This window comes from Gorilla gorilla, chromosome 14, assembly GCF_029281585.2.
Source record: "Gorilla gorilla gorilla isolate KB3781 chromosome 14, NHGRI_mGorGor1-v2.1_pri, whole genome shotgun sequence".
Taxonomy (NCBI): domain Eukaryota; kingdom Metazoa; phylum Chordata; class Mammalia; order Primates; family Hominidae; genus Gorilla; species Gorilla gorilla.
Window position 1 is genome coordinate 76,849,478 of NC_073238.2, and position 72,089 is coordinate 76,921,566.

Below are 72,089 nucleotides of genomic sequence, written 5' to 3' on the forward strand. Positions count from 1 at the left end.
TGGGGTGATCTCTAGGGTCTGGTTAAAACCCCATACTTAACATTTAACACCCCTAGTTATGATAGTCTATGTGAATGAATGGGAAAACCGTTAAGAAAATATTTCAAACCAAAGATCTAGGTTTCTTTTCTTTCACTATCCCATCACTTGCAGTCCAAAAGTAATTACTGTTGACTCTATGTTTGAATTATATTTATAATCTGTTTGCCTCGCTCCCCCAACTGTGCTCTCATTTGAATTCAAACCACCATTATTTCTCACTTGGAAAACTGTAATAGTTTCGGACTGCCCTTTCTACATACAGCCTTGCCTTGCTACAATCCATCCTCTTTTTTGTTCTTGTTATTTGTTGGATTTAGCTTTTAATTTCCTGATAGACTAATCTTTACAAAAATCTTGGGCCGGGCGCAGTGGCTCACGCCTGTAATCCTGGCACTTTGAGAGGTCAAGGTGGGCGGACCACCTGAGGTCAGGCGTTCAATACCAGCCTGGCCAACATGGTGAAACCCCGTCTCTACTAAAATACAAAAATCAGCCAGGCACGACGGCGGGTGCCTATAATCCCAGCTACTCGGGAGGCTGAGGCGGGAGAATCACTTGAACCCGGGACATGGTGGTTGCAGTGAGCTGAGATCGCACCACTGCACTCCAGCCTGGGCGGCAGAGCCAGATTCCATCTCAAAAAAAAAAAAAAAAAAACTGCTGGGAGTGGATTGATGTGTGCCTGTAGTCCCAGGTACTTGGGAAGCTGAGGCAGGAGAATCCTTGAACTTGGGAGGTGGAGGTTGCAGTGTGCGGAGATCATGCCACTGCACTCCAGCCTGGGCAACAGAGCAAGACTCCATCTAAAAAAACAAAACAAAACAAAACTTAGGTAAAATTAGGCCATTCTGCTTCTTAAAGCTCTGCAATGACTTTTCTTTATTCTTAGAGTACAACTAGGCTCTTTACCATGCACTACAAGCCTCTACATCTGACAGCGTCTATATGCTTCTCTGACTTCATTCCAAATAGCATTCCCCCAACTCCTAATACTTAGCCACAGTAAATTTCCATTTATTGCATAGAAAGTAAAATTTGAACTTGACATGAGACTTAAACCCATCCTTTGCACTTGAAAACTTTTCTTTCAGATGTTCATTGGGAAACTTCTTGAAATCATTAAAAAATTCCAACATCTAATTCTGAAAGGATATTTCATAACACAATCAAAAATACCCCTCAACCAATCTCTCCCACATGTAATTGTTTATCATATCACCAATTGAGTTAGTTTTCTTCCTGGAAGTCATCATTATCTGAAATTATCTTGCCTGTGTATTTGTGTATTAACTGAATATCCCATTACATTATAAATTCCATGATAGCAAGAACTTTATATATATTAATCCAGTTAGAGATTAAAAATAAGCATACTAGGTTTATGGAATCTCGTTACATGATTGATAATAGTTGAAGTGATGAGTTCAAGTATGATATTACATATAGACAGTAAGCTGATTATGAGTTTTCTGAAAAATTAGATAAGATAATTTAGATTAAATTTTATAGACAATAGAAAAGTGGTTTACATTTTGCTTTAAATTCACAATAAAAACCTTTTTTTAAATAATTTACACAACTTTACTTTCCATGGCCTGAGAATCTAATTATTGAGTCTTAAACATGACAAGTAAGCCTATTTCAAAAGATATGTAGGATAAGAAGTATTTGCGTATCTATAAATGTACTATATTTTAATCTCACGTAAACAATGAAAAAATATTTTAAAAAGTAAAAATATTTTCTTCATGCCACTATGAGGTATCAGTTTAAAAATCGCTTTCACATTTTTTTCTATTGAGAGTTTCTATTGTGTTTTTGCCTCAGAGTGATAAAAGGCAATTTGGCCTTTACTCTAGGGATTTGTAAAAGATATTTGCAATAAAGCAATTCAACCATAAAATATACCTGCCAAAAAAGATGGGTAAATGACTGTGGTATAAGCTCCTTGAATTTTTTTGTAAGTTATCGTAACATTTTCAACTTTACCAATATAATCACAATTGTGCAATTACTTAGTCTCCTTTTTGTGGCTGTTTTTAAGAAAGACAAAATTATTCTGCTTGGCAATCAGAAGGAAGCTATTCCACACATGCTTAGAGTAGACATTTAAAGCGATAATGTTCAAGAAAAAGTGGCAATAGAATGACTTAGAACAATTTGAATAGAAAACGAAGAATGAACCAATAACTTAACATATTTTCCAACTGAAGATTTTTGTCCTTATATCCAGCTATAGGCAGCAAGATTAATTCTTCCTAAGATGTATTTACTAATGATAGATGACAAATAGATAAGTAGATAGATAGGTATTATGGCTAAATGAAACAGTCACATCTACTATTTGTTGAATTCGCACTTTACATTAAAATTTATCATTCAATTTTGAACACAAATCACATAGACACATGAAGGACAAGTTTTTAAAAATCAATACAGCATGACATTAACGAAGGTGTCAAAGACAAACAAAATGTAAACTTGTGTAACATATATCCTTATCACAAAATAATTGTATTCCAGAACTAAAGGTCACATGGTGATGCTCCAGCTCAACCACCTAATTTTACAGCAAAACTTAACAGAGACACAAAGATACTTACATGTTGAACTTAACAGGCAGGTGGAAGCTAAAATAAAAACCATGCAATTTATAGAAAAGCACTAATAAAATAAGAGATTTTCAATGTAATTGTAAACTATTAACATTTACTCTACAATAAGAGTATAGCTAGTTAAGGTATCTTGTGTGCTTATTTTTCTTTTTTAGCAATGGAACACACGTTTGTATGTCTATATTTCTGGAAATGTTTTATATAATATTTAAATCTTTACTTACATTAGCTACTGGCTTAACTTTATGAATATCAAGATAGATTGGTAGAAGACATAGCATTTGGGTAAACCACAAAACCTGGTGGTGGTTTTATGGTGTGCTTTCAATTCTGATGTACTTAAATATAAAGAAAATACAAGCATGTGTAAGTAGTACTTAAAGTGGCTGTTAACAACACTAATTGTTTGCTCTCAATAAAACTGTATTACTATCGTACTCGTAAGAACCCCCTTGGGAAGATAGAAGTGTGCGTGTGTGCATGTGTGTGTGTGTGTGTGTGATTGGTATTTTCAATTATTAGAAATTCTTACAGGTTATTGCTGTAGGTTATTAGAGAATAATCACTGAACGTCTAAAGAGAAAGAAGTTTGAGGGTAGTAGAGAGTTGGGGATTTATATTATCCACTGTCCATCTCTGCCGCCCCTGCAAACCAATAGAGTTGTTTGGTGATGTATTGAAAGAGTGGGTGTGGAGTGCAGATGATAGAAATAGAATAAATTGAACATTTTTTTCAATTATTCTTTCAATTTTTTTGTTGACTATAATTTATATCTCAGTAAGTGGGATTTTGATAAGTGATACTCTGCTTGAAATGATGTAATTAAAATGGCTATTTTAATCCAGAAATAAAATCCAAATGTAGCAACAATCTGATGTTTCTTATAATATCGGTTATGAATATTACTGGAAGTCTTTTTAATAAAAAAAATACATTATTTTAAATAATACACACTTCAACAATAACAGAGACCAAAGCCCATAATAATTAAGACTTCATTGTGTAAACAAAACTAAAGGTGAGAAAATTACATTTATTTACCAAGAAAACAGATAAAAATAAATTATGATAACTAGATACTATAATGCATGCCAAAAATTTCCATAAAAATAGATACTATGAATATCTTCTCTTGTTTTCCTTTATGGTGTGCAGGTGAATAATTGATTCTACTGAATAAAACTATATTCAGTAACATATTTTATGTTGTTGTTTGGGGTAGAAATAAATAAACAACATATTTACGTTGTTGTTTTGGGTAGAAATCCAATAATAAGCATGTATACGTGCTTATTATTGGATTTCTACCCAAAACAACAACGTAAATATGTTATTGTGACTGAATCTGTTGGGAAATAAGAGCACAAATGTTAAGAGTAGAAATGTTCTTGTATTGGTTCAGAGAACTTAGAAAGCCCATCTTTTTAGAAAAGTATAATACGAGAAGTATATCTCAGTATGTTTTCAGAAATTTGTATTCATAGGTGAGTCATAAGAAAAACGAATTCTTTTATTGTCAGTAAAAGAAATTTCAAATGAAGGAGCTAAACCTTACCTCAGTACTCATTTTGCTAAATAGTACTGTACTATTTACATACGGTCTATTTATATATATAGTACTGTGACGAAGAAACCAGAGGAAGCTGGTGGATAACAAAAATAATTATTTATATTATCTTTTACGCAAACTTTGAGAATGTTTCCGAAATTGGTAAATGGATTGCAAGGGGAGGGAAGAATAAAAAGAAACAGATTCTTTGAAAGAAATAATTTCAACAAGATCTTGAGAGAGAAGATGAAAAAGAAAAGAAAGGACATGCTCTTATTGAATAAAAGACCAATTACAGAAAAGATGAAAGTGTTTTTCAATCCAGAATGGATTCCTGAAGTCAATAACATTTGAGATTATTTTACAAACTATATTTATTTCTTTTCCAACTTCTTATTTCTGTATTTTCTCCTTTCCCATACTTCCGAAGTCTCAAAATTTTTCTCATGATGGTTTCTCTATCTTGCAGCACATAGGAAAAAAACAAAAGCTGACTTGAAGGACAAATAGTGTTCATGCTATTTAAAATTAGATGAAGCCTTATTAATTTCCTCAATTCCATCATGTCTTGAGAAGATACATAATCTCATTAAATCAAGAATTCATTGTTTACATTATAATCTGATATTATTTGATGTACTTAATAATGCATGTCTTATATATTTGATCTATATTAAATCCAAATATATTGTTTAAAGATCCACTGTTACTTATCATTTTGAATAAAAAATACAAGAAAAGTGAGTATAAATACATATGTGTGTGTATTTATTCCAGAAGGAATGTCAGTATAAAGAGTATATAAATAAATCCATACATATATACCTGCATATTCCAAAATATACTATTTTCCCTTACTTACTCAGGCAAAATTTTACATGTCAATAGAATCTAAATTATAAGCACACAATGTAATTGATATGTTACTGAAATACCAGGAGTTTTATCTAGGTCCTGTTGCTCACCACAAAGAAAGTCAGTCACTGAGACAATGAGTATTACCAAGGAAAAAGGCTCTATTTGGATGCTGCAGCTGAGGAGATGGGAGGTAAATCTTAAATCTTTCTCCCCAACTGATTAAAACTGGGGCCTTTTCTAGTGCAGAAGGAATGTAGCTACCTGAGGGAAAACAGGAATTGGAGAGGAGTAAGGAAGAAGAGTTTGTCAACAGGAAGCAAGCAGTCAGTTAGGAAAACAGGAATTACGGAGGGTAAGGAAAAGTAACTTCAGTTACTGGATACTATCTAGGAGGCTTGAGGGTCGGTTTCCTGAGAAAGGAACTCAGATAAGACAAATGTAAGTTTAAGCTTTAAGACCAGGAGGGTCGATTTCTATGTTTGTCCAAAAAAACCATCTATGGTATAATTGGTCTGGTTTCAGATACAGATCAGAGAGTAGACAAAAATACGTTATTATGCATTATGTTGCATTTAGAGATAGTGCCTATGTTAAGGTTTGAAAGTGGATTTGGTCTCTTTTTGCTCAGTGACCATTCAACCAAGAAACATGCTGGCAAGTTTCAAAAATAAGAACTAAAACTGAAAAAGTATTGTAAGAACAGAACAGAGTGGTGCTTAACAAATGTGAATTTAAATCTCAGATAATTTTACTGTGGATATTTGTGGAATATTGGAATATTAGCATCTATTTGTCAAGTATCTACTTCAGAGCAGGGCCTTTGATTTAATGATTTAATGATTTGTGATTTAATTGATTTTTATGTGGCACACTGCCTTTATAAAAAGGGAGACTCAAGTTGGGGCTCAAGCGTTTTTCTTTCTTGGATGAAGTTATTTCAACATTTCACTTTTTGAATGGGAAAACTGATTGATCTAAAGGTACCCTAGGTAATATCAGGAACTATCTTGAAGACAAGCATCACTTTCATAATGTAAGAAAACTCTGTTCTGTTTTTGTGTTGTAACTGATACACTTTTATGCATTTAATTTCCATCTTGAAGGCCACCCAGGGCCCATGCTTACACCTGAGTATTTTAAAACTGCTATCATGGATTCTGCTGAAGATAATGCTTCTAAGGCTAGTTAAGTTAGAAATAAATCATACACCTTTGTAGTAAAGGTGAAATATGCCAGTAATTCTGTTGGTAGTCATTTTTGTAATTACCTCCAAAGGGAATTATGCAAACCACAAAAGGAAATAAATATGTGCAAACTCAATAATCAGATGTATTGTATTCACAGGCTGTAGTGTGAATTAATCATAGCTATATATTGTTGCATTTAATGAATTATTCTGAACAAATTTCACAATGAGTCAATATTGAGATAGCCCTAGCACATTAAAATGTATGATTCTGAAATAATATAGTGGGTGGAATTTTATTTTTATTAGTTAAAGTTTCCTAGGAAAGTGTGAGACAAGAAGAAAAAAATTGGGGAAAAGGAGATGGAAGAAATTAGAAGAAGCCACATACTCAAACACAAATATTACTATATATGGACTTACTATTATAGGAGGTTAATTATGAATTTCCTTATCAATTAGGAAGGAAAATTTATGTTTATATATATTCAATAATTCAGCATATACAGAAAATTTAATCAAGAACCAAATTCTTTTAAGAGTATATGATTAAAATAGTCATTCTTATCAATGCTCAAATGTGGAAAGAAAGAAAGGATGTCTCTTATGCTAAACAAATTAACCTCTCTTTTACATAGATAAGACACAGGATTTCCCTGTGAATGATTCTTTTTATTGTTGTTGTTCTAAGGTAACTCTCAAATGAACAATCTTCTAGGTGTCAAAAATTTTCTAAGTAACCACTGCAATTTGAAATGGTCAAGTCAGTGTTAGGCCATTTAAAAAGATAAATACAATAATAATAATAATAACAACAACAATAATAAAAGAACCCAGCATTCTTCCAGAGGTAGCACAAGCTTATTAGTGGACGAGCCAAAGCAATACTACCCAATGGGCTTATTTTGGGTCAGATAGCAGTCCCTTAGCCAGCAAATGTGTGGCCGGGAGATTGATCTCAAAGCAAATTTCACAGATCCAAAACTGAAGAAATTCCTATTAAATTTTGAAAAACAAAGCAAAGGAAGCAGCTGTGATAGAACTTCTGAACACATTAGGGTTTGGTACTGGCTTAGAATACAGGCTCATACAACCCATATATATACATGTATATATATATATATATATATATATATATATATTCTACTCTCTATAAACCTATCCTTATATACAGACAATTGTTCAGATAATAACTAGACAAACAGAAAGACTGGGAACAAATTCATGCTTTGTCAAACTGAAACTGTCCCAGTTGTCCCATAGAATTGATGTTTGTGGTTTCTTTTGAATAAACATCGAAATTGACCTTCCCAGTCTTAAAACTTGAAAAAGTTACATCTGTCTTACCTGAGTTCCTTTCTCGGAAAACAAACCATCAGGCCTTCCAGATAGTGTAAAGGAACTGAAACTTACCAAATCACCACATGTGGACAATGAATACCAGATCCCTCATTCATCATGTCTGCCTAACCAACCACCTACTTCCTATTGACCAGCTCTCTTCCTTACCCCTCCCTTATTCCTGTTTTCCCACACATGGTTACATTTCTTTCTTGCTATATAAACCTCTGATTTTAGTCAGTTGAGGAGATGGAGTTGAAACTAATTGCCCATCTCCTGGGCTACATCACCTGAATAAAGCCTCCATCCCTGGCAATACTCATTGTCTCAGTGATTGGCTTTCTGTGTGGCAAGCTAACAGGACATAGACTAAAGCCCTAGAATTTCAGTAACAAAATTGTCATTAAAAAAATAAGCACAAATTTGACAATATAACCAAAAATTCCTTAAAGATTTTATTCTTACGACAAATAAAATAGCACTAATACCGAAGGACTCAAGAAAGTATTCAGAGTTCAGATTCAGTGCAAGAATTGCCTCACCATTTTAAGCAAGGTGGTCTTGAGCAAGTAGAGACTCAATGAATCTCATTCTGTAACTGAGTCCTAGTCTGCGTCAGCAAGGATATCAATCAAGTCATAATGAAATTCTCACTAATAAACACCAACATGCCAGATCTACCAGGAGCGTACTTGTATTCAAACAGAATAGCTTAATGCAGCAAAGAAGAATGCACACTAGAGCAACCATGGTATATTTCAGAAAGGCTGAGTGGGGAGGTATTCTCACAGAGTTTGGACTTGTGGCGAGTGATTCCAATCAAGGATCAGAGAAGCAAAGTCCATTTTATTTTTGTACCCAAAAATAATTTTTTGCAGTTTTTTAATTGCAAAAATCGCAATTACTTTTGCTCCAACCTAATACACTTGATGTTGTTCCAAAAGAAGGGCAGTTCAGGAGTTTAGTATTTCAGTAATCTCGGTTCAAAATATAGAAGGGAAGAAGTAAGGCTGGGGATACTACCTGTAGGACATCAACACTGTTCTCAAAAATGGTTTCTTTGTTATTTTCAGCTTTAGTGTGGGTTTTGCCATGTTCTATTCGAGACATTATTTTCTGTTGCCCTGCTTATTTCTCTTTGAAAAATGCTGTTAATGCTCTTTAGGAACATCTCATTCTGATTTTCAGGAGGAGGGGATTTCAAACTCAGGCCAGACCACTTCTGCAGCAAAGGTGGCAATGACTGTGAATTTGAGAAATACAAACCTGACCTGATGGCTCTCTTTCCCTCTAAGCTTTAGAATGGGTTTGTTGGGGTATTAAAATGCATTTTTATTTACAATATATTTTATCTATAATGGCTTTATTGTATATAATCTCATCTTAACTCAAGGATTATCTGTATATTGAGAAGTTTGATTCTCCTAAATGACAAAGATTAAAGTTATTTATTTGCCACCTATGAGATTGGTATGAATTTTGGTAATTCAAAAATGTAGAACTGACTATTCCACTTACCAAATTCCACAGGGGGTTCCTGATCTTCTTCCCAACTTGTAAAGCTTTTTCTACTACTCTTCAAGCCAAGCATTAAAACCACCATGAGGTAAAAGCAGACCCAGTTTATTTTCTATAATATAGTGAATTAAAAAAATCATTAAAAGCATTTTAGCAACCACATCTCTATTCTGAGTCTGTAAAATTATTTCCTTCAGAAAACTGACATCTCATTCACGTTTCAGTGATGCTTGAATCCTTGCAGGATGTTGGAAATATTTTTTTTCCATGTCTAAAACACTTGAGTTTTAAGCTTCCTCTGACCTGTTTACAAATAACGAAAACTAGGGCCCTGCAGTCTGCTCTCTTTTTTCTTTATCAACATTTAATGGAAAGGGGGTAGGGAAAGGAGAATGCTTGCTGTTAGCTATTATCTTTACAAATGACTTGTTAGCCTTTTATTTGTCTGCTCATGCTTCAAACACTCAAAGGACATTTTCAGAATCTCAGTAGATGAAGGTTCAGTCTTTAAATGACGTGACAGGCTGTATCTTCCTTAAGAGATTTTGACACGATATTAAGCCATAGTTACAAGCCAATACTTGAATGGGAAGCCCTGGGGAAATCTTTTAGAGCTGGAACACGGCGTTTACAGCAGGAGGCAGGTGTCTGCACCAGTAAAGCAAACATATTTAGTATCGAAAATGGAAGCGAAACTACTGATTCTTTACACTGGGGACAATGGAAGAAGTTGAATGAGGGAAAAAAATCATCTTTTGGGGCCCTAGAAAATGTTAATTTACTGACAGTATGAAATATACTCTCATCACGACACGTGCACTCAGAACCAGGTGCTGCTCTCAATATTGTCTTTGAATTTATGTGTTTCTTTTCAGTGATAGGATGTGAAGCAGCTGTACTGGCCATGTGGAGAGAAAGCAAAGAGCTTTTAATTAGCAATTAGGGGGCTGTTAATTTCTTTGGGGATCTCTCTCTATCTTCTCTTTGTACTTTTACTATATTCTTAGGAGTTTCTATATGTCTCCTAAAATACAAAGAAAATCAAGGGAACAACATGGTAGATTCAGAGCATGGGTTGTGTAAAGTTAAAGAGTAAATTTAGAAGCCTAAGTAAAATTTTTATGGAAATCAAATTCACATCCAAGTTATTTACTACCTTGAATATTCTTTTACTGATAATATTGCATCATTAAATTAAGAAATAAAATGTATTCATTGACATTGGGACATTTTTTCTCATGATGTAATTTTAGCATATATTTCTTTGTTTTTCATGTAAATGATCTACACACATCAGTTCTTAATTAGTAGTCATTAATCATTATACCTAAGTGATAGTAATATATAATTATAAATATATTTGTCACTATATATAGTACAGCTATGTACATATAAATACGTGTGTAATCTAATAATACCTTTTATTTTATAGATACGGGGAAATAAAATTAAAACTGCCATCTGGAAATTACTCAGATTTTTCATTTTCCTCTAACCACTAATAATAATATATTTATCTTCCCAATTTCCATTTCTAGAATTCTATGATTGTTAAGAACTTGTAAAATATATTCTAATATAGTTAATGCTTTATATTTTTATATTTAAAGCATACAACTCCTCTTTATTTTGATGTCTTTCCCAGATCAGCTTTCTCTTTCTTGCAATACTTAGCCAATCCAAACTTATACTACAAAATAGCAATCAACAAAAACAATTTATGTCTCACTGGTAAATAAATTGTTTTAAATGAGTGTAATGGTGTGGTCATGTTTCAACAATGTTTAAAATTTTCTTTTACCTTTCTTTCAAAGCCTAGCTTGTTAATACTATAGTTACATTACGTGGAAAAGAACAAGTCATGTTAAGCTCTGTTGTGTTGGGAAACCTAGCTTGAGCTGAATCTTAAAATTGTATACCTTCAAAATAGGCAGACAAGAAGTGACAAATTGCTATTAGAGAAAGAACCAGCCCAGGCAAACTTAAAAACAGGAATACGGAAGATATATCATGGGGTAACCAGAAGTCTGGCCTTGCTGAAAAGTATATATAAACGTTAGAAACTACTTTGAAGCGCATTTTAGCTAACATGACTTGACACTAATGAAAGATCTGGAAAATTTATCTGAGCTTGCACTTGATATGGTAAAAACTAAATAAAATTAAAATGATGAGCTATAAAATTCTTAAAGGAACCATAAAATGACTAGTAAAATATAGCAAAGGCTTTAAAGACTTAAACAAGTTTTAAGTCTTGGTAAACCCCCTACAGTTATGTTTCATGATTTGAAAATGAGGACACTCATACCTCTCGCCACATATATAATGAGCTATATCTGATAAACTAATCAGAAAACAGTATTTTCTCCCACTACTACAATCAACACAGTGTTGTAACAATATCAGTAATCTTTAACCGTCTTTGCACCTTCATGACATCACAATCAATTTATTTATTTGTTTTTTTGAGACGGAGTTTTGCTCGTTTCCCAGGCTGGAGTGCAATGGCACAATCTCGGCTCACTGAAACCTCTGCCTCCTGGGTTCAAGCAATTCTCCTACATCAGCCTCCAGAATAGCTGGATTACAGGCATGTGCCACCTCGCTCAGCTAATTTTGTATTTTTAGTAGAGACGGGGTTTCTCCATGTTGATCAGGTTGGTCTCAAACTCCTGATCTCAGGTGTTCTGCCTGCCTTGGTCTCCCAACTTGCTGGTGTGTCCAGAATTGGTAGGTTCGTGGTTTCACTGACTTTAAGAATGAAGCCACACACCCTTGCAGTTAGGATTACAACTCTTAAAGATGGTGTGTCCAGAATTTGTTCTTTCAGATGTTCAGATGGGTCTGGAGTTCAGATAGGTCTGGAGTTTCTTCCTTAAGGTGGGTTCCTGGTCTCACTGGCTTCAGTAGTGAAACTACAGACCTTTGCGGTGAGTGTTATAGCTCATAAATGCAGCGCAGACCCAAACAGTGAGCAGTTTTAAAATTTACTGTGAAGAGCAAAATAACAAACACTGACCAGCCCGGACGCGGACCTGAATTGGTTGCCACTCGTGGCTAGGGTGGCCTGCTTTTATTCCCTTATCTGGCCCCACCCACATCCTGCTGATTGGTCCATTTTACAGAGAGCTGATTGGTCCATTTTAGAGAGAGCCAATTGGTCCGTTTTGACAGAGAGCTGATTGGTGCATTTACAAACCTTTAGCTAGACACAGACTGCTGATTGGTGCGTTTACAATCCTTTAAGTAGACACAAAAGTTCTGCAAGTCCCCACCCCACCCCTCCCAGAAGTCCAGCCAGCTTCACCTCCCATTGGTATTTGCCCCTGGACTTTGCACCTAGCCAGGGCAGTCCCACCGCCTGGGGCTTGGCAAGTCCGTGCCCACCAGGAACCCTCGCCGGCCCAGGAGCGCCCGTGCCTCCCTGTCCACACCTCACAGCCAGCAGAGGGAGCTGGCTCCGGCCTCGGCGGCCAGCCCCAGAGAGGGGCCCCACAGCGCTGTGGCGGGCTGAAGAGCTATTTGAGCAGGGCCAGAGCAGACGCTGAGGCCAAGGAGGCGCTGAGAGGGAGCCAGGGCTGCTAGCACATTGTCACCTCTCACTGGGATTACAGTGGTAAGCCACCGTGCCCAGCCCATCTCAAGCAAACCTTAAAGGTTCTTATTAACATATAGCTATCAGAATAGATTCTTTCTTTCTTTTCTTTCTTTTTCCTTTCTTTTTCCCTTCCCTTCCCCTCCCCTCCCCTCCTCTCCTCTTCCCTTCCGTTCCCTTCCCTTCCCTTTCCTGTGTCTCGCTCTGTCCCCCAGGCTGGAATAAGTTGGTGTGATCTTAGCTCACTGCAACCTCCACTTCCCGGGTTCAAGTGATTCTCTTGCCTCAGTTTCCGGAGTACCTGGGATTACAGACATCTGCCACCATACCTCGCTGATTTTTGTATTTGTAGTAGAGTTGAGGTTTCACCATGTTGGCCAGGCTGGTCTCAAACTCCTGGCCCCAAGTGATCCACCTGCCTTGGCCTCCCAAGTTAGAATAGACTTATTTAAGAACAGACTACATCAAAACTTAAAACTCATGTTCACTTTGAGTTTCCTTTCAGTCTCTCAGTAGAGGCCTGACCAGTGGCCTAGAGACTAGCAGTTGCAGAGGTGGATGTGGGGAGTTGCAGAAATGTGGATTCTTTCAAATTTTGTTCTCTCTCTCCCCCACAGTGGACATTTGTGGTTACTCCAGGTTTAAAGAAGACAGAAGGGGGATAAGTAAAAGTGCAATTTTCCTTTTACTTGGCTGATGTGATAGGTGTACAGTCTTTTAAACCCATTGCTCAATTCCTGCTTCTAGGACTTCAATCATAGCTTCTTTCAGTAGAAATTTCCTCACTCTAGCTGGCTGCCAACTTAGGTAGATTTCTTTTATCACAACTTCAGTTTCCTCATCTTCCTCTGTCTTTTCCTCAATAAAATAAAATGTACCCTCGACGTTAGTAAATAGTGAAAACGCAGCTTGGCTAATGGCTCCCCTCTCATAGTGCCTTGTTATCATCGAGTCACCTACTGTCTTCAGACTTTCCCATTTGAGAAATAAATACCAGATCTTGCCTCCTCACCCAATGAATGTGTATATAGGTATCAGCAGTGTTGCACATATATGGGAAGAGTGTGAGATAAAATGTCCTCTTATATGACAACCCCAATGTCTATGGGAGGCTTCCCAGGAATGCCCACCTTAGGTTGAGGAAAAGAATGGGGAGAAATATCCAGTCTTTTCCTAATAAAATGCCAGATCTCTTTGCATCTATAATTTCCTTAAAGAATCTCCTCAGAAATCTAATCTACCCTTATTTGAACAGTAGATGTGTGATAGAGCTAATAGAGGAATGGCAATGGCAATCTTTTACATTTTTTGACTCACCAAATTTTGTTTAGCACCATTACTTAAAACCTGATCGCAGTAGTGTGCTTTATCCTCCGTTTTGAAGGTCTAGTAAAATTTTGAAGCAACAAGAAAAGTTCCCCAGTATATTCTGATATACATATAAAACACCTATGAATGTTTTACTCAATGAACCACCAAAGTCTTTATTCTACTATATGTAGAATTAAGGGTCTCAAATTCTAATGAGACAGCAACTTATGTTTTTGCTATTCATACCAATAAGGGATGTAAACAATCAAAATTCACTTTATACTCATATGTTATAATTTCTTTTGTATCATAATGCATGGTGAAGTGAAATAAAATATACAGAGACAAATCTCTGAAGTTAAACATTTTATTTAAGAAGAAAGAATTGCAACTTGGGACACACACCTGGATCGGGTTGTCTTTGGTGGGTCCAAAGAACAAAGGGAAGGTTAGAGGTTTTATGCAAAAAAAGAAACATGTATTACTCTTTGAGAAAGTTAATTGGCATAGTAAGGTTGTGGAGAGCTGGTAAGTTTTGATTAATAAAAGAAGACAATAAGTAAAACTATTACAATTACAGCAGATCCATTAGATACAACTGGTTTTAGGTTACAGCAGACAGTTCTAGCAACCAGGCTCACCCAAAATTACATTCTTAGAGCAATGTTATGTGCTTAGTACTTCATTGCCTCAAGCATCTTGACTGTGTTTTAGTTGGGTAGGACAAGAATGAACCAACTCATGATCAACTCTCATAAGTACAGCAGAATACAAATTTACAGTGATATTATTTTTAAAAATTTAAAAGGAAATAAAACTGAAAAACTGAAATAAATGTGTTATTGGATTTTGCAAATATGTTATTCCAGATTTGGAATTTATTATCTTGCTATGTTGTCTTTTTTTAAAACAGATGTTTTTGGTTTTGTTTTGGGTTAGGAGGAATGCAAAATATTATCCCTTTCTATTATTATATTTTCTATTTATATGTTATAATATTTATGGGGATAGTTTTCTAAAAATGAGGTTAATAACACTGTTTAAATACAACAAAATTTAAATATTTTTAAATATTTTATTTAAATATAACGATAATTTGCATATATCTCATGAACTTGTTTCTTTTTGGAGCAAAAAGAAATTATAAATGTCATATAGTTCAACTGTGTGTTTTTTACAAGGAATTTGAGGTATAGAGAGAAGATATCAATATCTAGGGTCTTATATTTAATAAACAGTAAATGAGATATCAGAAATAAAACTTACAATTCTGGTACTCCAACAGTTCTGCTAAGCCATGAGGCTCCCAAAGTAAGTGCTTCTCTAGGAAGCCTTATGGTTTCTTTTAATAAATTAAATTTTGTGACAGTATGCTGTGTCCCTGTGTGATTATTGGTAGCTATTTAAATAAAAATCATTGGCTAAATTATTAATTCAAAAACTTTTAATAAACACCTGATTTTCTAAAGTAGAACAAAAAGCTTCAACTTTTTTCTAACACAACATCCAATATTTGCCATGAAGTGTTTCCGTCTTTTCAATGAATTTTTTATTCTAAGTTATCATAGAAAACATAATAGAAGCATGAACAGATCAACTGGTATTTAATTAACTAGAATTCCTAGGTGAATTGTAATGGTGTTTTGCTATTTGTCAACATGAACGAATTTAGAAATTCAACATTAACATTTTAACAGACATATTTTATGAAATATAATAGCTAACTTTGAAAAACCTGCAGTTTGAGAACAAAACTGAGTTGATTCATTTTACAGCAGGCTCTAACTTTTATGTTTTCAAAGCAGCAGTGATTCATGAGTAATTTGGTCCTATGGGTAAATATTAATTATATCAGATAAAACAAAATGTATCATAATTTTATAAACAGCATCCAAGTTTGCCTTTATCATACAAATATATGAAACATTTATTGCAAGAAAAATAGTAAAAATACATTAAAACAGAAAAGCTTAAAAATTTTAAACTATCACCAAGTTTGCATATACATTTATAACTATATATTACACCCACTATTTATAGAAATGTGTATTTTAGAAAGGTCTTTCATAACAATATCTTATTTGACCACTGCAATAACGAGTATATTTAGGCATGGTGGAAAACTTTTTTTTCTAATTTTATACACGGAGTAAATCTCTATTATAAAATAACTACTCTTTTTTGTCTTGGTAACATTTTATTCCTTTTTTTAAATTTTTTAAAATTATACTTTAAGTTCTGGGGTACATGAGCAGAACATGCAGGTTTGTTACACAGGTATATATGTGCCATGGTGGTTTGCTGCACCCATCAACCCGTCATTTACATTAGGTATTTTTCCTAATGCTATCCCTCTGCTAGCCCTCCCACCCCCCGACAGGCCCCAGTGAGTGATGTTCCCCTCCATGTGTCCGTGTATTCTCATTGTTCGACTCCCACTTATGAGTAAGAACATGTGGTGTTTGGTTTTCTGTTCCTGGGTTAGTTTGCTGAGAATGATGGTTTCCAGTTTCATCCGTATCCATGCAAAAGACATGAACTCATCTTTTTATGGCTGCATAGTATTCCCTGGTGTATATGTGCCATATTTTCTTTATCCAGTCTATCATTGATGGGCATTTGGGTTGGTTCCAAGTCTTTGCTATTGTGAATAGTGCTGCAATAAATACACATGTGCATGTGTCTTTATAGTAGAATGATTTATAATCCTTTGGGTAAATACCCAGTAATGAGATTGCTGGGTCTACTGGTATTTCTGGTTCCAGATCCTTGAGGTCCTTGAGGAATTGCCACACTGTCTTCCACAATGGTTGAACTAATTTACACTCCCACCAACAGCATAAAAGCATTCCTATTTTTCCACGTCCTCTCCAGCATCTGTTGTTTCCTGACTTTTTAACGGTCACCATTCTAACTGGCGTGAGATGGTATCATTGTGGTTTTGATTTGCATTTCTCTAATGACCAGTGATGATGAGCTTTTTTCATATGTTTATTGGCCACATAAATGCCTTCTTTTGAGAAGTGTCTGTTCATATCCTTTGCCCACTTTTTGATGGGCTTGTTTGTTTTTTTCTTGTACATTTGTTTAAGTTCCTTGTAGATTCTGGATATTAGCTCTTTGTTAGATGGATAGATTGCAATTTTTTTTTTTTTTTTTGAGATGGAGTCTTGCTCTGTCGCCCAGGCTGGAGTGCAGTGGCACGATCTTGGCTCACCACAATCTCCGTCCCCCAGATTCAAGAGATTCTCCTGCCTCTTAAACTACACACAATTTGCTAATATTTTAAAAGGTACTTTTCACAGTGGGAAAAGTGTTTTTCATACTAAAAAATCAAGAGCCACCTTTCAGATGAGGAAACTAAGGTTCAGATAGCATCAAATACTTATGTTCTACAATATAATGTTACTTCTAACATAAATTAAGGTTTAGCTTTAACCGTAGCTATTCTTTCCTGCCCTTCAAAATGCAATTTAATAATTACTTTTTACATGAAGTCTTTTCTCAATTTTATTTCTTCTCATTCTATCTTTTCATGATGGAATACTAAATGATAATAGAAATGTTTATATTTTAAATTCTAATCATTGCAGGCATTCTGATAAGCACTTACCTTCTATTATGGCAGTTAGCCTTAGTAATGTTAAATTTGATTGCTTTCATGTCATATATTGATTAAAAGATTAAATCAATGAATTGATTGCTAATTATTTGTTATCCCAAATTTATATAAAACCTAATACATCTTTTTACATGAGTTGATGGTGGCTAACCATTCTTACAAACACAAAGAGGTGGGAAAGTATATTAGAATCCCAAAGAATCCTTCTTTCAACTCATTATAGAGACCACATTGTTTGCCAGCTGGGCCAATATTTGTGAACTGTGATTCAGAAGGGAAAAGAAGGATCGAGGCCCTTTCTGAATTTAATTTGCAAGATTTAATATGTCTGAACTAGCCTGTCATATGATTCTAGTCGTGTGGTGAAAGATGACTTGAGACAACAAAAGAGCAAAAAGAAGCAGAATAGTCAAAAACAGAAAAAAAAATTGCTGTCAGGAATCAGGGTTGGGACTGAGGTGTTTTGGGGTCTTAGCTACACTGTCCTTCCTGTGGTTTAGTTACGTGAGCCAATAAATTATTCTTACTGCCTTTTTACATAAGCCAACATATCTTCAATTTTGCACTGGCAAAGAGTTTGAGATACGTTATCACTCTGTCTCCCAGGCTGGAGTTCAGTGGCGTGATCATGGCTTACTGAAACCTCCCCCTCCCAGGCTCAAGCCATCCTCCCGCCTTAGTCTCCTGAGTAGCTAAAGTACAGGTGTGCACCACCATGCCTGGCTAATTTTTGTATTTTTTGTAGAGATGGGGTTTTGCCGTGTTGCCCAGGCTGCTCTCAAACTCCTGAGCCCAAGCAATCCACCCACCTCGGCCTCCCAAAGTGCTGGGATTACAGGTGTGTGCCATCGCATCTGGCTGAGTTGTGCTTCTTTTTATTATCAAAAAGAGAAAAAAAGAGAGCTGATAAAGATGTCTCCAGTTCTTATGAGAGTACTTTTCTAACATTTTTTAATACTGTATTTGTCTTTTATAATTAAAGTCCGCAAATTGTATTGTCTTGTCCCAATCAACATTTTTTAGGGTGCCATGTAACACAATTCACTGATAGTTAATAATTGCTGATGTTGCCGCCCACTATAGTTTCTTCAAAATACTAAAAACTAACATTTTAAAATAGAATTGTGTTTTTTGTAATAAAAACCAACAGCTAGTCATCTTCCCCCACCACCAAGTTGATAATTAAATATTTGTGTCAATTTGCAAGGTATTTCATAATTGACTTTTTTTTTTACTCACCCATGTATAAATTTTAACCATGTAAAACTATAAGAAAGATTTTCATTAGATACATATTAACTTTATAATTCATGTAGAAAATTGGTGACAGGAAACAATATGCTTATTTTAATAGTAGAGGAATTGAAAGTCAACCAATAAATGTGAACTTCATTTACAGTTAAGGCAGAAATATCAGTAGAAAAGTACAATTTGTATTTTGTTACCTGTTAATTATATATCAGTAAAAGAGATGTGGTATATTTTAGGATATTTGGATCTTGAAGATAATGTTACAGACAATTTCCAGGACTTTCCAATAAAATTTCAGTCAATAATTTAAATACAGATACACATCTTTCTGTACAGGTAATGTGATCTGACAAAATTGCTTAAATTTCAGTTCCTGTATGTTTTTGTAAATTCTTATATTTGACATATCAAATGGAAAATTTTTGGTAACAGATAATTGCATGTCTTTTTGGATATGCATATTCTACTTGCCATATTTTACTACTAAAGTTTAAATATTATTAGTTTACCCATCAATGAGAAAAAGAGAACAGTTCATTGAAATCGCCATTTACTTATTTTTCTCTAACATTCTACAAGAATTTACTGAGTAGATTTTTTGCTGCATCTGAGGGATAAATGGTTGAAAAAGACACATTTCTCTCCTTTATGGTGTGTTAAAAAAGCTAGAAGAAAAATTACAATGTAGTGTGATAAATGTAATGAGAGCAGAGAGAGAGAGACAAAGAAGTAAAGCTTAAAAGGACACTGATTTAAACCTGGTATAGGCAGCGCTAGCTTCACAGAGAAGGTGACACTTCAATTGTCTTGAAATCAAGCAAGTTTCCTTGGGAACTGTGGGGGAAAGAGAAGACAGGAAGGATCCAGAGAATGTTGTTTGAAATTGCTTTAATTAGATGGATATTTTATTCACTAGTACTAGAAGGAAGAAAGAATGAGTGTGGCATTGATGCATTTTTAGGTGAGGAGGGATGAGTGAAGATCCTTTGGTTTGCACTGTATATATCAGTTTTTTGGAAAAAAATGCAAGGAAGTGACCCAGAAGACTGCATATAACAATATGAAATAATAGTTACATAATAATGATAAGGTCAGATGGCCTAAGCCCCAAAGTAGAATGAATTAATGAATTAATTAATTTGCAAGAAGCTAAAACAAGAACAAGAAATTGCATTGGAGTGTATCAAAGAACATAACCCCTGAGCCCCTGCCTCCCAGCCTGACCCAGCACATCCAGCCTTAGGACTGTACTAGCAATAGAAGGATCAAATGTCCTCAGGGAAAAGCCAGTTTAAGTCCTGGCCATTTTATTGAAAAGATATGCAGATGTTCAGCACGACTCAAAGGGAGAAGTTAGATTGAAATACTATATTTATCACAAGAGGCTTTGATGGATTGAAATAAGCAATGCCAGCAATAGTTTCAGAAGCTAATGGTTATTTGCTCAATGTCTGAAGCAATCAAATGCCACCTTTGGAATTGCAATCTAAAATGAAAGTAACTTCAACGTGCTTAACTAATGGTGTCACTAATGACTAGTCAGAAATTTACTCTCATACTAAAGATATTCAGGGTTTCTTGATAGTTTTTCCTAAAAATGTCAAATACTGTTTTTAATCTCTAGAGATCTATCCACCTGCTAAGAAATAAAAACGGAAAAGCTTCTTCCAATAAATCTCAAATATAATGAAAATCATAGTAGTGTAGGAGAAATTATTTACTTTTTATTTGGACTTGTAGAAAGTAGTTTTCTGTTGTTTGGTTTATTTTTGCCTGAAAGAGGTTCAAATACAACCCCTAGAGCCACATTTTAGAAGACTGCCATCAAAGGGAATCTGCAGGACAGTTCATATTTCTTTTAAATTCTTTTAAATTGAACCCATATTCAAACACTTTATTGCTCCATAAATATCCAATGCGCTTTCTCTATTCTCGAACACCCAATTTGGGTATCTAAAAATATGCCTCATTCTGGTCTATCAAATATGTGTAGCTGGCCGCGTGCGGTGGCTCACGCCTGTAATCCCAGCACTTTGGGAGGCCGAGGCAGGCAGATCACCAGAGGTTGGGAGCTTGAGAACAGCCTGGCCAACATGGTGAAACCCCATCTCTACCAAAAAATACAAGCTTAGCCGGACATGGTGGCATGCACCTGTAATCCCAGATACTCAGGAGGCCCAGGTCGTAGAATCGCTTGAACCCGGGAGGCAGAGGTTGCAGTGAGCCGAGATCTCGCCACTGCACTCCAGCCTGGGCGACCGTGAGTCCCAGTCTCAAAAAAACCAACCTGCCAACCAAACAACCATAAACAACCATGTTATCTAATTACACCTCTTTGTATATTTGAATAAGTATGAGGAAAAATTAGTGCCAGACATTTCCAATTGATTCAGTCTTCAGTGACGCATCAATTCTAAGTCTATATAGGGTAATTAAGATTTTGCTTTTTTTTGTAGTCTGCACATATTTTTAAAGGCAATTTTAGAGCAGTTGAGCACTTCAGCAATAATAGTACTCTTTTTCTTGACAATGCTTACCTTGACATTTCTAACGAGTGAATGAATTATTTCTGCTAATATTCAAGTAATATCTCAGCATGATGAAAAAGATTCATGTTTAAGAACTTGCATGGAAATCTTTTAGATACCAGGTGGCTACAGTGATCACAGGTCTCTGCAGAAACAAAATGTTCACAGGTTAAATATGTAGGTAGGGCTCTCACCCATCCTTGATCTCTGCACTAGACTATTGATTTCATTAAGGATGCAGTATAGCCCAGAGTCTTTAAGCAAACACATTTTCCCCTTAAAAATCAAATAGAGGAATAGGCAAAGAATTCTCTTTCATCTATAAATTATGAAGCCAAGTTCAAGAAATTCAAACTACTTGAAAAGGAGTGTTTGATTTCTTATGTAATGAAATTGTAAAAAATAAAAATAAAAACTCAATGCAGACTTGCTCAAATGATGAGAACTTTAATATTTTTAATACAAACCCAGGACTCTACATGCAACTGTTATCTGGAAATGAATTGTAAGATGAACACATTATACAAGCAATCAGCAGCAAAGCTTAATCTCAGAATAAATGTTCATTGACTACACTTTCTTTTCAGGAAAAACAAAATTACCATTATGCACACATACACACATACACACACACAAACTTCTTTAAGCCAACATCTTTCTCACTGTCTTTTATCTGGCTGAGGGAAGAGATTGCTCTAAAAATGAGGAAACAAAAAAAAAATTTAAGTACGTGCTAAATTTCTTTCTTTTATTCTGTTTAATTTGAGAAATAGCAAATCTGTAGTCATTACTTACCTTTAAATGATTAAATGACAGTGTTGACAAAAATGACTACTTTAATATATTAATAGACTAGTTTAATATAAAATAGTTTTATATCCTGAAAATATCCCCTTAGAATACAGTATAAATGTTACTTTAAAGCCATTCACAATCTTTTTCACTCCTTTTTTCCCTACCTTTTAGGTGGCAAAATTAATATATCTACCTTCTCACGTGTGCACATATGATGGTCATATAAAAGAAATCTAGTCAAAAAAGAAAAGGTAAAAGTGCTTTAGTAGGACATTGTTCAAAATGCTTCTACCAAAAATAATAAAGATACATTTTTATTAAGAGAAAATGCTCTTTTTCTTTTCTGGAACTCAGACCCAAATGAAGAGTTACAGCACATCTCCTGTTTGTGATTGGAAAGTCACAGATTAATGACAAAAGAGCAGAAATGAAAAATAAAAGAATATGTGCCCTTTGTGATCCATTTGAGCCTTGGGCAGCATATCTGTGAGCCTACTGCTTTAGCACCTAAACCTTACCTAAAGTTTAGATTTTAAAAATTTATAATTATTTGTGCTATTATAGAGTGTTCTCTGTTTGCAGTAAAAATGCAATTAACATTAAATGATATACTCCATAAATAGGAGGACCTTTCCTAAATTGAGCTATTACTTACTGCTTTCATTCAATTCTGCAGTAATGTTGGAAAAATCAGGGTATAATTTTTTTGGCTTTTTAAAAACATTTTATAATTTGACACAAGCCTGCCACAATATTATGATCCCTTTCAGAGTTTCTTTTACGATAGGTGAGTCACTTAGACTTGTCAATTTTCTAGGAATAATTTCTCTACTATTTTTACTGGGCTTGTACCTTCTTTCAAACACTCGCAATCTTTCACAAACCACACTCAAAACACTCTACGTGGGAGACAGGGAAGGAGAAAAATTAAACAACATAACAATTTAGTCATTTATACATTATTATCATTATTATTATTGTTATTGAGGAAAAGATTTTTAGAAAAATAATTCGAGTAATAAAAGCTCTTTTTTAGAAATGTGATCTAGACTTGCAGAAAAGAATACAGTTGATTTATTTAAAACATGCCAGTTGCTACATATATTTGATATACCTGCCTGTTTAGATGGACATAATCTCTTATTTATGTGATATCCATGTAATGGTATGTTTTAAATTATTTTACTATCATATTAACAAGTTACTTATGAATAAAAACTCATTTACTTGCTTTGCTTTAATATGTTTATATCTCATTAAGTACATATGAAACCTGTTGGTTCTGTGGACTGAATGTAACATATATTACATAAAATTATCATTCAAATTTTGAATATTTAAAAGGTTTAGTTGATACATGAAATATGATATATATAACATATACTCATTTGGATTATTGGTGGATGGTTGATCTTTGTGATCTTTAAGTCACTTTCAAGCCTTGTTCTCATTAGTTTAAAGCAATTTTTTTTTTTTTTTGGGACAGAGTTTCACTCTGTTACCCAGGCTGGAGTGCAGTGGCACGATTTCGGCTCATTGAAACCTCTGCCTCCCAGGTCCAAGCGATTCTCCTGTCTCAGCTTCCAGAGTAGCTGAGACTACAGGCACACAACCACGCCCAACTACTTTTTTTGTATTATTAGTAGAGATGGGGTTTCACCATATTGGTCAGGCTGGTCTCAAACTCCTGACCTCAGATGTGATCCACCCACCTCGACCTCCCAAAGTGCTGGGATTACAGACATTAGCCACCGAGCCTGGCCTAAAAGCATTTTTTTTTAATCTAAAAGCATCCATGTATCTCTGTTTTTTTTTTTTATTAAACAGAGTATTTTATTCCTATCTGTTCCTAATATTCGATAATAATTCCATCTAGATTATCATATAAAAACATGCAGTATTTAATTTTTTAACATTTACTTTTTTGAATAAAACACCAACTTTGTTTCTTCTAGAAGTTCTGCAACAACAGAAAATGTGTGACAAAAATGCCAGAATTATTATAGTCTCCCTTTAGTTCCTGAATATCATTAAGAAAAGAAAATTAATCTGGTAAGTTTTTCCACAATGTTTGAATTTATATGAATTCAGCTTCTCTGCAGTGACTAGATAGCGATGTTAATTTGAACATGGATGCAAAGTGTGTGCAGGCTAAAGGACATTTCAGCTATAAAAAGTCCCATCTCAGTAACGCTAAGTATTTCTGGCTTCTCATTTCTTGTAATTTAAAGAAGAAGCCTGCAGACTTTCTTATTATGCCTGACACATCTGCCGTTATATCTCCATACCTCCGAAATGTCAGTAGCAATGCCTCTCAGGCCCCAGTTGCATCTGGTAGGTGATGATGTAGACCTAGTCATCCAGGATCCAATGATACAGCAACCCTTGTTCTTTCCTATTCATAAAGCAGTTTAAAATGACTAAGAAGAAGTTTTAAAAAGCATATTTTAAACAAAAAGGCAATTTGTTCTTGCAAGTAAAAAAACAGATATAATAAAATGTAATATTTCCTTGTTACCATAAAAGAAAAAAGGAAAAATTAGAATTACAATCCTTCCAACCCCAAATTTGTGTATTCCCGTTTTGCAATTCAACATCAATGTTACTACATAAAGTACATGTGTAGTTTTTGCATAATCCATTCTATTGCCCCTATATTTTACAACCTTTAATATATATTCACTTAAAGTTTTTTAAATGAAAAAATTTACTTACTTTTAAAAAGAAACTCCATTTGGGATGACTTGGAAGTTTGTTTTTTCCATTAAGTTAGTGAAAAGATGAATTGGTTATTTTTCTTAAGGCTTCTAAACACATAGTCACATGTCTATTCCTGCCAAGGATTTGCTAACAAAACACCATTATGTGCTAACCTGACTCTTATAAATTCAATATTGAAAGAAAAAAATCTCAAAAAATAAAACCAAAATGAAACTAATTCTCTAAATAAAATACAGTTTACTCAGTTATATTTGAAAAAAATTTTATATTATGAAATACACAGTAAAGAGGAGGTACATAGTAGTGACTAAGCTTTGATAGTGGTAGAAGTCTGTCATAAACAGCTGGTGTTTTAAACCTCAGCTCCACCACTTATAAACTCTGCAGTCTTGAAGCCTCAAGTACCTAAACTTCCCCATTGGAAAGCAAGAATTATAACAATTGTCATGTAGAGTTAATGAAAAAATTCAAGGATAGTTTCTCTCTTGAGTAAGTACTGAATAAATATTAGCTGTTGATATTATTTTCCTTTTTTTAAATTAATCTCAGTTCAAATTTTCTTTACAACTGAAGAGACTTAACAGAGTTTAGCGTTGTTTACAAGCTAGATGTCTTCCAGAACTTCCCCATCAAATATTAGAAAAAAAAAAAAAACAGGTCTCTGGGGAAAGCTACACCTCTTTATCTGATATTCACAAATAGGGTTGACAGATGAAATATGCCCAGTTAAATTTGAACATTTACAATTAAATTTCCCAGATAAAATACATCCAATTAAACTTCAATGTCAGAAAAACAAGAAATAATATTTTAGTATGACCCAAATATTGCAAAGAACATACTTACTATAGGTCATATAATTATTCATTGTTTATCTAAAATTTAAATGTAACAGACACTTCTGTATTTTATTTGTTAAATCAGGCAACGCTTATCCACAATGCAATTAGCATTTAAGAAAACATTATAAGGAAATATGTTGAACTTGGTTTAAGGCAATTATCACAAAATTTATTTGACCATAGAATGTTATTTGAAATTAACATCTATTAGTACATTGATGATCACAAATCTAGAAAAGCTTTTTAATTTCATATTTTAATTTTACAGGTGAGAAAACTAAAAGAAGATACTTTACTGAATTTTTCCTTACAGTAGAGGTCAGATGCTAGTCACCTTATCATCTAGGCTGTATTTTCTCAGTTCTTTTCAAGACAATTTTCTGTTCTTTTAATTTTATCTTTTTTCACATAAGAGCTCTGAAATAATAAATTCTCCTTATTATAATATACTGATTTGTACATAATTTAGACATCAGTAACTTTTAGCATGTATTATCTTATTCACTTGATTCATATCTACTTTTAAATGATCAACTTTTTAATAGAAATGTATTGATTATATAAACTATGAAATTAGTAAATTTTAAAATTAACTGTACTTGTTCATATTCATAAATAGATTGGCTATAGCTATACCTTATAAATTCTATACCTTATACACAGGAAACACTTAAAAAACAATGAAGTTTGTTATGGAAGCTTGGACAAAGTTGCATCAGAAATCCAACACTATAGGTTGATTTCTATCCACAACCCCTAATATGACAGTGCAAACAAACCAATGAATACACAAGAAAATATACTTTTGCTGGGCGCGGTGGCTCATGCCTGTAATCCCAGCACTTTGGGAGGCCGAGGCGGGCGGATCACGAGGTCAGGAGATTGAGACCATCCTGGCCAACATGGTGAAACCCCGTCTCTACTAAAAATACAAAAAATTAGCCGGGCGTGATGGCGGGCCCCTGTAGTCCCAGCTACTCAGGAGGCTGAGGCAGGAGAATGGCGGGAACCCGGGAGGCGGAGCTTGCAGTGAGTCCAGATTGCGCCACTGCACTCCAGCGTGGGCGACAGAGCGAGACTCCGTCTCAAAAAAAAAAAAAAAAATATACTTTTATCTCAATAGAATTTTTGAAATACAGGCATGTAAAGGTATGAAATGTGATTGAGAGTGGAGAACATATACTTTCAGGAAAGCTCGCTTTCTTGTTTTTCTATTTTAGTAAAAGCTAAATATTTAACATGTAACAAGTGTTATACAATATTTGATGAGACTATTTTCAGACTTGAGGCCATATTTACTTTGCTTTCAGAATTGTTATGCTATTTAAAAAATATATTATTTGGTTTTAAAGTTTTAAAAAATTGGTTAGATAAAAGTTTCCATCTCAGAATAGATTTTTAAAACTGTTTTATAAGGAAAAAAAAACGGTGTAAGTTTCTTCTTGAGGCACTGCTTAAGAATCCCCAAGCTAATCCAGTTTTTATAATAATTTTGGCGGAGTCAAATGACCTATCCATGCAAAGTTTATGCAATGTTAAAAAACAAACTTCTATTTAAAGCCAGGAGTATATGAGAATAGCAGACTTTTTTTAGTATTTACTTTCACTGTATGGGTGTTCTTATAACTTAAGAAAACCACTCCTGGGTAGTTCAGGCAGCGTGATGCATTTTTGAAGTTCATGTTTTCCCTTGAAAATGTTTTAAATCCTATAGTGAAGATTAAATCCTTGATCCCTCTTGCATGAGATAAACTCTAGCTTCTCTAGAAGTTCAAAGCCAAAGGCTTACTTAAAATAAAAGGAGTATGACTCTTGAAATAGGCAGTTTTCCAGCCTCACTGTTTACTACAATTGCATAGAATGCCTAGAGTTATTTAAGCATGGTAATATTTGTATATGCTTTTCTTTCTAATAGCTACTCTTAGAAGAGTTCCAGGGCTATGAATAACTATTCTATGAAAAAATAATATCACAGTGAATTTAATTCATTTCCCTAAAACATCCAAGTATATAGGTAAGTTGGAAATTAATTTATAATGTTTTGGGAAATAGTATACAGATCTTTAGATGGAAATATGTCTTGTAGCAATAATTTACCATGTAAACATATATATTGTCAATTTTATGTTAGTTTAAACTTCTGTTATTCATTAATTTAAAAAGAAGGAAATAATTTTCTCTTTGTCATAAATCTTTGTTTTCTGTATTTTAAGAAATTTATTTTTGGTCATTAGCACATCTTTGTCTTTGAAAAGTTATTTTGAAGTAATTGGAATTTCTGTGACTAAATACTGTCACTAAATTCCAAAGCTGGCCAGTTATGGACCAGCTTTGAAATATCTGTTATGAATGCAATGAAAGATCTGTTTTATATATATATAGTTATATATATATATATATAGTTATAGTTATATATATATAGTTATATATATATAGTTATATATATATATAGTTATATATATATAGTTATATATATATAGTTATATATATATAGTTATATATATATAGTTATATATATATAGTTATATATATATAGTTATATATATATAGTTATATATATATAGTTATATATATAGTTATATATATATAGTTATATATATATAGTTATATATATATAGTTATATATATATAGTTATATATATAGTTATATATATATAGTTATATATATAGTTATATATATATAGTTATATATATATAGTTATATATATATAGTTATATATATAGTTATATATATATAGTTATATATATATAGTTATATATATATAGTTATATATATATAGTTATATATATATAGTTATATATATATAGTTATATATATATAGTTATATATATATAGTTATATATATAGTTATATATATATAGTTATATATATAGTTATATATATATAGTTATATATATATAGTTATATATATATAGTTATATATATATAGTTATATATATATAGTTATATATATAGTTATATATATATATATAGTTATATATATATATATAACAATGAAATATCTGTTATGAAAGCAAAATAGAATAAACTAACAATGAAATTCTAATGAATCAAATTGCTATTTGAACTAATTCACTTAAATATATTTATTACCTATTATCTGAATTTAAAGATCGCATAGTGCCTACTTTTATATCATATTATCTATTTATTATTTGTGGTTGTCAAAGTAAGCCCAGTTGTTAAACATTGAAATCTTTTTCAAAATAAGCAAATTATTCATCATATTATAAGACCCAATTATTTAGAGGAAAAATATTGTATGTTTTAACAATGATAGATTATAGAATGTCTAATTACTGCAATATATTGTTAAGTACCGTTTTAGATATGACTTGATCATAAAAAGAAGGCCTTAAAATCAACAGTGACATATAGAGTTGCAAGACTGGGATAATAACTTTGCAACAAGATTGTGATAAATAACTCAAGTAAAACTGCACTATTTGTAGCAATAACTAGGACATATTAATTTATGAAGTTATCTTTTCTAAATACAAAAAAATCTGTCAAATTCTGATGTTGATAATTTTCATAAGAAATGACACCAACGGGTAAATATTTCAACAACCATACAACTACAGAAACTGGCTGTTGATTCCCACAACACTTTGATTTAAATAAAACTGTGTTCAATTTAGTGTTGTTGATTCCAGAAATGAAAGTTAAACCATATGTTGACAATAATGATTTATATGTATAACAAAAATATTGATGTCTCTGAATATAAATCCATGTTTATACTAAAAGTAAGCATGTGTCAGTCAATTCATTCTTCCATATACAATTTTGCATAGTATCCATGTTTCATAATGATATGATATCCATACGTAAATTTTTTAAATTAAAAAAACGCTTTTTACGCAGCTAACCATTTACCTAGTGGTGTTCATACAGCTTCTTTATATTAAAATACCATCCAATGTATTAAGTGTTAACCGTAATAAATAGTCATAGAAACCTTGTCGTATTGGCCAGGTATCATCACATAACACTGACCTGTTTAGCAAAGAATTGAAAGAGAATAGTCTTGGTTGTTTTAGAGACATGATGTGTTTGACAACGAGAGGAGGTAATTTATCCAATTATCCAATGTGTTGTGGTGATTTATAGAAATAATTTCATACAAGGAAAGATAGCTGGATTAAGAAGAAATATTTTCTCTAATAAGCCTTTTAAGAGAAATAATTCATGCATTTATATCAAGAAAGATGAAAAATCATAATGAGAAAAAAGATGAAAATTATAAGGAAATAAAACGGGAAGTTCAAGGAAAGAAGTGAAAAATTGAATTTTTTTTTTTTTTTTTTTGGAGACAGGGTCTCGCTCTGTCACCCAGGCTAGAGTGCAGTGGCACAATCACCGCTTACTGTAGCCTTGATCTCCCTGGCTCAAGCAATTGTCCCACCTTAGCCTCCGGAATAGCTGGGATTACAGACACAGGTCACCACGCCTGCCTAATTGTTTTGTATTTTTTGTAGAGACGGGTTTCGGCATGTGGCCCAGGCTGATCTTTCTTTCTTTTTCTTTTCTTTTCTTGTTTTTTTCTGAGACACCGTCTGGCTCTGTTGCCCAAGCTGGAGTGCAGTGGCGCGATCTCAGCTCACTGCAAGCTCCGCCTCCCGGGTTCACGCCATACTCCTGCCTCAGCCTCCCCAGTAGCTGGAACTATAGGCACCCGCCACCACACCCGGCTAATTTTTTGCATTTTTAGTAGAGACGGGGTTTCACCGTGTTAACCAGGATGGTCTCAGTCTCCTGACCTCATGATCCACCTTCCTCGGCCTCCCAAAGCGTTGGGATTACAGGCGTGAGCCACTGCGCCCAGCCTTGCCCAGGCTGGTCTAAAATCCCTGCGCTCAAGTGATCTTCCTGCCTCGGACTTCTGAAGTGTTGGGATTACAGGCGTGAGCCACAGTGCCCGGCTAGAGAAGTTTTAAATGAAATGATGAGTCTATATTTAATATGGAATAAAGAAGTAAAGAAGTAGTCTTAAGCAGATTGACATTTGTGGTGGACATTCCATAGGATGAACTCCAGTGAATCATTGTATAATCCTCTCCCCTTGATTGTGGTGGGACCTGAGATTAGATTCTAGCTAATAGATGACAATAATAATGGGAATGCCAGTTCCAGGGTTAGGTTATGTCACATTTTGTAATTAGAAGATTTCATTTTAGAATACTGGAGAGAGCTATTCTCTTTTTAGCCTTTAAGAAGCAAGCTGTCATGTTTTGAGAGGTTTGGGTGAGACTCACCCATGAGAGGAAACTGTTCATGGCTTCTGGGACATGAGGGTGCTTCCTGAAGAAGCCAGCAAGAGGCCAAGTCCTGAGTTGTAGAACAAGGAAATAAATTTTGCCAGTAGTCTAAATGAGCTTGGAGGGATATTTGTCTCAGTTAAACCTCGAAGTGAAAATGTAGCTTCTCTGACTCCTTAATTTCAACCTTGTGAGACCCTCTACAACAGACCTAGCAAAACCATGCCTAGACTCCTTACCCACAGAAACTGACATAATAATTGTGTATTCCTAAATCATTAAGTTTATGGTAATTACACAGCAATTGAAAAATAATATGGTATTTTCACGTAGATGCTTAGTTTGTGGGGACATTTAAATCATTCGTCCACATAGCCTATTTTCCTCTGTGCACATTTACTGTTCAAATTAGAAAGTTCAAAGTTATTTTCTTCTTTCTGACTATTTAGAAGACAACAACCTCCCTGGTGAGTAAACCTTAAGTACAGCAACAGGATATTAAACATATTTGAAGTATATGCACAGCTTGCTATTGTACTCATTTCATTTTTAGTGTAGTATAGCAAGTTTAACTGCCTGATGCCAATTAACCATAATGAGAATTATGGAACTAAACCACAGTGCACTATACTGAAAATTGAATCACTGGGGTTCTTACAGACTTCATGCTTTTTGTGGAAGGACATATAACTTATATTAAAGACTTCTCTTTTTTCCTACCTAAGAAACATTGATTATCATTAATTGAAACTATATTAAAACTCTGATTAACATATACAAAATTTAATTAATAAAATTACTTTCTAAAGAAAAGACAGAAAAAAGTATATGTACATACCATGTACAACATAATATTTTCAAGTATATGTACATTGGGGAATGACTAAATGTAGCTAATTAGCTTTCCCTAACATAATTATCATTTTTTTGAGGTAAAAACATTTTATATCCAGTCTCAACATTTTTCAAGAATATATATAGTTTCAAGCTTATATATAGTTAATATATTATTAACTGTACATTCAAGAAATCTATCATACAACATGTGACTACAGTTAACAAAGTTAGTGTTCACATCTCTTCTCCAAAGAAAAGCTAAAGTTCATTTATATTATAATGTCTGTATTTAGTTTAACATAAAATATATAAAACATTCTAAATATATTTCTCTGTGTTTCTTCATAATTATTATACTGGTAATTAATTCAAATTTTAAAACAATTCAAAGTACATTATAAATCCTTTAAATAGCTATAGCAGGGTTTTAAATATAGAATTCTATTAATTTAAAATAATAGCATATAAAACTTTATCACAGATGCTAATTGTGACATTGAACTCAGTAATTTCAGAAACATGAATGTATTCTCTGATGTATTGTTTTAAATAATGAGACTTTGGTATGAAACTAAAAAATTATTTAGAAAAATTAAATCTAAAGAAACAAAACACACACACACACCACATACACAGCTACTCTCATAGAAAACTCACAATTACAAACTGAAACCTCAGGAGCATCTTCCTCTTGAAGCCATGGGATATGAACTTAATAGTTGCCTCTGACTTTTCAGATGAAAAATTCAAACTTCTCATCATGGTTGTATTCATTTAACAAACACATAGCACAACATTGTGCCAGAATGGTTCCAAGCACCTCAACAAGTTGGCTCATTAGTTCCTTATAACAACCTTACAGAATTAGTTTAGAGTGATTTTTAAGAAAATGCAGTTCTTGTTTCATTTTTAAACATCCACCCATTTGCTTGATGATTGTAGTACAGAGTGAAGCTGGCTTGAGGAACTTAGTCTCTTTCGCTTTTCCTGATTGGAGAGTTTCATATACTTAGTTTACTGGCAGAATGGAAGGATGTGGTGTTCTGCATAAGTGAAATTCAAATAAAGGAATCTTACTCTATACAAAGATAATTTTCTGAAAATAGCTAGTGGGTTGAGGCTATAAAATTCCCATATTTGTAATAGAAATCTCGTGCTCAAAGTTAGAGGTACAACAGTACATGTCATTCTCCGGGTTCCTAGTCTGTGATACTGCTCCCACCCTTCTTCACTATTGCAAACATTTACTAATCCAGTTTTGAACATGAACTTTATTTTCTCAAAATATATTAGTATCTGACTAGGATTTCCTTTGAAGAATAACCAAGTTCAGGCAAGACCTATTGTTCCACCACAGAAATCAGTGTTTGTTTCACTACAAGGTCAGGTACAGAGTCTAAACCTCTGTGCCACTGCCTAAGTCATGTTTAAGAGCATAATTTCTTAAAAACATTCAGTTTGCTACAATTGATTTTTAGCAACTTTATGATCTGTTTTTGTTGAAAATTTGAATACAGCTTATTTGATTCTATATCATACCTATATATTCTATATATTGATTCTATATATTGATTCAAAAGCCATCAATATTTAAACACCCCTAAGATTATTCCACCTTAGAGTCTTACGTCTGCACACTTCTGTGTTACATCTATCTTTACCTATTTTTTCAACCATTTCAAAACATTTCATACTGATCTTCAGAGTTCCTGTTCCTTAATTACATTCTTGTATATTCCTGACTTCATATTACGGGATTCTCCCACCTCCTATAGGTCATAAATAAAACTTAGTGTTCTGCTGTTGTATTATTAAGTTTTAAGTTCTACTTTATGATTATTATTGTGAATGCACATATAAGGTTTCTGTATCAGATATATTAATTATTGATTCTTACATAAAACTTGTGCCATCTCTTTTTGCCTTCAGTTCTTATTACTTGGGCAAGGTGCTGATAACTGTGGCATCCTACACATGTCAGAGTCTGTACCACAGATGAAGAACATGAAAATATGAAATATTTTTGCTTAGATGAGTGCTGCTCCCCTTCACCCTAAAGAAAGGGAGAAAAATCTTTCCTCCAAAAGAAGAATCTTGAGTTCTTACTCTAACTTAGAGTGTAAATAAGTATATCCATAGGAAAGGTAAATCCCAGGACTCATACCTCTCCTTGAAATTTAAAATATAGCTCTGAAGAGGTGAATCTACATGGAGTTCTCTCTGTTTAATCAGTCATAAATTCCATTCTAAGGCTCATTCTTCTAATTCTGATTTCAAGTTTCATTAAATATTATTAAGAAAGCACTAATAATGCAATGCAGGAACACAAACACACATATGCACACCCACCGGCATACACACACACTTCACAATTCCATTGTTACTTTATATTGAGGCTTGGAAGTTGCCATTTTTATTAGGTCACCATGCCCTGATTTCCTACTATAATTTCTAGATCATCATTAAACCACCTAAAGATAAACAATTTCTTCCTTGGAGGGTCATATCAAGCATCTCTTTCTTCATAGCCATTTCACCTCATTCAAAATAGTTACCTATATCCTTACCTTTTCTACTTCTGTTAAAATTGAAACTATATGTAACAAAACTCTTCACACGTCTTGGAATAATTTTGAATTCTCTCTCTCTCTCTCTCTCTCTCTCTCTCTCTCTCTATATATATATATATATATATATATAAAATCTATAAAACAACTAAGCTTACACTTTTGTAATGTCTTCATGTATATGATCCTTCTCTGCACTCCACTTCAGTCCAATTCAGGCACCTGTGGATATAGATACTTGCAAGACCTGGTCATCCACTATACTTTTATACCTCTAAAATAATTCATTGTGCCTTCAAATATGTATCTCTTGTATTTGTTATCACTTAACTTATCTCATTTGTATTAGTCTGTGTTACTAATCTCTGTGTCCCTTGTCTCTATTATCTTTTCTGAAAGGTCATATTATAATAGGCATGACCTGTCAACTTTCTAGCTAATAAAATTCTCTCATCTGTTCCTTAAATATCCCCATATCTTTTTCCAAAACCTCAATTCAATTTCCATGGCAGATCCTTATTTTTTCTCAAATTGTTTGTGACAAAGTAGAATATTTATTAAGTGAGAACTATTCATATCAGTGCCATTGCAAAATCTATAACAACACAAAAGCCTCCAAAGTCATTTCTCATTCATTCTAATAAGGATTTATTTCAAATTAATAATAATTTCCTTAAGATTCCTACTTTAATATTTACACCATCATATTTTGCAAACACTCTTGCTTCCTGTAGATATGAAAAAGAATGTAGTATAATTCTTTGTGTTTCTATCCTATTGGAGAATGCTGGTGTTTCTTTGCTTCTTCAGGCATACTGCTAGACTAAATAGCTGAACTTCTTAGTAGTTGTATGTGGCCTTGTACAATTTCTGGTCAATAAATTTGGGAAGAAGAGATATATGTTACATTAAAGTATGGTTCCTAAAATAAATACCTTACAATATTATATTTCTCTATTCTCTCATCTCCCACCTGGCTTTAGAGGATCCACCAAAAGATACCATGTTTCTAGAAGATAGCAGAGAAACCAAAGAAGGGGTTCTGGTTTTTGAAATAACACATTTTGCTTCCTTGTTGTTGTTATGCACTACCATGTAATAAAATATTCATTTTAAATAGTGGCTCCAAACAGCAACAGTTTATTTTATCTCATAGTTCTGAGTTGACTTGGCAATGCTTTTGCTGTATGTGGTGTTAGCTAAAGGGATGGGATGGCTAAACTCTCCAAAATGTCCTAAATTCCAGGGCTGGTATTTGCAGCCAGACACCAGCTAGGAACTCAGTTGGGCCTATAGACCAAAGGCCTCAGTTTTCCTCCACATGGGCCTTTACATGTTGGAGCTTGGACTTCCTCACAGCATCCGTGTCTGGGTTCTCAAAACAAGAACTTGATGGCAGGGACAGAAGCTGCAGCACTCTTAAGTCCCTGCCTCACATTGTAAACATTACTACTGCTCATTTTATTAGTTAAAACAAGTCACTGAGCAAGGCCAGGTTCAAGAGGAGGAAAAAGAGACCCCGTATGTCAGTGGGAATGTGTCAAAGAAGTTTTAGTCATCTTTATTTCAACACAGTTCACTCTCGGCTTAAAATTTATTTATAATCTTCACACATGTAAAATACATTCATTCTTATCCAAACTCTAATAGTCTCTTCTCATTACAATATGAAAGTTCAGTCTAGATCAAAGTCTAGATTCTTGTTATTTAAATGTAATTAGGCATGGAGGAGGCTCTGCAAGGTCGTTCCATGTGTGTGCATGTGTGCACATGAATTAAAGTAATATATTATTTTCATCCTAAACAGCAAATTTACTAGCAGATAGTTTTTACTATTAAAATAAATATAGGATTTGGAGTTTTGTACTTCCTTCTTTGTTGGCAGACATTCAACAGCTATTTCATCCTCTGCCTGTTGATATTAGTTAATGCTGCAGAGAATAATAAATGCAGATAAATCTGATAGAATGTGATGTATATGTATATGTATTTGTGTTTGTCTCTGTGTGTGTGTGTGTGTGTGTGTGTGTGCCTGGTATGGAGCAGCTGGATGAATATTCTAAACAAAGTTAAATGAAAAGTTTGACCATCAGGGTAAATTTTGAGTATAGAGCTGAAGGAAGTGAGATAGCAAGCCATGCAGAAATTGGAAAGTGACAGAAGTAGGAAAATTTTTAAGGCCTTTCAATAATCTAGATGAGAAACATTCGTGGCTTAGACCAGAGGATAAACTTGGCAGAGTAAGAAGAGATGAAATTCTGAACATTTTTGAAAATACTGTCCACAGATTTTCTGATAGATAGCATGGGACAAGGGAGAGGAAGAGGTCAAGGAAGAATAACACCAATAATTTTTCCATGATGAATTTGAAGAATGGGTTGTCATTAACTGACTTGGGAGAAAATCTGCAGGGTAAACAAGTTTTGGTTAAAAGATTGAAGTATAAGTTTTTGATATGTTAAGCTTCTAATTCTTACTAGATTTCTAATAGAAATTGCCAACAATACTAGGCTTTTGGACATTTGATGCTGAAATTCTGGTCAAATATGGGTGAAAACTCAAATAAAATGAGGATTAAGGATGGACCATTGGCTAAAGCAATGTCAAAGTTACCCGCATTCTTCAGAGAGCCATTTGAGTGGAGTGCTGGAGGGAAAAATCTGGCTCCGGTTCATTCACTCAGAATTAAAAGACAAAAACTGGAAATGCTGTATTTTGACCACTCTTCCATCTACAGCGTTAAGAAAGAACTTCGCAGTTTCTGCTGATGCCCTGAAGCAGATTTGTAAATTTTTAATAGCATACCATCACAAAGAAAGTTTTCCATTGTCTTGTTCATTATAGAACATTTAGATGTGATCATCTAGAGGTATTATCCACATGTGGAGAAACTAAACAAGTTTAAAAAGAAGTTAGAATTATATCCTGATATAGGAAGTGGTAATACATTATGAAATATTCAATCAAAAGACTTGTTCAGAGTAATTCTGATATTTTAAGAAGAATTATCTGAAAATAAAGCTGCCTGATTGAAGGTTAAAAGGCCGAATCCATTATAGGACTTTTCTTTTTAAAACTCTCACTAGCCAAGAATAGTTTACAGATCTGGACATAGAAACACAAAGTTCTGAATTAAAATGTTAAGAAAAGAAAAAGTCATTTCTTTTCTTCATTTCCTTTGACAGAGAATTATATTTCAACTAATTAGTCCATTGTATGAGTAGAAATACTAGATACAAGTTAAGTGCTTCTGAAGCTGGAGTAGATGATTCAACATTTTTTGAATTGTTAGAGCTTAGATCCAGAGGTGATTTTTTTTTTTTTTTTTTTTTTGAGAGGAAGCTTTGCTGTGTCACCCAGGCTGGAGTGCAGTGGCATGATCTCCACTCACTGCAACCTCCACCCGCTGGGTTCAAGTGATTCTCCTGCCTCAGCCTCCCAAGTAGCTGGGACTACAGGCACGTGCCACCACACCCGGCTAATTTTTTTACTTTTAGTAGAGATGGGTTTTTGCCATGTTGGCCAGGCTGGTCTGAAATTCCTGACCTCAGGTGATCCAACCATCTCGGCCTCCCAAAGTGCTGGGATTGCAGGCATGAGCCACTGCGCCCAGCCCCAAGGTTATTTTTAATGTGGTCTTTTAATTGGTGACTTCATGCTTTGTTATTCAGTGGTTTTCATATAGTAGGGATTGAAAATGATCAAGGAGGACTGAGTTTATACAACCTTTTAAAATTTTCGAGGTGGGTAATAGGAGCCTGACATCACGCTGCCTTCCTAGGCTTCTCAAAGTTTCCAAGTCCGGAGTTCCTTAGGTCATCCTCCTACTATAATATTATATGCCTTAAAATGTTCATTGATCATCTTTTCCTGCCTATATGCATTCTTGCTCATCAAAATTGCATTGCAGCTGATTTCAATTAATTGCTAGAAGTTTGGTGATAATTATTATTATTGCTGTTATTATTTTGTGTCTTGTGGAGATGGCAGGGTCTTGCTATGTTGCTCAGGCTGGTCTTGAACTCCTGGCCTCAAGTGATACTCCAGCCTGGGCTTTCCAAACTGCTGGTATTATAGGTGTGAGCCACTGCACCCAGCCTATGTTTTAATAAGTGTTAATTTAGGGTAAATAAACATGTTTCAAGTTAAGTCATTATTTGACAAATGTCAATTTTATAAAATTAGTTTTATTTTGTTCCAAGAAAAAAAATCAATATCTATACACATTTTATAAATTGGGACAAATATCCCAATGAGAAAATTTGTATAACTTTATTAACATGAAATATTTAATATCTTTAACATATTTGAATCTCAATAACATAAAGATAGCTTTCTAATATTTCCTTTTGAATTGTTATAGATTTCAGTTTATATCATAACACTGAGCAGTCTTAAACTTGCTAATCCGTTTATTATAAGAAAAGCAACAGGACAAGCAATTGAAAACAGGCAGTGAGTAAATACTAAGCCTAATCATTCCATGGGAATTTGAATGTTGAAAGATATTACTATTTCCTTCTAAATGAATTACTAATAGATTTTTTACTCATAGAAACTTAGGCCATAGAAAAATGAAAGAATTTCAGCCTGTGGGAAGAAAAAAAGGCATTGGTTAGAAAGAGAAATAGGTATTTTTCTAAATTATATGTCTATTTTCTTTAGCAGTATGCCTGGAATGTACTACTGAATTTGCTTGTCTTGGTTCTTTACATGATTTTACTCAATAAATTTTGAAGCCATTTATTCATCTAATTTTTCTTTTAATATTATTTTTCTGCTTGCTGGATGATGTGGGATACAACCATAAAGGAAAGAGTTTTGTCCCTCAAAATATATTGGGAATGAAAATATTTTTAAGTAAAAAGTAGATTTACAATACAGTACATGAAGTACTGTAATAGCAATATGCATAAAGGTTGGGTATGTAATTCAGATTATGGGTGAGGAGTCATGGGGAGATACATTATGAAAAGTCTTCCCATGTAAAGGGATGACTTGGCCGAGACCTCGAGAACAAGAAACTAGAAGTCCAAGACAAGTATATGTTTGAATGTTTAGGACAGAGATAGAGCATGGCCCATTAAGGAAATGGAGTGTAACTGAATATTGCTGTAGCCTATCATTTGAAAGAACCTAGTAGTAAGTATTAAGGTGGGAATAGTAAGCAGGATGAAGATGATTAAAGGTATCCTTGTTAAATCAGGTTAAAAAAATTTTTTTTGAGACGGGTTCCAGCTCTGCTGCTCAGGGTGGAGTGCAGTAGCACAATCACAACTCACTGTAGCCTCAACTTTCAGGTTTAAGCAATCCTCCCACCTCAGCCTCCCAAGTAGTTGGGAGAACAGGCACATGGCATCATGCCTGGCTAATTGTTTTACTTTTTGTGGAGATGGAAACTGATTATGTTGCTCAGACTGGCCTCAAGCTTCTGAGTTTAAGCAATCCTCCTGATTCAGCCTCCCAGAGTGCTGGGATTACAGACATGAGCCACCACACATGGCCAAAAGCTTTCGTCTTTATCCTAAAAGCAGCACAGCAGAAATATTTTAAGCAGAAGTGTCATGTTAAGCTTACTTATTCTGGATGGCTAAATGGTGACATTTCCATAGGAATGATCAAATGAAAAAGCACAATTTGTTGTCTGGCTTGTGTTGAATAATCTCACCTCACTGACTTAAGTAATATGACATAGTATATGATTTGAGTGATAAATAGTGTGTACATCTATCTATCTATCGATCAATCGATCGATCTCTCTATCAACTGTCTAACCACCATATTAGGTGTCTAAAATAATACCATTAATACTGTGCACTGCTCATCTTGGATATTTTTTTAAAAGCCAAGAAACAGTTAAAGATTGCTTAGCACAGAAATTGCAGGTTTATTGCTTCCACATCAAAGTTATACTAAGGGATTCTCATTTTACCTGTCCTTGCAGGGAGAGGAAAGGGAGAGAGTGAGGGATTGAACAAAAGAAGTATTCACATGGATCAGTCTTACATTTAAGAGGTAGATCTGTACCACAGTTTCATGAAAGAGAACTATCAAGCTTGGGACAAAAAAAAAATCTCTGTTCTTACTTTATTCTATTATGTGTTGAGATATGGATGCACCCTCTATAAAAGACATTTTTAAACCTTCATCTCAACCTCATATGTGTTTAGACTGGGGGAGACTGGTAGGACAAAAAAGCAAACGAGGAAGAAATGGAAACTCTTTTAGCATCCAGTTATATTTCAGAAGGTACAGTTGAAAAGAGACTAGTGTACAACAATCCCTTTCAGTAAATTACAAAGTACAGTCACCAATAGCAAGGGACGCCTAGATGATCAGCCCCTGAAATGACCTCCAGATGCCTTCCATTTTGCTACCTCATTACATGTTAGAAAGGATCACATTTCAAGATACATTAATTTATTTATGCTCTGTCATGTTTCTTAAAATATGTGGAATGGCATATTATATGTCCATCTATTATAGATAGACATATGGCAAAATGATAAAATATAAATTTAAAGGAAAAGGATCAGAAAATAACATGAATTAAAGAATAACTTCTTGGCCAGGCACGGTGGCTTGCACCTACTCCCAGCTACTCCACAGGTTTAGGTGGGGGGATCACTTGATGCCAGGAGTTTGAGATCAGTCTGAGCAACATAGCAAGTCCATGTCCCTAAAACAAAACATTTTTCATAAAAAGAAAAGGAAAGAATAAGTTTTAAACTTAGAGATAAACTTGATCACAATTATAGAAAAAACAATTTTGAATTCAATTGCTATAAAATGCAGCTTAAAATAGGCTTTGGTTATTTTGGTAGTCAAAATGAAAGTAATAAACAATCTTTTTAGATAGTTCTTATTGTTAATAAAGAGGTGTTGCATCAGCTCTCCAGAAAAAAAAAAAAAAGTCTTGCCATGTAGTTATAACAACAAATACTGTTATCTGGTATCTCTTATCTGAAAAAAAAAAAAGGAAAAAAAGAAAAGGATAATCAAGATAATTATCTTCTGAATTCTTTCCTTTTCATTTCAGTGCAAATTGTCTTGGGTTGTCTAGGAACAACGCTTTCTCAGGCCCCCTTCACTCCCTCCAGTTGAGCTTTCATCCTATCATTTATGTCAAGTTAATTTCGCCAGAGTCACAGGCTTAACATTAAGATGCCCTTTGTTTTTAGGTTTTGACAATGTCAAAATCATCCTTTTATTTAATTTTATTTAAAATTTCTGAAAAATGGGTAGTTCATTATAGTAGTCATGTGATAAATAAAACCAGCTTCAGGATTTTATAGCACTTTTAAGGAAAAAAGAAAGGGAAAATAAAAAATACATATACTAGGAATATCACTAAAATGATAAAAATTTACATCTTTCATGAACACAAAATATTTCTTGCATAGTAGAAACAAACACAGTTGATCCTGTAGAATTTTCTCAAATAATATTTTTTAAAAATAAATAGAATGATGTATTGCTTAATGATGTAACTATGTTCTAGGAGTGTGTTGTGTGTACCTCATAGGAGGTACTTACAGAAACCTAGATGGTATAGCCTACTACACACCTAGACTATATGATATAGCCTATTGCTCCTAGGCTACAAGCTTGTACAACATGTTACTGTACTAAATACTGTAGGCAAATGTGACACACAGTAAGTATTTGTATGTCTAAACATATCAAAAGATAAACATTTTACAGTAGAAATAAGGTATAATGGATTAAAAAATAGTATACCTAAAAAGGACATTTATAATGAATGGAGCTTGCAGTACTGGAAGTTGCTCTGGGTGTCAGTGAGTGAGTGGTGAGTGAATGTGAAGGCCAAGAACATTATGGTAAACTACTGTGGACTCTGTAAACACTGCACAATTAGACTATACTAAATGTATTTTAAAATGTTTATTTAATAATAAACTTAGTTTATAAGCTTTTTCACTTTATAAACTTTAAAAATTTTCTAAAATTTTTTACTCTTTTGTAATAACATTTAGCTTAAAACACAAACACGTTGCACAGCAGTACAAATTTTTTTTCTTTATATTCTTATTCTATAAGCTTTTTTCTTTTTCTTTCTTTCTTTTTTTTTTTTTTTGAGATGGAGCTTCGCTCTTGTTGCCCAGGCTGGAGTGCAGTGGTGCAATCTCAGCTCAGTGCAACCTCTACCTCCCGGGTTCAAGAGATTCTCTTGCCTTAGCCTCTCGAGTAGCTAGGATTACAGGTACACACCACCACGTCCAGCTAATTTTTGTATTTTTAGTAGAGATGAGGTCTCACCATGTTGGCCAGCTGGTCTCAAACTCTTGACCTCAGGTGATCCACTCTTTTGCTCTCCCAAAGTGCTGGGATTACAAGCGGGAGCCACCACTCCTGGCCTATAAGCTTTTTTTCTATTTTTAGTTTTTTTAATAAACTTTTTTGTTAAAAACTAAGGCACAAAAACACACATTAACCTAGGCCTGTATAGCGTCAGGATCATCAATATCACTCCTTTTCACCTCCACAGCTTGTCCTGCTGAAAGGTTTTTAGGGGCAATAACATGCATGGAATTGTCATCTCCTATGATAACCATGCCTTATTCTGGAATACCTCCTGAAGGACCTGCCTGAGGCTGTTTTACAGTTAACTTCTTTTTAATAAGTAGAAGGAGTACACTGTAAATTAATTATAAAAATTTTAGTATGGTAAATACACAAACCAGTAGAATAGTTGCTTGCAATCATTACCGAGTATTATGTACTGTATATAACTGTATGTGCTACACTTTTATTTGAGTCCCAATTTAGTGGGTCCATTGACACCAGAATCATCACATACACTTGAGTAACATATTTCACTATGATTTTACAATGGCTATATCATCACTAAGTGATGTAAGTTTTTCAGCTCCATTATAATCTAAGGACCATCATTCTATATATGCTCTATCATCAACTGAAACGTCATTATGCTGTGCATGACTCCCAGTAACCTCCTTGGCATTTACTCAAGTAAATTGAAAACTTACAAAGGCAGAAACCTGCACTTGGGTGATTATAGCATCTTTATTCATAACTACTCAAACTTAGAAATAATATATTGATTATATTATCTTATTCATTAAGTAGATGAATAAGATGAATACACTGTAGTACATCCAGGCAATGGAATATTATCCAGTGCTAACCACAAATGAGCCATCATAGTTTCTCTCTTATTTTTGCTTGTATAAAATCTGTTATTCACAGAGAAACCAATGAGTTCTATTAAAATTGGAAATCAGATCTTGTCATGTCTCTTGCTGAAAATTCCACACTGGTTTCCCATCCCATTTAGAATAACTTCCCAACTGTTTACCAAGGTCTATAATGTCAAACCTGACCTTCTCTCAGCTGATCTCTGAGATCTGATCTTCTGCCACTCTTCCTTTCTCCCACTTAGAGCCACACATTCTGGTCTTCTAACTTACCATGAGTTATGCCAAACTCTTTTCCATTTTAGTGACCTTGCACTAATAACTCCATTTGTCAATAATGAGTTTTATGTAACCTTTGTATGTCTGCCTCCTTCATGACATTTAGGCCTCAGTTTAAATATAATCTACTTAGAGATATGATCTTTAATACCCAATATAAAGTATTACTCAGTGGTTATCTCTTCTCACTGTAAATATTTACATATTTTCCCCTTACATATTATTAGTTCATTTATTTGTTCCCTTCTCTATAATTTTGGCTTCAAAGAGTAGAAACTATCTAATTTATCAATGTATTTGAGATGTAAAACAAAGTGCCAAGTCTGCAGGAAACAATAAATATTTGCCAAATTGATGAAAGTGGATGTGCATAAATCATTCTTTATAGGGAAACTTAATAGAGCACTGTGTTGTAATGGGCAGTGTTTTCATCAAAACTCCCTCAGGAAAAAAAGCTTTCAAAAGGCTTTTGCAGTTGCTATTTTGTCTTATTGTGTTTGTTTGCTTTTAAGACAGCAATCCTCAATAGAAGTGGAAGAATAAATACCAAAATACTCCAGAAAGACTCAAGATAATATGATTTATGTTATTGGTTACTATTAGCCTGGATTAATGTAAAATATAAGACTTAAAATATATAATCAAGCTTTTTAAAAGTTTGTAATCAATAAACATGACGACTAGATAAAAAGTCCTTCAGCAAAAATACATACTCAAATGCAGTGTGTGCTCAAATTTTCATACAATTTCAGCAGGTTCACATTCTATGTAACATACATTTATTATCTTCTTTCACTGAATGATAAAATCTAACAATAAAATCCATATTAGTTTATGTTATCCCTGGTAAAGGTCATATGCTCTCAAAGTAAAATGTAAAGAAAGTTTTTAAGCAGTCACCTTGGCGTTGTATTATCTGTTAGGAGTTGTATGTAATCTGTGACATTAGCAATTAAACATACACTGTACAAGTGAGCCCAAAATTTCTTTAACAAATAGTAAATGCTTTTACTGTAAATACTGCATTAAACTCTGGGGACTAATGGGTACTATAAAAATGAATTTAAAATAATAGATTCCTTAAGAATTGTATAATCCATAAGTCAAAATAGACATAGAAACATATAACTCTAATTATTAAATATATATAATAACTGATTTATACACAGGATATTTTAGTACCATGGTGACTATATTGACTCAACTAGGACCATTGCAGAGAGTGATATTTTTTCTGACATAATTCTTCAATAAACTTAATTTTAAAAAAATATAAAGGAGAATAATGTACAGAGAGTTTAGAATAATTAGTATAAAAATTTTTATAAACATGCGTATCACACACGTATGCAAACAGTTGAGAATGAATTTTAAAATCAAGATAGCAATATATGGACTGGAAGATAGGTCACTCAAATAATTTAAGTAGGAATGATATACCAGTTGTGGTTGTATTTTCAGTAGATCATTCTGACTGTATTTTGGAGACTGAATTCAAAGTATCCTTGGGACTAGGGGTAGAATACAGAGTCAAATACAGTCATCCTGATTGAAATGGTTAAGGCCTGATTTAGGTAAATAGTAGTTGAGATATATGATGTATTAGTTTTCTAGGGTTGCCATAACAAAGTACTAGAGATTGGGTAGCTTAAACAACAGAAATTAATTTTCTCACAATTCTGGAGGTTAGAAGTCCAGTATCATGGTGTTGACTGTAGTGGTTTAATTCTCTCTGCTTGGCTTGAAGATAGCCACCTTCTTCCCATGTCTTCACATGGTGCTTACTTGTGCATATAAGTGTCCTAAATCCCTTCTTTTCATAAGGACACTAGTCATAGTAGAATCTGGCTCATCTCAAGGACCCAAGTTAACCTACTTACTTCTTTAAAAACTGTGTCTCCAAATATGGTCACATTCCAAGAAAATGGGGAAGGAAGTAGCCATAGGAACTTTGGAGAGACACAACTAAGTCCCTAATATATGAAAAACAATTAATTTAGTAAATACTTAAAGGAATTAAGGGAAGATGGAGTAATGGTTTGAGTCTGGACATATAAAAATGTCATTATTCCAACCACATTTCTCTCTTGATTGGTAGGTAGGTAGGTAGATAGATAGATAGATAGATAGATAGATAGATAGAAAGATAGATAGATGTATAACATATAATATTTCTACCAATCTTTACTTTTTGAGAAATACAACATCAGGGCGAATTTTTTTTGCTAAAAGCAAGTGATTCTTACTATGAAGCAGGAGAGCAAATGCCAAATCAGAATAAAACCAAGAATCAGGAAGAATGACCAAGGTAGTAGTTCTCACCTTGGATGCACATTGGAATCACATGAAGAGTTTCTAAAAACATATTTATGCCAGGGTTCCACCTCAGCACAATTAACTACCAACCTATTGGGTGAAAACTGAGCCACAACAGTTTCCAAAATCTCCCGATGATCCCAGAGTGTAGTGAGGATTAAGAGCCACTGGACTGGAAGAACAATGTAAAGAGAAGAGGAAGTAGAATGACAAAGCAACTGGAATAAAATTGGATCTTGTAAGGCCTCATCAGATTTCACGGTGCAACTAGGAATCAACATAGACTGAGCAAATTCAATGTAAGGGGCAGGATTACAGAAAACAGCTTATGCAACAGAAGGCCTAGCCAGGAAGAACTTCAAAAAATATGCCATTGTTTCCATGACTGTAAACACCATGAGCCTATAACCTTAAAACAAATTATATGTTATTGGATGAATCAACCCAAGTGCTTTTATTAATGACATGTTTGTGTGCACATGTGTGCATGTGTGTAACAACATGTTAATATTTGTGATTTTAACATCGAAGTCTCTTCAAGCATCAAGATAATATTTGCGGCCGGGAGCGGTGGCTCACGCCTGTAATCCCAGCACTTTGGGAGGCCGAGGTGGGTGGATCACAAGTTCAGGAGCTCGAGACCAGCCTGACCAAAATGGTGAAATACCATCTCTACTAAAAATACAAAAATTAGCCGGGCATGGTGGCGCAAGCCTGTAGTCCCAGCTACTCAGGAGGCTGAGGCAGGAGAATTGCTTGAACCCGGGAGGCGGAGGTCACAGTGAACCAAGATCGCCCCACTGCACTCTTGCCTGGGTGACGGAGCGAGACTCCATCACAAAAAAAAAAAAAAAAAGGTAATATTTGTATATTTGCTCCTGCACAATGCACCACAGCAGAAAAGTCTGTGTGGAAATAAACATTGGAAATCTAGGAATTGTAGGGGATCAGCTATCCGAAGCATGGGCTGAGTTTTCAACAAGGGATGTGCATAAAATCACCCCCCTCCAAAAAAAAAGTCAATATCAAGCCTAACCCAGAGATCCAGTCAGGTACATACTTCCCCAACAATGTTATTTCTCTTCTTTCTCTGCCCTCCATTTCACCTGGAAGAGTCACAGTTAAGAGTCATCAAGTAATGGAAGAAGTGAGCAAAAATGGGAAAGCAATCCCACGGCTTCCGCAAAGTCTGACTCCCATGAGCCACAGGCCTGGCTAAAGGAAAGAAGAAAACTTCTTGTTCACTGAAGCATAGAGGGCTAATTAAAGATATTGGAACAGAGTTGTAATTCCTGAATTGAGTATGTGTTTTGTAATTTGTGGTGACCATAGGAATTTTGGTTAAACTAAAAGAATCAATAAAAGTTATAGTATCTACTTAAGTTTCATACAGAGAAACAGGAAGAATTATTTTTATTTTGTATTTTATAAGCAAAAGAGACACTCTAGGAACAAATTCTTTTTAATTACACCTTGTTATAATAAGCAAGGAAAACAAACACAAGAAGAGATGTGGCCCAACAAAATCTCTTATCCAAAACACTGGCAGATCAGAGTTGGTTTCTAGTGAACAGATGATACAAATTATATAAGGTGACAAGAATTCCCCTGCAGAAAATAAAACAATACTGTAACTTCCTTTTTGATGGCCAATATCATTAAATGCATTAGAATAGTCCCAGTTGAGAACCATTGTTATGAAGCCTTCATAGAGTAACTCAATATAAAGGAAGCTGCATTCTGGAAGATAACTTGGGCTCAGAAAATAAAAAGAAAAATCTTGTTTTATTTTAGTTTGGCATCTGGTTAAGGTGGGAGACTCTGGCTGAAGTCAAAAAGTGATGCCGTTTGTAGATTGTGTGTGGACCACAGTAACTGGCCACATGTGAACTAATGTAGCTCTAATCTTAAAATCAAACTAGAAAACACCAGTGAAGGCTCTAAGTCCTGGCCCAGAGAAAGTTCAAAAGACTATTGAATAAGCTTCTATGAGTGATGTGATTAATTTTTAATGTCAATGTTACATGGCAAAAGTAACAGTATTGATAGTGTTGGCTTTATCAGCTCCCATCTTCCTCACTTTGGAAGGAGATCTTAACCTCTTTGGACTAAATAACCCTGAATTTCTAGATTGTCATGGCTTCATAAAAAGCTTCATAAAAAATGATAAAAAATTAAAAAGAAAAAAGTAAATGTAGATTTTCTAACAACTTTTGTAAACGCAGACTACAGCTATTAGTTGAGTTAAAAAGGAAGCAAAATACAAATGTGATTATTTCACAAAATACTGAAGCCTACCATAATAGCTACATAGAGAAGCTCGTACCTCTTTAAGTGTCCATTACTTTTTTCCTAGTGTACTTCTAAAACTCTGTATATATATGTTTGTTTTGCTCTTCTAAAACTCTGTGTGTATATACATGTTCACACTGTATACTATACTGTATACTATATGGACTAGATACTATATATACTGTACAGTTTATACATTTATTTTAAAAACAAATACTTATTTTCTTTATCCAGTCTAATATTGATGGGCATTTGGGTTGGTTCCAAGTCTTTGCTATTGTGAATAGTGCTGCAATAAACATAAGTGTGCATGTGTCTTTATAGGAGAATAATTTATAATCCTTTGCGTATAGATCCAGTAAGGGGATTGCTTGGTCAAATGGTATTTCTAGTTCTAGATCCTGGAGGAATCGCCACACTGTCTTCCATAATGGTTGAACTAATTTACACCCCCACCAACAGTGTGAAAGCGTTCCTATTTCTCCACATCCTCTCCAGCATTTGTTGCTTCCTGACTTTTTTAAATTTTTTTATTTTTTGAGACGGAGTCTCGCTCTGTTGCCCAGGCTTGAGTGCAGTGGCACGACCTCGGCTCGCTGCAAGCTCTGTCTCCCGGGTTCACACCATTCTCCTGCCTCAGCCTCCCCAGCAGCTGGGACTACAGGCGCCACCACCACGCCTGGCTAATTTTTTTGTATTTTTAGTAGAGAAGGGGTTTCACTGTGTTAGCCAGGATGGTCTCGATCTCCTGACCTCGTGATCTGCCCACCTGGGCGTCCCAAAGTGCTGGAATTACAGGCATGAGCCACCGCGCCTGACTTGTTTCCTGACTTTTTAATGATTGCCGTTCTAACTGGCATAAGATGGTATCTCAGTGTGGTTTTGATTTGCATTTCTCTAAAGATCAGTGATGATGAGCTTTTTATAGTATGTTTGTTGGCTGCATAAGTGTCTTCTTTTGAAAAGTGTCTGTTCATATCCTTCACCCACTTTTTGATTTTTTTTTTTCTTGTAAGTTTGTTTAAGTTTCTTGTACATTCTGGATATTAGCCCTTTGTCAGATAAATAGATTGCAAAAATTTTCTCCCATTCTGTAGGTTGCCTGTTCACTCAAAGATAGTTTCTTTTGCTGTGCAGGAGCTCTGTAGTTTACTTAGATCCCATTTGTCAATTTTGGCTTCTGTTGCAATTGCTTTTGGTGTTTTAGTCATGAAGTCTTTGCCCAGGCCTATGTCCTGAATGGTATTGCCTAGGTTTTCTTATAGGGTTTTTATGGATTTAGGTCTTACATTTAAATCTTTACTCCATCTTGAGTTAATTTTTGTATAAGTTTTAAAGAAGGTGTCCAGTTTCAGTTGTCTGCATATGGCTAGCCAGTTTTCCCAACACCATTTATTAAATAGGGAATCCTTTCCCCATTGCTTGTTTTTGTCAGGTTTATCAAGGATCAGATGGCTGTAGATGTGTGGTGTTAATTTTTGAGGCCTCTGTTCTGTTCCATTGGTCTGTATATCTGTTTTGATACCAGTATCATGCTGTTTTGGTTACTACCATGGAATACTATGTAGCCATAAAAAGGAATGAGTGCATGTCCTTTGCAGGGACGTGGATGAAGCTGGAAATCATAATTTTTCAGCAAACTAAGATGGCAACAGAAAACTAAACAACCTATGTTCTCACTCATAAGTGGAAGTTGAACAATGAGAACACATGGACACAGGGAAGGGAACATCACACATTAGGGCCTGTCGGGGGTTGGGGGGCTAGGGGAGGGATAGCATTAGGAGAATACAAATGTAGATGACGGGTTGATGGGTGCAGCAAACTGCCATGGCACATGTATACCTATGTAACAAAGCTGCATGTTCTGCACATGTATCCCAGCACTTAAAGTATAATAAAAAATAATAATAAATACTTATTATTTATTTACTTTTAATAATGTTTTCCTTTTCTATTTTTTTCAGTAAAAAGAGAGAGTATTCTCTCCAGACAAAGGCTTTCAAGCAACCACAGGAGAAAATGCCCTGTGTAGGGATAATGAATATTAATCTAAAATAATTTTTTCTAATATATGGTTTAATTCCATCGCATTTCAGTTTCTCTGTTTAGAGGCACACTTTGGTCTGAATGTAGTCTATTAGAGTGTTACCCTAATGACTTATCATTAACAATTATACACTTTATGGGACTGAACCCTTCTGAAAAGAAGCTTATTTGGTCATTCTCTGTAATTATGTTCACATATGAGTATCACAATACTCATAGTACACATATGAGGTCATAGTATCATGTGTTCCCCAACTTCTTTTATTCCCCCTTCTTTCCTCCAAATTCTACTTATTTTGTTCATACATTTCCTTCAAACCTGTGGTTTTGTACCTCCTACAAGTCTGTGTAATAACAGGGAGGCACAGGAGCACGTTAGGAAACAGAATAAAGTGGGGAAGACCTAAATGTGTTCCATCAGAAAAGGGATCTGAATTTATATATCTGAGCCTAAACTTGAAAAAAAATGTTTTTACTTAAAAATATCATCTCAGCCTTGGAGTTTCCTCTCATTAAAAGGCAGAAAATCTTTAGCAAGAACAGGAAAAGAACAATAAAAAGATTATGCAGCTCTGGAAACAAGCATGTATACTGAAAAGATAATATTTGTTTGTTTTAAAAGGCTAACAGATTTAATTTAACGACATAACCACACGTGCAAAGTGAGTGCATTCCACAGCATGACTGATGTGTAGTTTAAACTCTCTTAACAACTGATGATTGCATCCAGACTGATCCAGTCCCGATACATATGAATAACGAAGATAACCAAAAGAATTATTGCGTTTGCTGCAACTGTTAGCAACGGTGAATCAGTTTGGATGTATGGCAACCTCAATTTTTGCCTCCTCAGGAGAAATAATTCAACCAGAGGGCATAAGGCAGATGGAGAGACTGAGGCAAGCTTTAGAGCAGGATTGAAAGTTTGTTAAAAAGTTTTAGAGCAGGAACCAAAGGAAGTACACTTGGAAGAGAGCCAAGAGGGCAACTTGAGTGATGCAAGTACTTGATTTGACCTTTGACTTGAGGTTTTGTACATTAGCATTTCGCATGCTCAGTGGCCTGCCAGCACTTGAGAGGGGCCGTATGTGCAGTATGTTCACTGAAGTTGTATGCACGCTCACTTGAAGCATTCTTTCCTTACCAGTCAAATGTTCCTAGGGGAAGGTCATATACCAGCGAAACCCTGGCAGAGGGAGTCTAATTGAGCTGATTAACACAAGCCGCCTGCGGATTGCAAAACTGAAAGAGCACATTGTAACACATGCCCACTGGGGCTTCGGGAGCTATAAACACTCAATCCTAGACTCTGCAGTGGGGTCCGGACCCCCACAATACCCCCCACGACCTGCCCATCTGCATGCTTCCCCTAGGCGTTTGAGCATTGGGGCACCTAAGAAGCGAGCCTCACCCCTGTCGCATACCCTGGAGGGGGATAAGGGAACTCCTCCCATTTCAACATTTCATAACAGACAAAGAAATTCACTTATCACTTAAACCTCTTTCTCATTTTTGCCCCACCTTAAGATAGGTCTAGGAAGGCTTTTGTAGCAGAGGCCTTATAGTACTTTTACCACATTTCAACCTTGCTCTGATTTGAATCAAATCTGTAGGAGGTGATTCCATAAAATGTTAGATTCCCCTCATAGCTGGCAGGTTTTTTATCTTAAACCAGAGTACTTCATCGTTTCTCATTCTCTTTCAGGGCTTTCTCCAAGCCCATAGAAGTTTAGTTTGCCCAATCTCTCCTCAATTTCCAGAGCTCAGCCAGTTCTTAAACCTAGATCTCATTGATTTAGAGGGAGACTAAGATCTTTTAAGAAAAAATTGTAAAATATCACTGTAAATGTAACTATAAATTTATGTAAATACGTAAATACAAATCCTGTCTTCATCCAAGCTAGTCAGTTCTCCAAATAGTAAATTCATACCCCAACTGCTTTCCTTATCAGGTTCTCAAATCCAAGGTCACTATGCACCCATCTTAATCATCCTGAGACCAGATGCCAGACAACTCTTCCCTAGAGCTTATTAAATTATTCAAATTAGCCAGTCCAAAGGGAAGTCTGGAAACCTAGATAAACTCCTGTCACTTACTCATAAGCTGTCTCCTACAATTACAACTTGTTGTTACATTGCATTCAGGTGCAACTCTGTGTGGCTTTGCCTGGTGGCCTTCTCTTTTGATTCTGTGTCAGAATCCTGCCTTCTTCTATCCAAGCGTCAATGTGTTGGCTTCCACCATTAAAAATAATCTCTACATCTTAAAAAAACAATGCATACTGTAAATGTTTCCTATTTCCCAAAGGAACCTGTAGCTTTCAACCAGAGTTAAAGAAAGGGAATCAAAGAAAGGGAATGTCCAGACCTTTCAAGGGCTGTGGGAGACAGGTTCTGTAACCACATTAATATTGGGGAACCCACAATGCATATGATTCCCAGTTAGAGTGGGGTTTCTAAAAGCCAGATGGTGTTTAGAGTTCTGGTTGAAGTTCACCTCACTTAGGGTTCACATAGTTTCTTAGTCCATTCATGGGACAAATAATCTTTTTTTTTTTTTTCTTAATTTCAACTTATTTTAGATACAGAAGGTATGTGTGCAGGTCTGGTACATGGGAATATTGTGTGATACTGAGGTTTGGGGTACAGATCCCGTCACCCATGTAGTGAGCATAGTACCCAATAGGTAGTTTTTCAACCCGTGCCCTCCTTCTTTCTCTGCCTAGTAGTCTGCAGTGACTTTTATTTCCACATTTATGTCCACGTATGTTTGACATTTAGCTCCCACTTATAAATGAGAACATGCAGTATTTGGTTTTCTGTTCTTGCGTTAATTTGCTTAGCATTATGGCCTCCAATTGCTTCCATGTTGCTGCTGCAAAGGACATGATTTCATTACTTTTTATTGCTGCATAGTATTCCGGGATGTATATGTACCACATTTTTTTTTTTTTTTGAGATGGAGTCTTGCTCTGTAGCCCAGGCTGGAGTGCAGTGGAGTGATGTCGGCTCCCTGCAAGCTCTACTTCCTGGGTTCACGCCATTCTCCTGCCTCAGCCTCCCGAGTAGCTGGGACTACAGGCACCTGCCATCACGCTCAGCTAATTTTTTTGTATTTTTAGTAGAGACGGGGCTTCACCAGGTTAGCCAGGATGGTCTTGATCTCCTGACCTCATGATCCGCCCGCCTGAGCCTCCCAAAGTGCTGGGATTACAGGTGTGAGCCACCGCGCCCGGCCATGTACCACATTTTTAAAATTCAGTCTACCACTGATGGGCACTTAGGTTGATTCCATGTCTTTGCTATTGTAAATAATGCAGTGATGAAGAGTACGTGTGTCTTTTTGATAGAATAATTTATTTTCTTTTAGGTATATACCCAGTAATGGGATTCCTAGCTAGAATGGTAGCTCTGTGTCAAATTCTTTGAGAAACGTTTAAAACGCTTTCCACAGTGGCTGGACTAGTTTACATTCACACCAAAAGTGTAAAAGCATTCCCTTTTCTCCACTGTCTAGCCAACATCTGTTGTTTTTGGCTCTTTAATAACAGCCATTTTGACTAGTATGAAATGGTACCTCATTGTGGTTCTGATTTGCATTTCTCTGATGATTAGTGATACTGAGCATTTTTTCATATGTTGGCCACTTTCATGTCTTCTTTTCAGCAGTATCTGTTCATATCCTATGCCCATTTTAATGGGTTTATTTGTTTTTTGTTTATTGATTTAAGTTCCGTAAAGATTGTTGATGTTAGGGCTTGGGACAGGTAATCTTAATAGCTTATGGTACTCACATAATTGTATCTCTCTCTTTTTTTAGTTAAAACAATTATGGTAGGAAACACCAACAGGAAGTCCCTAAAAAATACTCCCCACCATGCTCAACATCATAAAGCTGAAGCAATACCACAACCTAGGTAGAATTGCAGAAATTAGCTCCAGCATAAAAAATTTGAAGACCACATTAGTGGCTTACCTATATTCAATTTACTTTTCTCTGCAAAAATGGATGGCTTATACAAGATGGCAATGGACTACTATCCGTGGAATCTGAGGTCAGCCTCAGTGGTAGCTGTTTAAGCTGAACTTGGTATCTTTACTGAAACAGACCAATATAACCACTGTTGAAAAAAAAAATTCAATCACCATCAATGAAGAGGATCAAAGATGCTTGCAATTATATGAGAAGGACAATAGTGTGGGTTTACATTTCTGACAGGTGCCTAGTCTAACTCTTTTGTTCCATGTTACTGTATAATCCCTAGAAACTGATTATTTTCATGTTTTGCAGGACATCCTTTAGCCAGCTAAATAAATTCCATTGTTTTAAATAGCACTGTAATTAATTATAATTGCACTATATTAATAAATTATGGCAAAGGGCAAGTAGCAAATTTGTATGCCAGAGAATGGAAGATAAAAATTATGGGCAACTGGATTAAACTTTAAGAATATAATAGTCTTGGTCATATAGGATTATAGGTTAAGGAAAATTATTACGCCTTTTTTTACCTGAAATTTTTAAAAAGTATAGCATTTGTTGGGGCTTTGTGGATTTTTGAGGCATCATATCCTGACTATGGCAATGCTTTTCTGTTCCATTTGTTTCGTGACTTAGAAGGATGCCTGTTTTTACTATGGCTCAGAGAAATAGGGGTTCAGTTGCATTCTAAGCTTCTTATGCAATTGTGCCTCTGAACTTGCAGATTCAATGGTATTCATTGTGACAGGAAGGATATGTGAAATCTGGGTCAAATCCTGATAGGACAGGTACAGAGCAGAACCTTAGGATTTTTGAGAAGGTTTTGCCTTTTAAAAGTGGCAGTTGGCCTGTATCGGGCCTTAATATAGTACCCCACCATGAGACATAATTAAACTACAAGACTAGAACTAGAAGGTCGTGAGGATGCAAGTAGGTTAGATGAACAGGTTTCCCCAGAGTTCCACACCAGGTTGCATCTCTACTTTTCCATCAACCACTCCTCATGTAGTATTTCCCATGGTCAGCTGATAGAGGAGAAAGACTTACTGCTAAGACATTCCTTGAAAGTAGAAAACTGTTTTATTTCACTTTAATTTTTATGAACTAAGGTTAACACAATATTTGATGAATTTACAATCCACTAGTGGCAATTCTGATTTTTTTTCAAAATTTGTAGATACAAGTTTTTTTTCTCATTGGAAAGCAATAAAAAATATTTTAGACTTAATTTTGTAAAAGGCGTTATTAAATATAACACCAAAGTTTACTTGTTACTACATACATGGATTCTATTTGGACATAAATAACTTCTAAATAACTGGAAGTTATGAATGATTTATTCTTGTCAAATTTTTTCCAATAGAATTCTTTCCATTTCCATGATGATAGTCTTTCCTGGGGCTTCAGTGCTGTATTTCCATCCTTGTGTATACCCCATGAAACCTTCTGGAATAAATGAATTGGGTCTTAAATTTCTGGATGTGATCTCGTTAGTTATTGTGTATGCTTCCTCTTAACTGAAATAATTCCAGAATTTAAGTATACATGACAACTCCTTTAGTTCAAGTCATTTTATTTATTTATTCATTTACTCAACCTTAAAAATCTGAACTGAATCCTAAAAATATGTCAGATATCCTACCAGTAATTGGAGAAAGGAAGATAGATAATTCATATTTCTTCCCTTAAATCCTTCTAGTCTAGTTATAGAGAGGAGAACATAAAACAATGATGGTATGTTTTTATAAGATTACATTTATAAGCAATACTTTGACAGTGCTGATGAGGTGATGCTAAATCAGGATAGGGAGGTGTGATATTTGAGCAGAATTTTTAAGAAATGTTAAATGGTAAAAACAAAGTAAGGAAACTATTTTTAATGGATGATATAAATTTAACCCTAATAGTTATTTCCATATATCTAATGGCATTTAAACTACACTATAATGCTTTGCAATTATTCTTTTTTATTTTTAATACATGAGAAAACTGATATTATGTTTTGCTAACTGACTTGATTTTACTCAGCTTATATGTTATGAAGTTTTCAAGAGAAACTACAGCTGGATAGTAGTTAAAACAGTTGAAGCAGATATTTTTCAGAGCTATTGCAAGAAGGGAAAACACACCTCAGTATAGAAGTAGATATAATTCTGAATACAGCATGCACAAGTGGGAATTCATAGCAAGGAGAGGCTTGATGGATAGAAAATTCCTAAGAGGAAGTGTCAGATGTAAGGGAGGATTCTAGCTAAACCGTTAATAAGATTCTGATTGAAGACAGGCCAGGGTGATTAGATATCACCTGGGTGATGGTGGAGGATGAGGAGCCCATCAGATGTCAGGATGATCAGATAAATAGGATAGGAGATTCTTGGTAAGTTTGGATTTTACGAGGATGTGCAAGATGGGCCCAGGAGAAGTTTCAGGAGCTTAACTAAAGTTTGATCAACAAAGCATCTTTGTCAGAAGAGAGTATTTGAATTCTGGCTATAAGCCAAAAAACAGATCATGTACAAAAACGTGGACACTGGAGATATTGAAAAAATGGTGAGAATAATAAATTTTTTGAAAATGAATCATTCCTAATATTTCAATCCAACAATCTTATCAGTTACTACTTTGTACAGTTCTTATTAGATGAATAAATTCTACAGGAAGGAATTTGAAAATGCAACCTAATTATTTGATTACATTTCATTAAATACAGACTTAAAAGATCTACACAACTTCTTCACAACTTATTTTTCCCTGGCCATTATACATTAGGAAAAGTAAATTATATACAGCCCTGAGTTGTTATAGGAAAGAAGGAAGATGTGCTGGTAGGGGGAGGTCATTAATTCTTAGTGCGCCAAACCCAGAATTGGTTTGAGAATGGAAATCATAAGTGCTATGTAAAAGACAAGGTGATTCTGATACACTTACACTTATATTTTATATATTATAAAACTATCTTAATTGTGAAACCACCAGACAATATGGCTATTTCAGGTTCTATTTAAATACTATTTTGCAAAATAACTGTTATGAGGTTCTCCAGAGCAACCATCATAATTGTATTTAAAAATAAATATAAGCTTCATGTATTGAGAAAAGACAATATAAATCTGTGGCATTTGTAGAATTGCCTTAAAATATTCCATAAAATGGAAAATATAGGAAAAATAGATGGAATCTCTATCTCATAAGTCACTTAAAGCTAACCCACAGAATCTAGTTTCCAATATGCTTGGGGAATAAGTCCGTATTGAATTTGTCAATTTCATTTTGCATTTATGTTGCTTGACTAATGCATTCACAAAATTTGTTTGAGGTTACTTTGCACCCAGACAATTTCTCTTGGAGCTCTTCATTCAAATCACTGTGAGAGTTATATTTAGCCTGCCAAAATATTATTTCAGCCCTCTAAATTATATTTGCACTTTTCAATTAGTTTCTTTGTCTTCTGATTTCATTTTTTAGTGAATTAAGCCACTGTAAAAAGAATACAAAAGTAACTTCAAACTGAAATAAAATATCCCTATATAATTGTGTAAGAAAATGCTGTAATCGTATTTAAACAATCACCTTTTAGTAGTCCCTGAAGTTAGCCATATGATTGGATCGTTTCTATGTGATCTACCAACTATCCAACTATTCCATTTCCCCTCTTATCCCAGTGGAATTGATGCTGCCATAATCAGAGTAATTTCCACAACTGTTAAAAGCCTTATATAAGCAGAAATAGATAGTATTTATTGAAAATAGACTACCATTTTCACATGTTCTTTTAAGAGACGTGTTCATGTGTTTTTTGTTTCATTGGTTACTCTTTATTTTATTTTACTTTTTTGTTTTCTTTTGCTTATGATGCTTTCTGCTGACTGACCTCACTAGGGAAATTTAAAATACTGCAAATTCCTTAAAATTCTTTGTTTTCTGCTGAGTATCAGGGCAACTCCAGCCTATTATTGAAAACACTGCAAACTTTCAGGACATCACCATCATCATAATGGCAGCATGAGAAAATTAAAGTTATTCAACATGTGGTGAGTTCTGCTCATTCTTAAAGTGTTTCTAGCAAACTATTGCAAGATACAAATTACATAAAGTGGCATACCCTACAATTAAATAATTTTATGATATTCTTGAATTTAAAGAACCCCAATTAATACTAATAGAGATAAGAAGAGAACCAGATATTTATGTGAGATCTATGTATCCCAATGTTGTGAATATTTGAATGTATCCAATTCATGTCCCCCTAAGTATTATTGAAATTTCTACAAACACTATGCTTTCTCTTACTCAATATTGTATCTTCCTCATGTAAAGTAAATAATTCAGAGTGATATTCACAAGATGGCAGAATAGGAGATGCACGTACTCAACAAAAATAAGCTAGAAACTATTCAAATACAAGAATACCACCCTAAGTTAATCAGAACTCAGGGGAGACCTCCTGGGCCCACAGCATCAAGAGAAATCATAACCAGTAAAACAAAAGATGATTTAATTTGGTGCTGACCCTCCTCCAAGCCAGCATATGACCACTCATAATTTCCCTAATCCCATGGTTTCAAAGGTGAGAAAAGGGAATTTGATATAAACATTTGATCTCTGCCTCAGTCTGGAAATCTTCATGGGGAGCCCACACCAGCCCTATCTCACAGGAGCCATTCGGAGTATCAGGAGAGCTGAACCTCTGGCACTATATGAAGGACAAAGAACAGGGCACTGAGTGCAGCAACTGGTGCAAAGATATTGGTAGCTACTCTGAATTCTGATCAGCAGGGGCACCACATTGAAGAGACTGGCTGATGCCGTAGTCCTGCAGGGGGCACAATCTGTGGAAAGGCCTGAATCCCTGGCATAATTTTTCACACAGCCAAGATGCTTGCGTGGAGCCTTGCCCTGGGCTGGAAACAACTAAAAGGTTTGAATTAAGTTTTGGTGGCTGCTTAAGTGTTCTCCAAACTGGAAAAAAATGTCAGGGCAGCAATTTAGTTCCAGAGCAGTGCTCAAGTTCCATTGCTTACCATAAGTCTTCCCAGACCAGAAAACAGTAGCAGGGCAATGAGTTGCTCTAGTGCAATGTTTTAGTTCTAATCTTCACTATAAGTCCTCCCTAGAACAACGAGAAACAGCAGGCTACTGTTTAAGTTCCGATATTAAGTAATTAAGGTCTACCACCACCAACGAACACCTGCAAAACCTGGAAGAGGTCGCAGTCTCCTTATATTGCAGGCATCAGTGTAAAAAAACAAAGAATGTGTAAACTCACAGAGCTCCAGCAAGGGACCCAGAAGAATTGAAGATCTGTCAAACACTGGAAAGAGAATTCAGAATTATCCTCCTAAAGAAGTTCAGGACATCACAAGAAAATGCGGAGAGGAAATTAAATAAAATATTAAATAAAATTTAGAAAACAATCTAGGAACAAAATGATAAATTTGAGAAATAAACAGGAACAAATATATATAAATCCTATAAATAAATAATACAATGATTGAATAGAAAAACTTATTAGAAAGCCTTAACAGCAGAATTGATCAAACACAGGAAATAATTCATGAACTTAAAACATATGACATTATCCAATCAGAGAAGCAAAAAGAAAAAAGAACAAGAGAATAAAGAAGGCCTGTGAGAATCATGGACACCATCAGGCAAACTAATATCCACATAATAATTCCCAAAGGAGACAAGAGAGAAAAGAGCCTAGAATGCATATTTAAAGAAATAATGCCTGAAAAATCCCCAAATCTGGAGACAGACTTCACCATGCAGGTACAGGAAGCATAAAGGCCACCAATAAAATTCAACCCAAAGAGGAAATCCCCAAGGTATATCATAATCAAATTAGCAAAATTCAAAAGCAAAGAAAGAGTACTCAAATTCGCAAGAGAAAAGAAACATATTACATTCAATGAAACTCCAATATGGCTTTCAGCAATTTCTCAGCAAAAGCCTGGCAGGTCAGGAGAAAATAGAATGCTATACTCAAAGTATTGAAGGCAAAAACTGCCAACCAAAAATATAATATTTAGCAGAGTTATCCTTCAAACACGAAGGCAAGATAAAAACTTTCTCAGAACAGCAAAACTGAGGGAATTCGACAACACCAGATTTCTCTTACAAGAAATACTAGCAGGAGTTCATCAATCGGGAAGAAATGGACGCTAATATGTACTAAAAAAAAAACTGAAGGTATTAAACTCACTAGTAAAAGAAAGAAAACAGACTAATTTAGCATATTCTAATACTTTAATTGGAGGAATTGAACCACTTATATCTTAAGTGTAAAGATTAAACAATTAAAATTAATAATAACTTCAATTGGCTATAAGATAAGAAATATAAAATTTAAATTGAAACAATAAGTCAAAATGTGCAGGAGGGGCTGTGTTAAATGTAGATTTTTTTTGTTACTTTTCTTTATGATCAAAGTTATGTCGATCAGTTTAAAATAACCTGTTATAACTAAAAGATGTTTTGTAAGTTTCATTGTAACCACAAAGCTAAAACTTATAATAGATACACTAAAAATAAATAGCACTAGCATAGAATCAAAATGTACTAGTAGAGAAAAATCACTTAACCTCAGAGGAAAAAAGAAATGAAAGAGCTACAAGACAACCAGAAAACAAAAACCAAAATGGCAATATTGTGCCATTACCCATTAATAATAATCGTGCATGTAAATAGATTAAAATAATCAATTAAAAGGTATAGAGTGGCTGAATAAATAAATAGAAACAAGGCACAAATACATACTGTCTACAGGAAACTCACTTCACCTATATAGACATGCACAGACTGAAGGTGAAGAGTCAAAAAAGGTATTTCATGCAAATGAAAACATAAAAGAGCAGGAGCAGCTAAACCTATATCAGATAAAATATATTTTAAGTCAAGAAGAGTAAAATATACAAAGAATCCCATTATATAATGATAAAGTTGTCAATTCAGCCAGAGGATTAGCAATTGTTCATTTATATATACCCAACACCAGAGCACTCAAATATATAAAACAAATATTAATAGACCTAAAGAAAAATGTTGACTGAAATATAATAATAGTAGGAAACATCAATACTCAACTTTCAGCAGTGGGCATACCATCCAGACATAAAATCAACAATAACCAAAAAAACTAGAGTTAAACTGCACTATAGACAAAATGGACCTAACAGGCATTTATGGAAGATTCCATCCACCAGCTGTACAATACACCTTTTTTCTCAACATCATGTGAAATATTCCGTAATATAGGCCATATGCTAGGTAAAGAACAACTCCTACAAATTTTTTAAAAATCAAAATTATATCAAGTATGTTCTCTGACCTTGATGGAATAAAACTAGAAATCTATAACCAAAGGGACATTGAACAAATATAAAAATTTGTGAAAATAAAACTTGTTCCCAAACAATAAATAGATCATGAAAGAAATTTAAAAGAAGATTTAAAAATCCCACAAAACAAATTAAAATGAGAACATGACATACCAAACGAGATATAGCAAAAGCAGGTCTAAGAGGGAAGTTCATAGCAATAAACACCTACACCAAAAAAGTAGAAAGACTTCAAATAAACAACCAATGACGCACTTCAAGAAAATAGGAAAGCTTGAAAAAAACCCCAAAATTAATAGAAGAAAAGAAATAATAAAGATCAAAGTAGAAATAAATGAAATTGAGACTGCAAAATACAAAAGAATAATAAAATAAGTTCTGTTTTTTTGAAAAGGTTTAAAAAATGGACAAGTCTTTATTACATTAGGAAAATAAGAGAAGACATAAATTCAGAGGCATAAAAGAAAACATTAAAAATTATATCAAAAACATAAAAATGATCATTACAGACTATTATAAACAACTGTATTGAAAAACTTAGAAGAAATGGACAAGTTCCTAGACACATTACAATCTATGAATATTGAATCATGAAAAAAAATAGAAAACATGAAAAGACCATTAATGAGTAATGAGATGAAGCAATATCAAAAAGTCTCCCATCAAAGGAAAAACCAAGGATCTAATGGATTCACTGCTGAATTCTACCAAACATTTAAACAAGAAATAACACTAATATTACTCAAACTCTTCAAACAAATTACACAGGAGGGAAAACCAAAACTCATTCTATGAGGCCAGCATTACTCTGATACCAAAATAAAACAAGGACAAGCACACACAAAAACAATCTACAGGCCAATATCACTGATGACTAGATGCGAAACTCCTCAACCAAATAATACCAAAACAAATTCAGCAACATAATAAAAGAATCATTCATCATAATCAAGTAGGATTCATCCCAGTAATGTAAGGATGGCTCAACATGTGCAATTCAATAACCAAAATACATCACATTAACAGAATTTTTAAAAATACAACTAATTCAATACCTGCTGAAAAAAGCTTTGAATAAAATTCAATATCCCTTTATGATAAAAACTCTCAACAAAGTGGTTATAGAAGAAACGTACCTCAAAACAACCAATGCCAACTATGACAAACCCAAAGCTAATATGGAGAAAAAAGTGAAGAGCCCCTAACTTCTAGAAGGAGACAAAGATGACCTCTTTCACTACTTTTATTCAATATGGTACTAGAAGTCCTAACCAGAACAATAAAACAATAAAAGAAAAGGATATCCAAATTGGATAGGAAAAAGTCAAGGTCAAGTTATCCTTGTTCAAAGATGACATGATCGTATATTTAGGAAAACCTAAAGGCTCCGTCAAAAACATGTCAGAACTGTTAAATAATTCAGTAAATTTGCAGGATACAAAATCAGCATGCAAAATCAATAAGATTTCTATACACCAACAATGAACAATCTGAAAAAGAAATCAATAATGAAATCACAGTTATAATAACAACAAAAAATAAAACACTTAGGAATAAATTTAATCAAAGATGTGAAGGATCTCTACAATGAGAACTAAACATTTCTGATTAAAGAAATTAAAAAGAACACACTATGAAAATAGATAGATATCCCATGCTACTGGATTAGAATATTTAATATTGTTAAAATATCCATACTACACAATCTACAGATGCAGTGTAATTCCTATCAAAATGCCAATGATATTCCTCATAGAAATAGGAAAAACAATCCTAAAATTCACATGGAATCACCAAAGACCCCAAATAGAAAAAGCAATCCTGAGGAAAAGAACAAAGCTGGAGACATCACAATCACACTACCAGACTTCAAAATATAGTACAAAGTTTTAGTAATTAAAATAGCATAGTATTTTCATAAAAACAGATACATAGACTGATGGATCAGAATAGAGAACCATAAATAAATTCATGACTTTACAGCTAACTCATTTTTGACAAAGGTGCCAAGAACACACACCTGGGAAAAGATAGTCTAATTAGGGGTTGCAAGGAAAACTGAATATCCGTATGTGGAAGAATGAAACTGGACCCCTATCTCTCATCATATGCAAAAATCAACTCAAAATGGGTTAAATACTTAAATGTAAGGCCTGATGCTTCTAGGAGAAAACATTGAGAAAACGATATAGGAAAATGGTCTGGGCAATAATTTTGCAGTAAGATCTCAAAATCACAGGCAACAAAAGCAAAAATAGAGAAATGGAAGAACATCAAGCTAAAAAGCTTCTACATAGCAAATGAAACAATCAATAAAGAGACAACCTATAAAATGGGAGAAAATGTTTATACACTATCCATCTGAGAAGGGATCAGTGTCCAGAATGTGTAAGGAATTCAAAAACTCAATAGCAAATAATCAAATAATCTGATTAGACAATGGGCACATGATCTAAATAGACATTTCCCAAGAGAAGACATAGAATTGTCCAGCAAGTGTACAAAAAATGCTCAAAATAAATAATCATCAGGAAAATGCAAATCAAAACCAAAATGAGATATAATCTTATCCCAGTAAAAATGGCTATTGTCAAAAAGTTTAAAAAATCAAGCCTGGCGTGGTGGCTCATGGCTGTAATCCCAGCACTTTGGGAGGCCAAGGCAGGCAGATCACCTGATGTCAGGAGTTTGAGAGCAGCCTGGCCAACATGGTGAAACCCTGTCTCTACTAAAAATACAAAAATTAGCCAGATGTGGTGATGTGCACTTGTAATCCCAGCTACATGGGAGGCTGAGACAGGAGAACTGCTTGAACCTGGGAGGCGGAGGCTGCAGTGAGCCGAGCTTGTGCCACTGCACTCCAGCCTGGGTGACAGAGCAAGACTCCATCTCAGAAAAAAATAAAATAAAATAAAATAAAATAAAATAAAATAAAATAAATCACAAATTCTGGCAAGAATGCAGAGAAAGGGAAATGCTAGTACATTGTTGGTGGGACTGTGAGTTAGAGTAGCCACAATTGAAAACAGTATGGGGTTTCTCAGAACACTAAAAATAGGTCTATGATGTGATCCAACAGTCACGTTGCTAGGAATATATCCAAAAGTAATGAAATCATTATATCAAAGAAGTATATGTACTGTCATGTTGATTGTAGCACTATTCACAATAGCCAAGAGATGGAAACAACCTAAGTGTTCATCAGTGGAAGAATGGATGAAGAAAATGAGGGATACCTCTAGACACACACACACACACACACACACACACACACGCATTGGAATATTGTTCAGCCATAAAAAGAATGAATATTATTTGCAACAACATAGACAGAACTGGAGGGCATTATGTTAAATGAAACAAGCTAGGTACAGAAACACAAATATCACATGTTCTAGCTTATGGTGTGAGACCCAGCCCACCAAAAAAAAAACCTTATTTTTGTGAAGGTAGAGAGTAAAGAAAGATGAGAAGGGTGGAGGAGAGACAGCAATGAAGAGAGTTTGGTAAATAGATACAAAAATACAATTAGATACAATGAAAATTCTATTGTTCAATACTACAGTGAGGTTACGATAATTAATAATCATTTATGTATATTTGAAAATAGCTAGAATAAATATTTAGGAATGTCATCAATACAAAATAATGATAGTAAGAGGTGATGTATGTCCTAATTACCCTGCTTTGATCATTGTACATTGTATAAATTTGTCAAAATATCACATGTACTCCATAAATATGTACAATTAGGATGTATTAATAAAAAAATTCAAAGCTGATTGATTGCTTCCTTTGAAATTTATCTTTGAGCTAATATTTCAAGTGATTTTACTCAAGAAATGGATTATGCCTAGCTTATTTGCCACTCTGTCCTCAACAATTCATATAATATTATGTCCAGATCAGAAATGTTTTAATTGATTATTTAATGAAATATTAGTGAATGAGAGAGAGAGAGAATTTGGAGCATTTTTGAAGGAGTCAGTTGGTCAAGTTATGATAACATTCTTGATTTAATAACAGTACATTTGAGGATCACTTCAAAGACAAATTAAAGTGGAAGATATGTCATTTAAAAAACACTTGAAAGAAAAGTTTTTTCTGAGGTGTCATCTTTGAAATGTCAATAAACTCATCTGAAAAAAATATATTTTAATTTTTTCCCTCAAAGCACAAATCAAATGTGTTTCAAGTCTTTATTAAAAAGTGATCATACTGAGAGAAGCTGTGAATGTCACATCTGAGGTTTCAAACACCATAAATAATACACAAATCAAATGTAATATTGCCAATAGTTTTCAACTCATACTTAGAACTTCTGTAGAGTTGCAAAGTTGAAGTGAATGTTTCAAATAATAGAAAATCAAAATCCGTTAGACATGTTCTTGAGGAAAAAAAGCAGTTATCTGTTAATTATTATCGATTAAGATAGCAATAGAAAACGCCACGATAAAGTTTTCACATATGATTTACATACATGTTGCAAGGACAAATATATTGTTACATGTTGTAGCATTTAACACAAATTTTGAAACATCAGTATAAAAAGATGAAAATGGGATTAAAGAATTTAGAAACAAAAGAAAGCAAAAACTTTGTTTATAACACGAATATTTTTCTCTCCTAAAAAGGTTCACTGAATGTGTTTATCAATAACATCCTGTTCGGAGTCAATAACTCTCACTATTTCATTATTTAAAAATGCAGAACTGCTTGTACACAGATTAAAATATGTTTCTATATAATATTTGTTTCATCAGGATTTTCTGTATATCTTTTTAATGTATACACTAAGACATTATTCTGGATCAGTATCTACCAATTCTCTAGATGGATAATGGATTTTATTCATTCACAGATATTTTATTTCTTAAACTACTAGCAAATTTGCCTCTTTTGTTATTGTTGGTTGGTTGGATGAATGGGTGGTTGTATGCTTTGAAACATTTATTAAAGGTTAACATTTTTAGAGATTAAGAAAAAATAATATCCTCAGGAAGCTAAAGTAACTGAAACCCTAGGTACCAATAGTGTTATTACTTACTAAATTTATCTCAAACATTATAGGTTGTCTGTGTTAAATGACTCATCAGTATGTCTTGAACAATATTGTGGTAAATAGAATAATATTTAATTTGAAAGTACTAGTAAATTAACATAGATTTTGACTTTATATATTTTCTATAATGAAAAGTCCAAAATACTATTTTTATGAAGCATGGGAGAGTGGGGTCACAGAGAGCTTTAGGAATCCAGGGGATAGCTTAGTTGACTAGTGGTAGCATTTTCAAAGGGGTAATATGATTTGGAGAGAAAGGAAAGTAAAAATTTACAAATGTTTATTGAATAGTGATACAGTTTGTCTGTGTCCTCACCCAAATCTCATCTTTAATTCCCACGTTATGGGAGGGTCCCAGTAGGAGGTAATTGAATTATGGGGTCAAGTCTTTCCTGCACTGTTCTCCTGATAGTAAATAAGTCTCAAGAGATCTGACGATTTAAAAAGGGGAATTTCCCTGCACAAGCTCTTTTTGCCTGCTGCCATCCACGTAAGACGTGACTTGCTCTTCTTTGCCTTCCACCATGATTTTGAGGCCTCTCCAGCCATGTGGAACTGTAAGTCCATTACATTTCTTTTTCTTCCCAGCCTTGGATATGTCTATATCAGCAGCGTGAAAATGGACTAATACAACTGAGTAATGACTGGGGCTGACTTCACATGGTAGAACTGGTAGGACCTTGAATGTTGTAACTGCAGGTTTTTCTCCCCACTCGGCCTCTGCAGATAAGGTCCCATGACCAAACCACACTCTTTTTCAAACAGACCAGATGAAGTTCCTACTTAGTCCTGAGTATTGTATTTCTGTTTCCCACCAGGATGCAGAACTACTCAAACAAACCAATCACATTCTCCCATAGGACCAAGGAAAATTCAACCACTTAATACCATAATGTCTGCCCCATATATCTCCTCTTGTTTGCTCTGTTCTCAAATGCAATCCACCTGGTGTTCAGTGTCCTCTGCCTCTGGGCTGTGAGTATATATGACAAATTAATTTCTGTCAATTTCATTTTTTTCCAGTTTGGGTGTTGTGTGTTCAAACTTACACATCCCTCACTGATAGGTTAAAGAGGAGTGATAATTATGTGAGGTAATGCATGTTAATTAGGTAGATTTAGCCATTCTACAACTTCCATATACCTCAAAACATCATGTTGCATGTGATAAATCCAATTTTATTTGTCAACTTAAAAATAAAATTTTATAAATGTATTTGGGGAAAGTATGTAGGTTTTCATTGCAGAGAACTTATAAAAAATAAAAAAGGGAATGGAATAAAAAAAGTAAGTTTAGACAAATGATAAGCCCCAGAACAGTATGGGAAAGATTTGTTTTGACAGAAGAATATTATTTTAGAATATTCTACAGGCTGAGGTCTGAATGTTGCATCTCCCTAAAACTCATATCTTGAATGCCAATGTGATGGTTTTAGAAGATAGGACGTTTGGGAGGTAATTAGGTCCTGAGGGTAAAGTCTTCATAAATGGGACTAGTGCCCTTATTAAAAAGTCCTCAGATAGCTGCCTTGCCCCTTCTACCATGAGAGGACACAGCTAGAAAACACCATGTAAGAACCAAAAAGCAGGCTCTCATCAGCCACTGAATCTGCTGGCAACATGATCTTGGATTTCCCAACCTCCAGAATTCTGAGAAATAAACTTTTCTTGTTTATAAGCTACCCAATATACGGTATTTTGTTGTAGAGGCCCAAATGAACTAAGACACAATGTGAGAAAAATACTATATGAGAAATCTATATGAGAAAATGCAAAAGAGAAAAACATGACAGATTCTAGAAACAAAAAGACATTCAATGTTTATTGCAGTATACACCAAGGTGGAAAATAGATCTGAAGCAATTCAGAAATATTCTAGATCCTGAAATATCTTGTATGATTTATTAAGGAATTTGAACGTGATTCTAAATGCACTGAATCCCATTAAAAGAATGCAATATTGTCAAATAATATTTTGTGCTGATACATTATGCTCCCTGAATTTTGGAGAACTGAAAGAAATGAGAAAACTGAAGGAAGGCACACAGTATCCATATTACCCTTGTTGGTGATGTTTATTTAGACCACATGGTCTAGGTGTTATCCCAGGTATACACTGGGTAGTAAAAGCGGTGTTTGAGGAGACATTTTAATATTATCCAATTATCTTCAACATCCCTCCCACGGATTTAGCAATTACTGATGATTCTTGTCTATACCAGTCTTTACAGTAATGCTTACAAAATAATGATCTTCCAATTACAGCATTGCTATCACATTCAGTAGTCAGCAACCAGCATTACATAACCTCATTTTTAAAAAGTTTTGTCATCTATCTATTATCTATCTATCTATATCTATCTTGATATGTCCACATGAATTCTTATTTTTGAAACATTTATAGCTTATTACTGTCCACATCATTATGATAAATGTTCCCCAGGTTTGGATAGTGGAAGCATCTTCTAGCTGGTTCACACGCATTCCCCAACATTTTTTTTTTTAACTCCCTTAATTTCTGGCGTAAAATGATGTTCCAAAGTCTTCCTGTATCTCCCCCATCCTAGCATCAAGGATCCTTTCTTAGAAAGAGCTAAGAAATATATATGTATATACTACACATAAATTTTAATAGATATGTGTACAGATATAATTGTACAAATATATGTGTGTACACCCACACATATGCATACAAACACACACACACACACACTCCATGCTCGCAATTCCATAGTTTCCTTTCTTCCACTGTGTGAACTCTTCTTTCAAACATCAACCCATTTTATCATCTGTTCAATTCAATATAACACACCTAAAATAACGTCCGAATTGCTTTACCCATACAACCATAAAAAAACTTTTTTAATGTTTTAGAGTTTGATTGCAGTGGCCACCCCCTCAAGAAATAACCAATATCGAAAACAAAAACTGAGGTTAAACATTAAATTAATGTGTTTAAAAACTATTGGATTGTTTCCTTGACCACCACCCTTTTAGTGTGGTTGTGCTATTCATTTGTAAAACTATTGGGTTCAGGTTGACTCGCTTGGTTTTAATTCTGTTTTTTTCTGTTTTCCATTCTTGTTGATGTACACATTAGCATGCTTCAAAAAGTCAAAACAACGTAAAAACCTCTACTTAGAAAGAAATCATTCATCCTTCCCTTTTTCCCTTCCACTATATCCCCATGTCTCACGTTAGTATCCAATTTATTGTTTTATCTTTCCTGTGTTTCTTTCCATAAAGATGTGATGATATATTTAAAATTTATTTTCCATTTTAACAACAGTTTTCATAATAAATCTATTATTTGCATTTTGCTATTTCCACTAAGCAATATATGTTTGAAATCATCTATTTCAATTAAAGTTTGTAATTGTAAGTTTTTTTAATATATGTTTTCCTATACTTATTTTTCACATAATTTCAGTGTGTTGTAGAAAAGCATCATTTTCCAAAATTATTTAGTATTCCTCACTCAAATGTTAAAAGATTTTGTGTTTTCCTGACCTATTTTTACTCTCAGATGAAGAACAGTTAGGATTATAAGAGTCAATTAAAGATACAAAAAAATTCTCATTTTCCTTAGAGAATAGAGTGATCTGTTGTGTTGGTTAAAGATGCTAGTTATTAAGTTAATGGATTCTATAACAAATGTCATTTGCTATATATTTAATCACAGTTTATTCAAGATTTATTGAATACATAAGCTATATATTTCTATTTGCAGGTGATAGTAATGATTATATTCATTGCATTTTCAAGGTATGAAAGCAAATTATATAAAAGAAAAGATACCTGGAGTTAAATAGAAATATTAATAGTTTAAACCAATCATAGAAAGGGCTATATTTACATAATTATCTCAAATAAATTCTGTTTATTTTTGGCTTTATTTGAGCTATTGGAATTATCTTGAAGCATATTATATCCTATTTATTCTGTAGGACCTTGTATACTTATTTTGCCAGTTTGCTAATTTATTTGCCTATCCGAGGTTAGTAATCTAAAATATTTTAACAGTTATATTCTTCTCTAGTTTTATAATTGTCATTTCAAGAATATTACATAAATGGAATCATGCATTATGTAACCCTCAGGGACTGACTTTTTAATTTTGCATAATTCCTTGGAGATTCATGAAAGTTTTTGTGTATGTCAATAGATTGTTCCTTTTTATTTCTGAGCAATATTCCGTGATATGAATGTACCATGGTTTGTTGAAGGACACGTTTTTTGTTTTGTTTTGTTTTCCAGTTTTAGACTACTATAAATAAAGCTCCTATGAACAATTGTGTCCGAGTTTTTGTGTAAAAAATGAGTTTTCATTTTTCTGAGATAAATGTTCAGGACTGCAATTTCTGAGTTACATAGTAATTGCATATTTAGTTTTATGCAGACAGACTGTTTTCCTGAGAGACAATACCATTTTACATTTCCACCAACAATGCATCAATGATCCAATTTCTCTGTATTCTCACAAGCATATGGTGGTGTCATTATTTTTTTTTTTTTTTGCTTTTATACTTTAGTGACTCTGATAGGTGTGATATTTAATAGGGTCCTCATTTTGGTTTTAGTTTGCATTTGTTGATTTATAAAATAATTGAACATTTTTCATATGCTTATTTGACATCCATATACCACCCTCAGTGAAATGTCTGTTCTATCTTTTGAGTATTTCTTGTTGAACTTTTTAAAATTGTTTTACTGTTGAGTTTTGATACTTCTCAATATATATTCTAGAACTAGTTCTTTATTAGATAAGTAGTTTGCAAATACTTTATCTAACTTTGTAGATTGTTTTTTCATGCTCTTCACATGAGCTTTCACAGAGCAAAATTTTCATTTTTGATGAGGTCCACGTTATGAAATGTCTGTCGTCCACGTTATCAAATGTCTGTTGTTTATGAATCGTGCTTTTGATATCAAGTAAGAATACTTCGCTTAGCGCTATAACATAAAGGTATTCTCCATTTTTTCTAAAATTTCGAAGTTTTACATTTTACATTTAGTTCTGTGACTAATTTTCAATTAACATTTTGTATAAGATGTAAAGTTTAGGTCACGTTTTATTTTCCTCCCTTATTGATATCAAATTGCTCCAGCATTATTTGTTGAAAAGACCATTCTTTGTCCATTGAGTTCTT

At 34.2% G+C, this 72,089-nt stretch overlaps 1 long non-coding RNA gene across 1 annotated transcript; it reads left to right on the forward strand.

Moving 5' to 3' along the window:
- Positions 1 to 12,375: 12,375 nt before the first annotated feature.
- Positions 12,376 to 50,599, forward strand: LOC109029379 (uncharacterized). Its single transcript, XR_002008439.4, has 4 exons — positions 12,376 to 12,726; positions 24,168 to 24,264; positions 27,691 to 27,789; positions 50,475 to 50,599. It is a non-coding gene; the product is annotated as an uncharacterized lncRNA (long non-coding RNA).
- The last annotated feature ends 21,490 nt before the right edge of the window (positions 50,600 to 72,089 follow it).